General features: G+C 36.2%; 4 protein-coding genes and 1 long non-coding RNA gene across 8 annotated transcripts in view; 3 read left to right on the plus strand and 2 right to left on the minus strand.

Annotated features, from left to right (window-relative positions):
* Nucleotides 1–4,910: 4,910 nt before the first annotated feature.
* On the minus strand, nt 4,911–12,312 carry LOC113290205 (nuclear pore complex protein NUP62-like). The gene is made up of 9 exons (XM_026539783.1): nt 10,509–12,312; nt 9,666–9,786; nt 9,351–9,432; nt 8,880–9,002; nt 8,642–8,719; nt 7,148–7,251; nt 6,297–6,384; nt 6,122–6,220; nt 4,911–5,237 (listed from the first exon to the last, which is right to left on the minus strand). The coding sequence occupies exons 1-9, from the start codon at nt 12,070–12,072 to the stop codon at nt 5,145–5,147; spliced, it is 2,352 nt and encodes a 783-aa protein (XP_026395568.1). The 5' UTR covers nt 12,073–12,312; the 3' UTR covers nt 4,911–5,144.
* A 9,773-nt stretch (nt 12,313–22,085) lies between these two features.
* LOC113286464 lies at nt 22,086–22,712 on the plus strand. Its single transcript, XR_003329308.1, has 2 exons — nt 22,086–22,232; nt 22,385–22,712. It is a non-coding gene; the product is annotated as an uncharacterized LOC113286464 (long non-coding RNA).
* Nucleotides 22,713–28,160: 5,448 nt separating this feature from the next.
* On the plus strand, nt 28,161–30,068 carry LOC113291870. Its single transcript, XM_026541354.1, has 4 exons — nt 28,161–29,041; nt 29,143–29,259; nt 29,412–29,418; nt 29,601–30,068. Exons 1-4 carry the CDS (start codon nt 28,161–28,163, stop codon nt 30,066–30,068), a joined length of 1,473 nt encoding a protein of 490 aa, XP_026397139.1.
* A 12,560-nt stretch (nt 30,069–42,628) lies between these two features.
* LOC113286465 lies at nt 42,629–44,937 on the plus strand. The gene is made up of 3 exons (XM_026535087.1): nt 42,629–42,778; nt 42,868–43,016; nt 44,490–44,937. Exons 1-3 carry the CDS (start codon nt 42,682–42,684, stop codon nt 44,565–44,567), a joined length of 324 nt encoding a protein of 107 aa, XP_026390872.1. The 5' UTR covers nt 42,629–42,681; the 3' UTR covers nt 44,568–44,937.
* Nucleotides 44,938–69,629: 24,692 nt separating this feature from the next.
* LOC113290206 (thymidylate kinase-like) overlaps nt 69,630–72,089 on the minus strand; it is a 4,116-nt gene continuing 1,656 nt past the window's right edge. For all 4 annotated transcript variants that reach the window (XM_026539785.1, XM_026539786.1, XM_026539784.1 and 1 more), the window contains 6 exons: nt 71,682–72,026; nt 71,093–71,204; nt 70,952–71,011; nt 70,744–70,848; nt 70,346–70,458; nt 69,630–69,985 (listed from right to left, as the gene is read on the minus strand). In XM_026539785.1, the coding sequence (XP_026395570.1) occupies nt 69,916–69,985; nt 70,346–70,458; nt 70,744–70,848; nt 70,952–71,011; nt 71,093–71,204; nt 71,682–72,026 (805 nt within the window). In that variant the 3' untranslated portion in view covers nt 69,630–69,915. The remainder of the gene's footprint in view (nt 69,986–70,345; nt 70,459–70,743; nt 70,849–70,951; nt 71,012–71,092; nt 71,205–71,681; nt 72,027–72,089) is intronic.

Here is a 72,089-nt window from a genome sequence, read left to right on the forward strand (position 1 = left end):
CATGAACATATAAAAGTAAGTATGTCATTTCTGATCCTGATTGATAAACAAAAAGTGAGGGATCACATACACTACCACGGAAACCACAGCCTGTGATAAACTTGGAAAATCTCTGAAACCACGCCCGAGGAGCCTGCTTGAGACCATATAACGATCTGCGTAGTCGACATACGTAATCAGGGTGATCAGGATCAACAAATCCTGGAGGCTGATGCATATAAACTGTCTCGGTCAGATCACCATGGAGAAAAGAATTCTTAACATATAGTTGATGGATTGGCCAAGAACGCGAAGTAGCAATAGTAAGAACAGTACGAATAGTAGCAGGTTTGACAACCGGACTAAACGTTTCAAAACAATCAACCCCAACCTGCTGAGATTTGCCATTAGCAACAAGACGATCCTTGTGTCGCTGCAAAGATCCATCAGCATTACATTTGTGACGAAAAAGCCACATGGAACGAATAACATGAGCATCACGAGGTAGTGGTACAAGTTCCCACGTATTAGTTTTCAACATAGCATTGTACTAATCTTTCATGGTGGCATTCCAATTTATATCCCTAAGAGCATACAAGTGAGAGAGAGGAATTGGATAGATATGCCATAAAGTTTGAACATGGAGATTGAGTCGGTGGATCGGTCGGTAAATACCACGGGAGGCTCGAGTAAACGGACGAGAAGGAGCTGTAGTGGGGGGGGGGGATGTTGTAGTGGGAAGGACAGTAGTAGGTAGCGAGGATGGAGAGTTTGTAGTGGGAAGGACAGTAGTAGGGACGGTAGTGGAGTTACGATCTGTAGAAGTAGGGGCAGAGGAGATAGTGGAGTCTGCAGCTGTGGAATTAGTGCAAAGAGGACCCGGAGAAACTGACTTAGAGAAGATATTGGACTGACGTAGGTACAGGGGTATATTAGGGGAAGGTGGGTGTGCAGACATAGGAGCTGGTGGAACTGACGTACGTACAGGTGGAGGAAGTGGAACTGACGTAGGATGGGAGGTTGGAAGTGGAACAGACGCAACAGATGGGAAGTTGGACCGACGGTGAGGAGGGGTATAAGGTCCTGAAGTAGTGGGTGGGATAGTGGAATCCTGTGTGTCAGTAGGTTGATCATGCTGTATAGATGGGTAAGAGAGGTTATAGGAAGAATGGAGAAGATTTGGGGGAGACTCGACAGTAGAAGACGTATTTGTAATGAGATTTGTGAAGGGAAATACATTTTCATCGAAAGTTACATGACGAGAGATAATAATCTTGTTTGTGGCAAGATCAAGGCAGCGGTATCCACGGTGGTTGGGAGGAAAACCAAGAAAGACACACCTAGTGGAACGAGGGGAGATTTTGTGAGGAGTTGTGGACGAGAGATTTGGATAGCAAAGGCAACCAAAAGTACGTAGATGTTCATATGTTGGTTGTCGTTGATAAAGAATAGACACAGCTGAGTGAAAATTAAGGACTTTGGTGGGTAGAAGATTATGTAGATAGACAGCCATATGGAGAGAGTAGACCCAATATTTTGGAGGAACGGAAGCGTGAAACATAAAGGTATGGGTGATATCATTGATACGACGTATCATACGTTCGGCCTTGCCATTTTGGGATGAAGTTTGGGGGCAAGAGAAACGAAAAACAAGACCATTATTACGAGAAAAAGTATGGAAAGAAGAGTTGTCAAATTCACGACCCATGTCACATTGAAAACATTTTATTTGTCGTTCAAATTGAGTTTGAACGAAAGAACGAAATTCCAAAAATTTTCTATAAACTTGGGACTTAAGTTTCAAAGGATAGACACGTAGATAGTTGGTAAAATCATCAAGCAATATAAGATAATATCGAAAACCGGTATTGATATGTAATGGAATGGTCCATAAATCGCTATGTATGATATCAAAGGGTGCAAAAGTAATGGAATTAGATTCATAAAATGGCAATCGAACATGTTTACTAACTTGACATGAATGACAAAGTTGAGAAGAATTATTCTTATTATAATGAATAAAATTATTTTTGCGTAAGACATCTAGAATTGCCTTGCCAGGGTGGCCAAGGCGGCTATGCCAAATATCTGGCGAAAAAGCAGCAAGGGAAATGGGAGAAGGCTGGGACGATTTTGTAGGTGGCACGGCAGAGTTGGTGATAGGGTAAAGCTCCCAGGAACTATTACACCGAAGGATAATCCTCCTCGAACTCAGATCTTTAACAGAAAAACCAGATGGATCAAACTCAACAGACACACGATTATCAGTGGTGAACTTACGAACAGAAACTAAGTTTTTGATAATATCGGGAACAACAAGAGTATTTTTGAGTTGAAGGGTGCGAGAAGGGAGGTGTATGAGCTTGGTACCACTAGCAGAAACTGGAATGCTATTTCCATTGCCAACTAAGATAGACCGTATAGTACTAGAATTGGTAACGTTATGTAAAGTACCTGAATCAGCAGTGAGATGCGAGGTAGCACCGGTATCCATGTAAAATGCATCATTGGGTTGTTGTAGATGCATAGAACTATATGCCTCAGCAATGTCCGTGAGCTTCAGCTGTTCCGTCGCCATTGATTTTAATGGTTTAGAGAGAATAGGATCGTAGAGGGGCTGATACCATCTTGGATTTAATGATAATTTCCTTGAGGAGAAATGTTCTTCTTGGCTAGAATATATATAAAACCATATAATATCTTTTGTGTTTACAACCCAAGTAAATGGAGATAATCTCCTAAAGGTAAATAAGGCAAGAGGATAATATAAAGTCTATTACCTTGGAAAGTTAAAAATTGGAGAAAGCACATACGACTGGGAACTAGGTGTCTTTGCCGATGGAGCTATTTACTGGAAGGATATTGAATTAGGAATGATAACAGCCTTCGATTTGGCCGAGGAAAAGTTTTTTAAAAAATTCTCACCACCTCCTTTGCCGCGAGACACTTATTGGGGTTGTCATGAATTAGGGGTTTTGAACGGGGTTTTGTTTTTTTCTGCGTATCTAGTTGTCAGAAACTCTGAATTTTTTGATATATGGCTGTTGAAAAAGAAGAATGATAATCAAGACAAGAAACAAGGGAAGGGAAGTGCTTCAAAGAAAAACAAAAAGAGAAAAGGGAAAGAACATCTGTCATTGGGTTGGAGTAAAGAGTTTAGGGTTGAGAAAAGCCAATTATTAGCCGTCACGAGGAGTGGCGGAGTTTTAACTTACACTGACAACTGCCTTAACATTTGTGACACAAGAGCTTCAACCTCGAAAAGGCTTGTGGATTTTAAGGAACTGGTTCATCGAGTATTGCCACACGAGAACACCTTAGTTTCTGTGAAAGAATTAGTGGAAGAAGATGCGCATATAATGGAATCAATTGAACTCATAGAGGATGTGGCCCCTAGATTCCAATTTATGACTGTTAATCTTCGTTGAGTTTTTTTTTTTGTCATAGGATAACAAGTAATCTTTCTGTTAACCTAAATGCTTATTGACACTGTCTAAGTTGGTACTATATGTAGACTACTATTATCCTGTCTTTATATCATCGATCCAACTTTATGGCATTGTCTTTTGCTTTCTTATTTGGGGTTAATTTGTGTTGCTTTGTTAACTCTGCATTCTGTTCATCATCATCCATCATACTCTTGGATACATGTGCATCATCTTTGTCATCCTTGCAGAGCTGATTCTGGCAAGTTACATTTCCCTGCTTTGACTAGAATTCGGAGCATTGAAACATTTCACTAATTTGAATATAACGAGAGGCAACACCCATTGAGAGAATGGTCTGTGTAATTTTTAGCTTTTCATGTTAGTGTATTGGCTTTCTTGGTTTCTGTATGGGCGTCTGAAAGGCATACTTTAATGTCCTCTACACACTTGTATCTCATACCTCGTCGGAAGTCGACATTATATTGACAACTGTTCCAATTAGTGTGGCTTATGCTGGATAGTACTGTTTCTGAAGAATCTTGCGACACCTATATGAGATAGAATTCATTTTGATCATGAATTGCCTACAAGAAAATGGGGAATGATAACTCTTTGTCTGTGTTATGTGTATCAGGACAGGTTTACACAGTTTTAGATTCTTTTGTATTTGTCTCGTTTCCTCTTGACGGTATATCTTGCTGTGTTCAGTCATCAAATTTTACAGAGAGAATGTTTCAAGAACTGTTAACATTTTTGTATCTTCATTTGGAGCTATCTATTGCCTACTATAAAAAGACCTCAATGCGTTGTTTTGTTAAATGTTTTCTATTTGTTTCCTGTAAACTTTCTGAAGTGTACAGGTAACACTTCCTTCAAACTTTTGTCGAAACAAGCAGAAGAAGTTATGGGCACTTTGTCGTATGAGCTTGCTAGATCATTTTCAGGCGTAGCCAGCATCCTTCAAAATGCGCTATTCATGTTATGTGGTGGACAATGTAATGCATGGTGCAGTTGTACAGGCACTTCTCAAATATTAAACTAGGGTACATTTGGTCAAATCTTTACCTTACCAATTTATGCCAACACCTAAATTTTGCGCGCTCAATTTAATATAGTACGACTGATGCGGGCAGGACGCTTGCTACAAGCTGATTTTTTAGTAGATGTGTTCAAGATCAGTCTTTATCTTCTTACATCTTTGCGAAACTAACTTACACTTGGTTTTCACCCTTCATGTCCAACCACATCAAAATGTTTTTGAAATGTCTCTTTGAACATTTGAGCAAATGCTAAGGTCCTAATTCCCCTTTAACAAGCTCAACACTCTGAAATGTTCGAAGATAACCCAAAAGAATACAAAGCCAACTCAACTAAACCAATTCGAGTCTCTTGACAAGTCAGAAAATCCCTTTGAAGACAAAAAAAAATTGTAAGCAAGTCGAGTGCTGATGGTGTCAATTCCTCCAATGGTATTTTCGAGTTTTTTACAATGATGTTGAAAGATTAACTGGAAAAAAAATCAGCTGGACTAATTGTATAGGGAAAAAAGAGTTAATACAGATCCATTTGGTATTACACAGTCCACACCATAAAATGGTGCTGAACCGCAATTATAATAACTGCCTATTCATCAAAAGATGTAAGAAGATTTACAAAACATATTCCTCGTCACATCAGCTAAGCAGTACAAAATGCAGCTGAGGAGAAAAGTGTTCTTCTAGATAAGGAATCAAGTAATCAACCCATCCAGTACCTTGACCCGACAGGGCTCCGATTTACAGGAGATTCCTGGTCTGCGAGCTTTTGAATACGAGAAGAGAACTCCCCAGCCTGACAAGAGTTTCAGTATATCAGAGCTCTATCCATGGAAGAAAAATAAGATATACGCTTAAAACTACTGCATGGAAAATTCTAATCCCCAGCAGAATGCAACCACTCCCCACCAGTCCGTAATACCATAGAAAAACGGATCATCAAGTTTAAATGGGATGATTACTGTTGGGAATATATCATCACCATTCTTCTAGGGGATATGAGCCACAATGAGCAGTGTGAAAGTAAAATAAAAGTTGTTTGTGCGGATATCATGTAGCAAACTGATTTCTGAAAGAACTGCTATCAGACATTTACACAAGGATGCTAATCTAAGAGATATAGCCAGTAAAATACATCATTTACATGGTTTTGGTCATTAACGCCTACACCATGGTCACAGGCACACATCTGGTAGACAGACAGTTTCTTGTATGGAAAACCACCATTAATAAGATTACTGGAGCTCGACTATGAAATGTAGGCTTTATTGGCCGAACCTTGTAAACCAATTGTAACTAGTTAGACCTCTTAGAATAGTATCTTTGCTTAAATAGTCTGATAATGGATTCTACAATATCTAGAAAATGCTACATAACCTTTTGGAATAAGTTTCTAGGCCAACAAAGCATGAGCATAATAATCAGTTGCACTGTCTTTCAGCAGGTTGTTTTCATCGAGCAGTAATTCGTGTCGCCTGAATATTACAGGCGAATCTGAGCCAAATCACCCAATAAAATTAATTTATACTACACAGGGACAGGGGAGTACGGCTAGACATTAAATAATAAAGCGGTTAAATAGACTTTTAATTTATGTTGTGTTTATTACTTTATTTGATGGTCACTAAAATGAGAGGGAAGAGAGAATATGAACATTGGGTAATTATAATATGTACTAACCTTTTCATCAATCCACATTAGTGAACTGAGCTGATTGTTTAGAATGCGAACAACAACATCTAACGGATTCATCCCATCGGCTGCATCGAGGTCCCCTCCCTAATTGAAGAGAATGTAAGTATCTTGTACTTAAACAGCTCCTAAGAAGGGTTCATATGAGCAATTTTTTCCTTACCTGACTAGCATTTAAGGTCTGAATAATTGATTTTATATGTTCTGTCATTTGCTCCATTTCCATCTCAACATATTCAGCCTGCTCGTACCTGAAATTGCAACATAGATTAGAAGCCAGATGTAACATGTATGCAATTTAGTAGTCATAAGACGGCTTGCAGATACAACGCTCCAAAAAAAATTAACTTTGTGAAAATCTAAATAATAGTGGAAATAGTGGTTAAAGATACTGTGACGATTTTTAAGAAAAAGGCAGTTAATATCATTACCTAAGTAAACCAAGGAAGTCATCATTACATGTTCTCTATACCAATACTGGGACCATCTTAAAAGAAACTATTGACTGACCCCTCTAAAACAATTCCGAGGCTTGCCCGCATCTACCATGTAAGTTCATGTAAGGTAAGATGTTTAAACTCTGAACCACAAGCCCACAAGCAACCAATTGCGAGTTTTAACTTGCATATGATTAGACTACTTCAAACATGGGTGGACCAGTTTGGGTAAGACAATGTCAAATAAAGTGAAGCCATTAGGGATCAAGGTCGATACCAGCGTAACCAGATTTATTTCACATCCGAGTTGCATAGCTCTTCTGCCCTTAGAAGAAACACCCGACTCAAACAATCAAATCAATATAGGTCCACCCACACTTTGAAGTTTAGAACACTATCTCTAACTGGCATGGTACCACTATCAAGAAAGTTCGGACTACAATGAACTAAACAAAGTAAAACTCAACGAAGATGTATTAAAAGAAGACATCAAAACAGCTGGCGCCTATAACAAGTGTCAACCAACTAAGATCAATGATGTGAAATTTGAAATAGAACTTTATAAGTTTGTACTCACATGGCATCTCTTGTTGATGCAGCATCATCCTCCAGAATTAACGCACGCTCATCCTTGTATATACGCTCAGCCTCTTCTTCTACACTTAGCAAAGCCTTGTCAACCTAGCAAGTAAAAATGCACATTGTCACATGAGGGAGGAAAAGTTGGACAGACACTTAATTTTCTGGAGAATTCTAAAAGAAAAAAACATTAATCTCAAGAAACTAAAGGTATTAAGAATAAATCGCATGTTACTGTTATACACACTTGAAGAGCAAAGACTTGGGTTATCAACCTCTCTTAGGAAAAAAACCTCATTCACACAATAATCATGAATTATGACATAGCGGCATCATCCTCAGTGGAAAAGAGACTACCAAAACTAGGATTTTCACTGTCATTATCAAGCCGCGTAAAGATGCAACTAACCAGTACCCCCAAATGTCACTAGAATACATTTATCAGTAGAAACATATTTATTGAACAAGCTAAAATCTTCAAACAGACAAGATGAACATAATCTTTCTATAACGAGATCCTGAATAACAGATTCAGAAAGCAAGCATCTTTAGAAGATGGTATTTCACAATGAGATTTCAACACCGTTAGTAGGTATAGTATGAGAGACATGCAAGAAAATGAAAGCAGCAATTCTGTTTCTATATTAGCAGCACCTCCCACCAAATTGATCCAAACTGCCTTGCCTAAACTCAACTCACTGCTGCAACAGGCAAACATCCAAATCCAACGAAAAAACGACAGCCTGGATGTGATTCAATAGAAGGTTGCATTACTGTAACAGGTGTTGAGAGGAATGTGGCAAGAATGTGCTAACTACAAAAATCAGCATCCTAAACTTGTATTTGGAAAAAATAACAGCAACGAGAAGCTTTGCTTCATTGGCTGAACACTGAACAGTAAAAAAACCTAAAAATTGTGTGGATTATGCTAGGAACAACTACTCAGAGAATATTTTTCTAAGAGGTGAGGCTAGTTATTTGAATAAAGAGACGCATAATTAAAACGGACCCCAAGGATTCACTATCTGCATTCTTAAAATGCTAATAACTAAACCGGACCTTCTCTTGGAACTAGTATGAAACCATAATCTTTTGAGATCAAAGCTCATAAATAGCTTCTTCTTTTATTTTTTCTGAACAAGGCAGGGAATATACTTCTAAGAAATTTATTGTAGTAGGATGACGTCGAGAGGTACTTAAGACTATCTATACATAGTGTATCTTCCCATATCCTAAGCACTACCATGGTTGTAAGGTACTTCCATATATTCACTCTTTTAATTACTCCAAATATCAGGTTCATACTTCATAATTTATCCACACAGAATCAGCTTGAATATAAGATGTAAGCAAATTACTGGACATTATTCAAACACATCCAATTCGAAGCTAGAACGATAATCAAACATACTGTAGAGGAATAGATAAGGTTGTGAATAAAACAACAGCAAACATAGTGTATAACCAACACAATTTTTACAGACTAACTAACCTCTTGTTGATGAGTTTCAACTAGCTCCAGCTGTCTCTCCAAGTTCGCCTGTGATTCGACTACTTTCGCCACTTCAGTCTGATACAAGTAAAGAACAACAGTGTTTTAAACAAAATGATGATACAAAGTCAAATCCAGAAATAACTTGGTTTAAGAGAATCGGAAGTAATAAAGTAATCCTAGTACAGTAATTTAAGCAATCTAAATATATCTTGACATGTGTCCACTGCCTAAATACCTCGAGCCTAAGTAAAACGTCGCGGTTCTGCAAAACTCTCTTATCCCAATCAGCAATAGCTAGAGCCTGCTTTCTAAATTTTCCAGTCCGCTCCTGGAGCTCAGAATTCAACTCTTTAATTATCTGTGGTTCCAAAAGCAAGACCTTGATTAGCGAATTCGACAAAATTGAAAGGGACCAGAAGAAAACAAACGGTAAAGCTTAGTAAAAGGGGAAAGAAAAAAGCTAAGTCTAATAATAGTCCACATGTGAAGATATGAAAGAAACCTTAAAACTAGATCCCCTGAAAACAGAAGTCCCTAGTGTGTATTGTAATGTTGGGATTTATTATAGACAACAAGTCTCCAGCAGAAAATGATTGTGTAGCATTTAACCATTAATGTTGGCTTGTGTAGCCAGTTGGAAAGGGTAATCTCCTTTACTAAGCATGGTAACAAAGTCATCTGTATGTCCTCTGAACAGATAGCTTACCTCTTCAACAGTTTTCCCTGTGATCTGAGATGGTAGTTTAGGTCCAGTAGATACAGTTGAAGTGAGAGTTGATGATGATGTTCTGAAAATAAAAAATACCCAATATCAACAAGTGAGTATGTAAAGCTTATCCTACGCTCAAACATCCAACTAAAAAAATTCAAAATCAATCTTAATATATGCACAATATAAAAAGATCTTCTGGAGTTTCGAAGACACTTCTGAAATTCAAATCTTTGAAATCTTGAAGAGCAGTTACAGCCTTTAGACAAAAAGGATATGGGTTTATAGGTTGTTAAGACAAAGAATAGTAACCCGCTACTGGTAGCTATAGCTAGCGAAGTTGATGGCTGAGTTGCACTAGCAGTGGAAGCTGTGAAACTAGTTTTCGATGCACCGTCAGCTGGTGCACTTGCAGAAGCTGAAGCAGGATTACCTATAAAAAGAAAAAAAAACATAATAACAACATAAGAACTCCAACGAATGAGAATGCATTCACCATTTGGCTAGTCTCACAGCCAATCTGACTGAGGACGATAATAGCACAGTTATAAGAAATGAAGTTAGTTAAGAAAGCTTAGTCACAGCAAACAGTCTGGGGTATCTACTCAAGAAAGGTCTTATTTATCATCTTGGCATCCATCACCACTACTCCAATAAGGAGAACCCACAGTGTTGCCTAGAGGTTACTCAAAGTAACTACTCTGATACAGGGTTACCATGAAGTACAATAGAGTGCCCAAAACTGCACAGAAGCTCTCGCAGTTAGAGATTTCCATATTTCCAATCAGTAAATGAGATAAATGCAATATTTTCTAAGCAATGTACTCCCTTTAAGTCTAATCTCGAGGGGATCTCAGACAAAAAGAGAAATTTGCTTCAGGAAGCTATGTTGTGAAAAGCACAGTACTTGTCATTGGAGACCATATAATGCTAAAAAGAAAGAGATTTTTAATCTAACTTAGTACTTCAGTCTTTAAGATAAGCAAAATCATCGGTAATTGCATGTCAACCAATTGTAAGAAAATAAACATTAGGTAATCTGTAGGTACTAATACATATCCAAATACCAATATTTATGACTAGATGTGAGGCACTCATTATTTGACTCATAATCGAAACTGAAGGAATCTGTAAGTAGTGTACTTTCCAACTTACCGAACAATGCAGGAGTTGGTGATGATGATGTTGGAGCTGATGTTTTAGTTGACAAAGAGAAACTTGGAAAAGGACTAGTTGTGGCAGCAGATGTAGTGGTTGTTTTAGCTTCTGAAGCTGGAGTGCTTGTTGCCGAAGAAGTACCAACTGCGGGAGTCGAAATAGATGGTGTAGAAGCAGCAGCTGTAGCAGCTTGCGAAGCAAAGAGACCAGTGGCAGGGGAAGTAGGTGTTGTGGTGGTGACTGTTGATGTGAGACCAGTAGCCCCTCCAAAACCCGAGAACATTGACTTTGCAGGTGCAGGGCTAGAGAGGAGGCCAGTCGATACTGCACTTGCAGTAGTAGCAGGGGTTGCAGATGCTGTACTTGCTGACAAGACTGGACCCGTGGTGGTGGTTGTTGATGAGATCCCAGTAGCTCCTCCAAAACCTGAAAACGAAGGCTTAGCGGGTGCAGGGCTAGGGAGTGAGCCAGTTGATGCTGCAGTAGTAGTCGCAGCAGATGCTGGGTTAAATCCAAATAGGGAAGAGGTTGGAGTTCCAAAGGAAAAAGCTGACGAGGTTGTTGACGAAGAGGTTGCAGCAGGCGCCGCCGGCGCAGTCGCCTGCGTAAAGCTAGCAGTGGTACTTGCCAAAGCTGAACCAGTTCCAAATGAAAATGCTGATGCTGTTGTTGCGCTAAAGGGTGAAGAAGAAGAAGCTGCAGTTGAAGGAAACATGCTCGGAAAAGGAGCAGCAGCAGTAGTAGTAGAAGCTGAAGCTGGCGTCGAAGTAACAGATGAAGGTGTTCCAAACAAATTTGAAGTCGGGAAACCTGGAGAAGCAGCAACAGCAGTTGAAGCAACAGCAGCAGCAGTGGGAGCTCCAAACGAGGGCATTGAGAAAGATGGTGCAGCATTAGTCACAGCCGCCGCAGTCGATGGAGCTCCAAACGAAGGCATAGAGAAAGCTGGTGCTGCATTTGACACAGCTGGTGATGCAGATGTCGAACCAAACAATGAAGAACCACCACCTGCTGATACTGTTGAACCAAACACTGAAGAACCACCGCCTGCAGGTGCTGTTGAACCAAATGCAGGTGTTGTGGAACCAAACAATGAAGAACCACCACCTGCAGGTGCTGTTGAACCAAATGCAGGTGCTGTGGACCCAAACAATGAAGAACCACCGCTCGCAGGTGCTGTTGAACCAAACAATGACGAACCACCGCTGGCAGGTGCTGTTGTTGTTGTTGGAAACCCAAATGCAGGTGTAGGAGAGGAGAAAGATGAAGTGGTGGTATTCCCAAAGCTAGGGGTTGTAGTAGTGGCAGTAGAAGAACCAAATAAATTGTTTGATGTTGTGGAAGGCTGTTGAAATCCTCCTCCTGAGAAAAGATTTGTTGAAGGAGTAGATGAACCAAATGTTGTGGTTCCAAAGGATAATCCAGTGGAAGGCGTAGTTGAAAATGGTGAGGAGGAGGCAGCGGCGGTTCCGAATGAAAACGGAGAAGGTGATGTAGTAGATGATGAAAATGGGGATGATTGAGTTTGTGATGAAGTCATTGAGAAGCTTGTTCCGAACATTTTTTACAGAATTAGGGTTTACAAGCGAAGGAAAAACCCTAGCTCTGATGAAATCAAGAAACTACTGAAAAGAAAATTAATGGAAACTGAAACCCTAAAAACTGATGATTAGTAGGAATTGAACTTACAGATTTGGATCTCCGTGCGTTGATTGATAGATTGATGTTGAAATTTGGTTGAAAATTTGAATCGCCCGGGGACTCAGAGCGAGTGTCTGTAAGGGTTTTGTGAGTCGGAGAAAAGTTTTAATGGTTTTAACTTTCAAGTTTTTAATTAAAACGTGCTTCCAAACGAGTCCGGGCTAAGGCCATGCCGATTTTCAATGCGTTTTTTTCATGGTTCAATGCGTTTTTTCATGGTTGCGTATGATGGGCGCGTTACTTTTTTTATAAGCAAGGCAGAACTAGTCATAAAAATTCAAGGTGATCAAACTTGTGGTACAAAAATCTCATTCAAATGTTGGGATTCTTTAAAATTCCATCTTAAACAAAATTGATACAAAAACTCCAAACTTTTAAAAACTGATACAAAAACTCCAAATTTCAAAATTGATTTCATCAAATTTTATAATGAAACCAAAATTGGTTTCATCAAATTCTATGATGTTTCATCAAATTTTTTGGGGTTTATGTGTTACTGTTGTTTTGATTGGGTTTTTGTGTTACTTTTGTTTTGATGGGTTTTTTGTGGATGAATAGTGACACCTTTGGGGTTATAACTGGCGGACCGTAAGCAAAGATGTAAACGAACTTACAGAACATGAGTTGGTCCCTCCCTTAAAGTCGCCACATAGGGCAGGTAGGAGCCAAACCGGTGGCACGGATCAAGCCATTTGGGTTACATTGTTCTTGCCATGTTGGGCTAACTCATGGGCAGCCCCATTACAAGTGCGATTAGCAAAATTAAACGAAATAGATTGGAAATTACAGATTAGGGATGTAATATCCTGAAACATGCTATGTGTTCTTAGATCTCCCAAAAATCTTTCTATTTTTTTTATTACTTCTGCTGCATCAGCATCGATTATAATTCGAGCCATCTTCATCTCCTTCGCGACTCTTAAAGCATCTCTAATCCCACAGGCATCCGCTTCTTCTGCAGAAATCTGTTTGCCTCAATAAGAAAGAAACTTGTTTCTTCGGAGTCCGAGAAAAAAAATTCAAGTGGAAACCTGGAGGAAAAATTGCTTTCTTGAAGACTCCCCAGAGATGACAAAATAGAATCACTTCATCGTAAAGCCAAACTTGGTTCAGTTAGTTTGTATTAATGAACTTAATTAGGTATTAGTGGTTAAACTAAATTAATAAATTTAATTATAGTTAGTGTCTGAAAACCAAAGTTAATTTGTTTTCCATTTCGGAGAAAGTAGAAGTAGAACTGGGAGAAGGAGAATCCTTTTTATGAAACCTTATAAGTTTGTAGATCAATTGTTTAATAACAATTAAAATTTCACTGTTGTTATTGGTTTTTCTAATTATACTTGAGAAACATTAAACTTCGAGCTTAGCAACTGTTTTATTATATATCTAAAGGATGAAACTACATCTCCAATTATTGAGAGAAGAATAGCCATAGTATCGAGAAGAATGGTTTCTTTTTCCCATGAGGTGGTCGAAAATTTTTCTGTGAAGCTCGCAGTTTCTTTAAGATTTGATTTCCTTATGCTCAACACTATAAGATTCAAAGCCATAAGGACCAAAAAGTAAATGACACAAAAGTTTTGTAAAGTTTTTATATCCACATATCAACATAATAAGATTTGTATTTAAAAAATTTATAGAAAATAGAAAAATCAAATATCAAGCAAACAAAGTTTTGCAACATCGAAGGAGTATATGTGATATTTCATTATTCAATCTATCATAGTAAAAAAAAAAATCTTTCTAATTCGGATTATATTTTTTTGGGAAATTAACTTAATGGATCGTATTGGGTTTTACATATGTAAATCCTATGATTTAGATTCTATTTAAATTTGAACTCAGTTTCTTTGGATTATAAATCTGAACACCAAAGTGGTAACCCACTATATGAAACTTGTAAAAAGAAAGACCAGAGAGAAAGATCTGTGACTCATACGAGAGAATATGAAAAAGATATAAAGGTGGAACAACCAATTTTTTACTGATTTTGCTTAACTCCCATTTCAATCATTCAACCATTCTTAGAAGACGGGAATAACTGACTCACACAAACTATTAGTTTCAAAGCAATTTTCAAGTGATCGAATGATCAATACGAAACATTCGAGCCTACATCCAATGACTGTCTCACACAAATCATGTAAGATGTTACCAGGTAATTTTCACATGATCATCTTTTGATTTTCATCAAGAATAATGATGAACGTGGTTAAAAAAGCTTGCCAACACATATTTCGAGAAAGATATAAGCGATTTAAACTCAGCTCGAAATATCAAATGTGTATAATGTAAAGCATATATAGCAATACGACTTTTGTCTCAATAGGAGATAGAATAGAATAGACTTTTGTGTGATAGACGAGTTCAAGTCTCAACATACCTTTTGTTGATGCAGTTCCACAAGCTCCCCTTAGTAATTCTTCGTCTTCAATCGATGAACACCTTGAAGCCTAAAGCTCAACTACATATTTTATCCAAATCCGAGACACATCTATAAGTAGACTAAAAACCAAGACTAAAAACCGTAGTAGTAGAAGAACCAAATAAATTGTTTGAAGTTGTGGAAGGTTGTTGAAATTTCTCCTCCTCCTCCTGAGAAAAGATTTGTTGAAGGAGTAGATGAACCAAATGTTGTAGTTCCAAAGGATAATCCAGTGGAAGGTGCAGTTGAAAATGGTGAGGAGGAGGCAGCGACGGTTCCGAATGAAAACGGATAAGGTGATGTAGTAGATGATGAAAATTGGGAAGATTGAGTTTGTGATGAAGTCATTGAGAAGCTTGTTCCGAATATTTTTTACAGAATTAGGGTTTTCAAGCGAAGGAAAAACCCTAGATGTGATGAAATCAAGAAACTACTGAAAAGAAAATTAATGGAAACTGAAACCCTAAAAACTGATGATTAGATAGAATTAAACTTACAGATTTAAAGCTCCGTGTGTTGATTGATGGATTGTTGTTGAAATTTTGGTTGAAAATTTGAATCTCCCAAGCGCTCGAAGCGAGTGTATGCAAGGGTTTTGCGGGTCAGAGAAGGATTTAAAAAGTTTTCAAAACGTGTTTTCCTTACGGGTCACGGGCTAAGGCCATGCCGGTTTTCAATGCGTTTTTTTTTTCATGGTTGCTCATAATTTCAATGCGTTTTTTCATGGTTGCTTATAATGGCCGCGATACTTGCACATAGGACCTGGCTAGTTTGGGGTCTAGTGTGATTATTTGGGGCTTAAGATTTCTTCATCTGCCCAATAGAAAATGATAATGGATGTCTAAATTTGCTGAAACTACCCATTTATCCTCTGAAAAATGTTAATACTACTAATTTACCCATTAACTCTTAATAATAAAACCTAAAACCAAAATCAGATTCATTTTCATCTCCCTTATAAACCGATTCTTCTTCTTCTTCTCCCTCTTTTTTTTTTTTTTTTGAAACCAAAACATCGTCGATCATCGACGATCCAAAAACGATTAATAATTTTTTTTTCTTCAATAAAATGTCGAAAAGACCAAGATACAAACAAGCCACTGGAATTACTTATCCTAGTGAGAGTAATCCCGAAGTTGTTGAAGTTATTGAAAACAAACCGAAGAAGAAAACAATTGAGGAGGAAGAACAATCTTTGATCGCACAGGAGGAGGAAATGGGTCGAATCAGGTACTTTTTTATCAACCCAATCCTCTAAACTAGGTTTTAGTAACATGCAATCGCTTATAAATCAAAAAATTTGAAATCATAATTTTTCGGGTTTCCCGGAATCAGATTATGTTAATATACTTGTGAACCGATTGTGTTTAGAATCGGTTAATGTTCTTGGTCACATAGCCCAATTCAACTGTATTAGGGATAACCGTTTTTTCTGTAACTTTTTTTCGTTAGAATCGGATTACATATGCGTCAACAAAATCCGATTATGTAGCCTTTGGTTTATAACTGCTTAGCCATAATCAGATTACATGAGTACTATAAAACCTGATTGTTGATGTGTTATGGTGGGAATTGGACTTTATATGTATATCGACTAAACTGATTCTTGTAAGAAGAACTGCTCATCGTTTTTGTATGTTTTTTTTGTTAGAATCGGATTACACGAGCACTTAGATAATCCGATTGTTGACGTGTTATGTTAGGAATCAGATTTTTTATGTGTATCGAGTAAACCGATTGTATACCTTGACATCAAAAATATGCATTCAGTTCAATTGTTGTTTTTCGCTTAACTCTGTATTCTACAGGCCAAACAAGGGAAACCAACAAAAGCAATCCGAAAAGAAATATATGAGGAAAAATGACTTTTTGATTCTCCTTAGATTTTGGGACCTCGTCGAGTGGGAGGTAAAAATATGAATGCTTCTATTCGAAGGGGATCAGGAAGTAAAACCAAAAGGATCTGCATCAATGACCCACCACCTCAAGCGGGGAAACCAACACAAGAAGAATCTAATTCTGCTACACCTACTGAAGAAAGGGGTGGTGATAGAGGAGTTGCCGAAGAAGAAAATGATGAGGAAGTTAATGAAGAAGAAAGTGGTGGCAAGGAGATCAATGAAGAAGAAATTGGTGTCAAGGAAGGTGATGAAGAATAAAGTGAGAGTGAGAGTGAAAGTGATGAAGAAGAAAGTGAGAATCAAGTTGATGAAGAAGAAAGTGACAATGAAGTTGATGAAGAGATAGGAGAAGTGCAAGAACAAGTCCAACGAGGAGAAGTTCAACAACAAGTCCAATGAGGAGACGCTCAAGAACAAGGTAAGACATATGGTAATAAAATAGATGGTCCAAAGAAGAAAAAAGGGGACCACATGCCCCACCCACTGAAGATGTTTCCTCGCGGCCCTAAGGATCCCGTTTACGGGTTAACCGGTGATGGAGGACAGGTGTTATGGAGGTACAAATAGAGTTGGGCCGCGGTCGTCTGCCATACCATATTACCTAAACCTTATGTTATGTAACATAAAACTTATTATCTGTGTAGTGTTTCGATTATTGTCCATCGGATTTGTTTTGTTTTATAGGATCACAAGGATGTCGTTCGTTGTTTGAAGCCAGGAACATCAGTGAGTATGATGAAGGCTTGGACAGTGGAAGCAATAGAATCAACCGTTGGAGAATTTAAGGATTTAATTGACCTAGTCAATTCTGCGGGCTTAGTGCCTGCGGTCAAAAATTTGGTTCTTGGTTACGACAAACCTCTTTGTTCCGCCCTTTCCGAGAGATATTACGGGGAAATAGATATTTTGCATCTTCCGTTTGGCGAAATGACGGTAACTAAAAATGACGCGAAGTTCATTTCCGGGCTAAGCATAGAAGGTAAAGTCGTGAAGCACGAACGCTACACGTAAGAGCTTGAGTGGGACAAGATTTACACGTTCACCAAGAATGTGTTCCAATGGGATGAGGAGAATACCAAGTCAGAGATGCTAGTAGGCAAGGCAAAGTAGAGGATATTCCATCTCTCGAAGCCGAGGGACAAGTTCATGGGAACAAAGAAGCTTCGTGATGAAGGGAAGAGGTGACCATGGAATGTAACTTCGCCACGACCAATATGTATGTTCGGCCTCTCCATCCTGGGAGCTGTTATCTTCCTCGACGTTTCCGGTGCATGTGGAAACGCCAATTTTATTCAGTTGTTGCCACCATTTGACAAGATTCATGAATACTCTTGGGGCACTGCCATCCTTGCGCACTCGTTGAACGAGTTGAGAAAGGCTTCTAGGGCTGAAAGGAACCAAATTGGAGGGAATATGGTTGTTATGCAGGCGTGGAATATTTGCACTTCCCAATATTTTCTCAAAGGGCTTTTGTGAACAAGGAATAGGACCGTAGGTATTAAGGAGACATGTAAACATACAACAGTAAGCCGAAGTCCCAAAAAGAGGATTTTTTAAAGTTGAGACACCAATTGGACAACTTAACGATGAAAGAATATTTGGCCAAAGGAAAAGGAAAGATGGTTGGGTGCGCTGAGCAACAAAGTTATTTTGGGCCTATATTTCACACAAGAGGATATGTAATATACAACCCGAAGAGAGTCGCAAGACAATGCGGTTACGTACAAAAAATCCCAAAGGAGTTTAAAATCAATGAGAAAAAAAAAGAGTCATTAGATAATGATATTGACATTATTCACCACCCTTTACCATCATGTGAATATCGGGAAGACAAAAGGTTCAACAGATATGCTACGGATGGATGGTCGATCGAGAACAGATGATGATATAATTCCGGGTTACATGTCGTGGTACCTCAATGTTTCGCACACTCGGGTGATACGAGTAGATTAAATCCCCATATAGAGGACAAAAATAAAGCTCTCGAATACATGGTGCTTATTGTTACTCATATACGATTTTTTTTAATGGTTTTAGCATTTGATTCTGGGCAAACAAAAGACCCTTTATTGAGTTGTTGAATGTTTGTTGTTTAAAATGAAAACAGAGAAGACGAGTCGGACACTTGATAACCCAAGAAAAGATAGAAATCAGGGAAGGGAAAATGTTAAGGCTAATGAAAAGCTGATTGATGAATTGAACATTATCGAAGATGTAAAAGCGGGTGCAAAGTTTGGGTAAGCGGTGGAGGAGGAGCCAAAGAAAAAGAGGAAGAGATTCACCACAAAAAGGAAGTCTGAAAGTGCATCGAGCAGTGCCCACCTTCTAAACGAGGACGAGGTGGAAGTGCTCGTGGTGGTGGACGTGGTCGTGATGGGGATGTTCATGAATGAATTGTTTCAAACTTATGTCTTTAAATATGGATAATTATGGAGTCAAAACTTATGTCTTAAACTTATTGTCGAATTATGTTTGGTTGTATTTCTAGTTTATGAATGACTGAATCTGGTTTATTTTGAAAATTGTTTGTGTTTGTCTAAGATGCGAAAAAAGAACCAACTACAATGTGTATGCAAAAAATGAAGGATTCTGCCAGTTTTTTAGTCGGAATCGGTTTACACTTTCTTGATCAAAAAAAAATCAAGATCGATATAGATATAGATACTATAAAGACTAATGATATTAGATAACAAGTCAGGTGCGTACTCATTGATCTTTTATGTCCTACCGTATCCAAATTACAAGTGGAGCGGTTTCAATTTTTGGAGATTTAGCTAAAGGAAAAAAAAATTGCTCAATATCCCTCAAGAATGTTGCTTCCTCTTTTAATTGGTGTTTGCAAAACGGTACTTTATCTTTTTAGGATCTATAGGAAAAATCATTTTAATGGGCTTAATATTGTTACTTTTTCTTTTTAGGGAATACCCATATTATGGTGATGAATGGTTTCTTGGAGAAATAGAAACCAATGATTTATTACTTGATAAAATCATATATACAGTTTCGTTTTCGAAATCGCACCCTATCGGCAAAAAGTGAGAAAATATGCCAACATATTTTCCCTGATTCTAAAGAAAAGATGGAAAAAATAATGGTTTTTACGATTTACCAAAATCGTGTTGACAAAAGAAAAAAATTGTCGTTCTAGTCATCACAAAGGAAAAATCCTCTATGTGGGAATTAACGGTCTCTTGTAAAAGAAAAATAGATACCATGTAGAAAAATCACATGATCCTTGCTTAAGGGACAAAGATACTAAATTTAATGGTCGTAGGTTTTTCAATCATGCATGTGATTAGATACCGTAAAGGTAATTAAATCTGAATCACACCATTTTCGGTGATTATAGTTTCACTAAAGAAATAGAAACTATAGTCCATCTTTTGATGGATTTTTTTCTTCTCCATTCAAAAAGTTAGTGGAAAAAAATCAAATTGATTCGCTAAGAGTTAACACCAGCGTTTTGTCAAATATAAACTGCGCGCCTCAATTTAGGATCCATCGATGGATATATTTCCACAAAGTTGGTCAATTAACCTAATAACAACAATTCATGGGTGAAAAAGACGTAAAATTTGATACCGTTCAAATGGACGAGAATGTAAAAATAGCCAGGATGTAAACAGTTTCATCCTACCAATTTTCAATTATTTTTCCTTATTTTTAATTTACATCAGTATGTATCCAGTTTCATCCTCGCTCTTTTTTAAATTTAAGATATGATGAATCCAGTTTCATTCTTGCTATTTTTTTTGGTGTCCATATACTAATTTTTACTCGTCTATTAAAACCATGTTTTAAAAATATTTGGACAAATCACCCGTTTTCCAATATTTAAAAAAATAGAAAATGATTCAAATATGACCTTGGAGTTAAATGTAATAATATAAAAAATAATAAAAGTTTAATAGCTTAGTAAAATCATAATAGTTACCTGGCAGTTTTCAGCAGATCATATAATGTCATAATGATCAAAACCACTCTTATATGCTCTGTCATTAATCTTTTCAAACTAGAAAGTCAAATCCTTCCGAGTAAGGTGATATGTGCATCCATTGTGTTATCCGCCAAAGGTGAGTTCATGTACAAACAAACAAAGCATCAGTAAAATCAACAAAAGTAAATATCATAAAATAAGTTACGACAAAAACAAATCGTGGTACGAAATTTGTTGATCAAATAAAAATTGGCTAGATGGTGTTAGGGGCTAATCTTCCGTGTTTACAAAATTTGGTTGAATTAATTAATATCATTTAGTTAGTTAGAGCTACGTTGTTGATGGCGTGTTGCGAAATGGAGAAAATAGAGAAGAAGATACAAAATAGAAGGGAGGAAAAATGGAAAAATCTTATTATATGGGTACAATCTCTATTTATAGAGTTTACATACTAACCAGCCATAGAATCCGAGGCCATGAGCGGATCCCTTTCCTTCTTATTCTCCAAGGCTACTAGTGGGGGGCGTCACATTGCTCGGGGTATACCAATCCAAAGGAAATTGCGTTTTTATCCCATGTGTATATTGGTACACCCCAAATAAAATGATACTCCCATTAGCAACCTTGTTAATTTCATGATCTTATTCTCATGATATAGTTGATTTCGTACAGTATTTGGAACCTAGTTTAATTGGGGGCCATAACTTCCAATTGGGGGCCATGGAATTTTGTTTGCCTCCCAAATTTTTCAGGGATATAAAAATCGGAAGATGAATATACTATTTTACCCTTAATTAATATTATTTTTTTCAAGTAACGACCCTTCACCGACATTAACGACAGTTTAGGGTCGTCATATACATCATGATGAAAACAATAACGACTCTAAATTGTCATACGCTAACGACTCTTTTTAGAGATTAACGACAGTCTATAACGACATTTCTAAAACATTAACGACTGTTTAAATCGTCAAATGCGTAACTAGAACAGTAACGACCCTTCCAAAGGGTCGTCAGGGAATTAATCATTTTTATGACGACCCAAAACTGTCGTACATTTCCGTCATTAATGAATCTTCGACAGTTTAGAGTCGTCACTTAAACAGTCTAAACATTAACGACTATTGAGAGTCGTCAATGAAAATTTTTAATACCTTGACAATTTTTCATACTATCTGGGCAAAAAAAAAGTTAGACTAAAAATTGCAGACAAAAAATCTGGAAAAAAATTAAACTCTAATTAAGTAAAATTATCACTAATTAATTAAGATTATCACTAATTAATTAAATTTTAACACTAATCATTTAGGGGCATTTTAGCCATTTAAAAAATATTTTTATAAGGGGTGATCCAAATTAGGTTCTGGTGATCTTTTTTGTCCTCTAATGCATGGCCCCAATTAATTCCGATGGCCGCCAATTAAACTAGGATTTGGAAGTGTACCCAGCAACAACCATAGCCACAATTTGTAATTGTACAAGACTGAAGACTTATCAGAAGTAACTGAGCCGCCGTGTCCGGTAGTTTCCCATCACACATTTATTTTCTTATTCTTCTCTAATGACCCTACCAGGGGACCAAACACTAGCCCCTATGTTAAAAGCCGAACGAAAATAAAAGTTATACGCGTAAGTGCAACTCATTTTGTTTCAGAGCAATGGCGTCCTTAACTGGAAGACAAAGAAGTCGGCCAATGATAAAAATCACCATACTTCTCCTTACAGCTTCCATCCTCCTAATAGCCATCAATACAAGTACGTACTTTATAATCGCATGTGATGTAAAGATAGTTTGATCTTTAGTTAGTTAAATCTGAGATGCATGACTAACTAATAATTAGCCGTTAGGTATTACTATTCATGTATTTTATTTATGTTTGATCCAGGATTTATTTATTTATTTGCAGCTGCCCTATACCAATTATCTTCACCACTATCAAATCCACCCCATCCTTTCCGTCCAGCAGTTTCACCTCACCAGTTAAATAGTACAGGATAAGTTGGATGGACGAAGATGATATTGTGCCTCTTTTTTGTTAAGAGATGCTATACAACATATTTATTCTCATGTTCTGGTCGCTAAGTAATTCAAATAAATCATGAGAGCATGGAAGTTATGTGATATGAATAAGGAGAATAAGATGAAGAAGATTCTCCAAAAAAAAATCTAAAGCTTTTTATTTTAAATCGTTAATGTCTAGACATAAATGGAGCAATATAAATTCCAAGTTTACATGTTGTAAAATTCCACTTGTTTATAAATTTGAAAATTTGACTTATATATAATTCAACAAGTAATGTCGAAGATTAAGCTTATATTCTTATTTCACACTTACAATAAATTAGAACATACATTAATAATATGGTTTAGGTAAAAATGCTTTGTTGTGATTAAAAGCTGAATCAAGTTCAATTTCTAGAACTTCTAGTTCCGTAGAGAATATTCAAATCAATAGGAATTGTTTTACAAAGTTTAGAATACATATTAATAATTGCACAGGTTTAAATAGTCTCAAATCTAAAAAAATGATGCATTGGCTATGTACGTTTAAGACTTGGGCAACCAATTTGAGTCCTGCACCGCACGGGTGCACATATAGTTTAACTAATAAATTAGAAAATCCATTTTTTTTCTTCTGTCTCTTCTCTCACCTTCTCAAAAACCTAGGAAAAAAACTCATCATCTTCTTCCTCCTTTGCTCATGTCTAGTCCTTAAAGAGCTAGGTCTAAGCCAATATTGGTTGTTTTTAATTTTATTTTATAGAGTTGACGTTATCTAAGAGTTGTCTCATCCTTTTTCTGTAATTTTCTTCGCTGGTAGAATGATTCGATCATCTACACATTTATAGTGTTTCTTTTTATATTTGTTCGTGATTCATTTTTTTTGGATACAAGTACATCGATGATTCGACGGAGGAAAAACCAAGTTCTTCTTCAACAGAATAATAGATCTAAGGTTTTCGTGCTTCTCGTTATACATGAGTTTTTGAAAAAATCACTCCTCTCTAATAAGAGTATCTTTTTTCCTAAAAGAAAATCAATCAAAATGGTCGAACTGTGATTTCGAGTACCATTCCCTCTCCGATCTCTCCGTATAAGATTTGGGTGCTACTTTTGTAGATCGCTTTTTCTCTTCGTGATTTATTACGTTTTACATCTTTCGTTGTATTTGTTTCATGTTTATGATGTACTTATTTTTCTCGAAAACCATCATGTAAACGTTTCTTAGTGGAATGAAATACTAATGGTTGATTATCAAAATAAAAATAAAAAAATAAATTAATTAATTAAAACTTACATTTATACTTTTTGTTTATTTATGTTTAAAGCTTCATATATTAATAAAATAACCGTTACGGCGAGTCAGCTCGGTTACAAGACTGACCAGGGGATTAAAAACAAACCTAGATTCATCAAGCATACAACCAACACAGTTACACCATTTTACAACATCAACAGGTAGCCTATTTTCAAGAAAACATCTACCAATCCTATTCAGATTCATAAGTAACAAGGCTAGTTTAAATGGCCTGACCTGGATTAAGAATATCACATCCATATCATTAAGCAAATCTATAGCACATATATTAGTATCCGAAGATCCAATCATTTCTCAATGTTTCTTCAAATCTACAATAACACAATTGACAATGGAGTAATAAGATACATAGATCCCACCAACAGTCAATGGTTTTTCCATACATACAAAAGTACAGGTAACACAAATAAGCAAAATTGGTTATCCTAGGGATGAATCGTACTGGATATGTCCCGAGGCTTCATCCAACTCGGTTTTCTGAATCTATGTGTTGTTGGTGTTCTTGTTGCTGCAGGTGTCTTAGGAAAAGTTCTTGATGTTGGTGGTGTTAGAGGTCTTTTGATGTTGCTTCTTGTGCTTCTGATCATCTTCAAAACAAACTTAACAAATCCCTAGTAAAACCCCAACAACACAGGTTTAAGATTGATCTAAAAAGTAAAAAAGAAAACAAAACCGAACTAAATATTTAGTGTAGAAACAAGAAAGAAAAGAAAATAGATAGGAAGTTTGCATGCCAAAGATTGATAAGATATTATCTTCCCAAATCTTCTTCAAAGAGGAGAAATCTGGGAAAGAAAAAGTTCAGTTTGAGGAGATTTTTCTGAAGCGAGGAGATAAAGAGAGAAGTATACTTACTTACATTTAGACTTGAGTTGACAATTTAGAAACTAAAACATAAAAACAGGTTATATTTGGGAAATACTCTTAAAATAAAACATGCAATCGGGGGATACTAAAACTAATTGGGGAATATGAATTAATATCCATATCCAATAGTTTCGGCTAAGGGGTGACTTTTGGGTATGAAAATACTAAAATACTCTTTAGTATTTTAACTTCTCTTTTCCTTCCCTTTTCTTCCCCTTCTCTGCCAGCGGCTCCTCTCTATGATTTTTATTTTCTCCATCATCGCGGTCTTATCGTTGTTTAAAAAAAAAATCGGTGATTAATCAATTATATATATATGTATGTATATATATACATATGCCTCCTTGAAAAAAACATAATCATCGATTTGTTTTAAAATAATTTGTTTAGGTTTGAGTCAAAAATTGTAACTGAAGATTTTCACTCTCAGTTAATATCGGCATTGTATCCATGATGAATACAATGTTGGTTTTGCGTACCATCATAGTTTTAGTTTGAACACCATGTCGTTTTACTATGCCGACACTGTTTTCAGTATGAATACCATGCCGAAAATATCAATTGTCGGCATGCTCGATAAAAATCTATCAATGCCGATATCCAAGTGAAAAAAACTGAAGTCTCTGGGAAATTTGCATCATGTGTTGGCGCACAAAGTTAAGAAATGTACCATGCCGACATCACTACCAGCATGCTTGATAATGAACTTTCTGTGCCGGCAGTGTACTTAAAATTTCAAAATTGGGGGATATTGTGTATCGGTATGGTGAAAGTATGAAACCATGCCGATTTGGTCCCTGCTGGCATGGTATTCATACTTTTACCATGCCGGTTGAGTTTTACAGGCGTAACAATGGCGAATTCAATGAAAAAAAATCAAATTTCAATACTAAGTATGAGTAATTGGAGCACTTGTATGTTCATCTTGTTTGCTTCCTGGGTTGGTTCTTCACCTAAACCTTCATGATCATAAATATCTTGATTTAATGTTGTTACATAAACAAATTCAATGGTAATGATTTAATCTAATTATTATCAAACTAATCTATTAACCTAACTAACCACTAAACATGATTAGTGAGGGGTAGATTAGATATTATATAAATTACCCGGATAGGGGGTGACCTTGATTTACTATTTAAATTATGTTTTTGTCCTTTTCCTCTATCCCCCAATTAATTTAACTATCCCCCAATCGCGCGTTCTTAAAATATGATAACAACTTCCATATTGTGGAGCCACTCTGTCCAACAGTTTTGTTCAAGATCTATCGGGAATTTACCAGTGCCTTATGTTCGGACCCGCTCGTATTACCATAGCAATATACAAATTAACCTCCTTATTGATTACAAGAAATGAAGGTTCAACGCATTCGCATCACGATTGTGGAGGTTCATTCTTTCTTCTTGAAATTTTAAAATATGTTTTCCCAAAATGGCATGGCTTGGAGTGCACTAACGGTAGGATGTTGAGTAAAAAAACACAATTCCTGTAAATACGCTCATCTTTTCCAATAGTAAATTTGGCACTCCACCTTCTTATTTGATTTCGCACATCCACCTGGTTAACAAATCTTTGATTTTTGGTGGCATGTTAGCTTTCTATAAACTCAGCCATGTTCGTATTTTAATTTGTTTTTTAAAGAAATTTTTTTTTGAAAAATTAGAAAAGTTATGAATAGTATGGAAGAGGTGTGAGTTGATTTTGGAACTAAATAATTATAAGGGATAAAATATGAAACTTTGAATGATGAAACACAGAGCGACGACCACAACGTCAAACAATAGTCTTTACATGGATGGCGTTGAACTGACCAACGAGTACTCTTTTATATCATTCAATAATTAAGACTTGATTGCTCGTTAGTCACTCTATCACACCAATTTCCGACACCCGTGGTGGAAGCAAAAATGACAAATTATGTCATTCGGTATGTACATAAGAACAGACCTAAATAACTTATTTCATCATAATTTTATGACATGTTTGGATGTTGGAAACAAAAATTAACTTTACTAGCCATAAATAAAAAGTTCAAGTGAAAAAAATTGTGGTAATTGAATATATATCCTTACTTTTGATGGGTTTTACAAATATCCTTATCACACAATAAATATATCTCTCTCCTTGTACAAGCCCATCATGGGCCCAACAACAAATTAGGGACTTCCAAATATACCCCCAATATATATTTGGATAACAAAATTAAATTTCAGTTATAAACAGAAATTGAAAACTGAAAGAGAGACAGCGGAGCTGCAAAGGAGCTGCAGACGAGCTGAGAATCGAAAAAAAATTGAATTTTTTTCTGTGAAATCTACGAGAGTCGCAAACGGATATTTAAATTATTCTTCTCCTCCTTCTTATTCTTCATTAATCAACAGAATCAAATATTTGGAATCCGTATTTCAATTATTTTTAATCAACAGAAACCACTAGATCTGTTTTCTGAAACAAATTGGTAATGTTAATGTTTATTTGAAGATTCATAAAGTTGTTTTTGATGATTGCATGTTCGTTTCATAGATTTCATTGTCAACTTTTGTTTTCAGTGTTTGTTTTTTGTTGTTGTTTGCAGAGATAGTGATTTATGTTGGAACATTGATTTCGTGGTTATTCCATTAGATTGATTGGTTGATATTGATATAGTTTGATATCGAGATCCTGATTCATCTCTTAAACATGTACGATTTATATTTTTTCAATTTTTATTTGTATGATAATGGTAAATGCTTAGACGTTGACGAATCACTTACTATATGAATCTTGTTTGTGAAGAAATTTAGACACTCTACTGATTATGTTTGTGATGAAATGGACATATTCTTTTGGATCAACTTTGGTTGTTGATACAAAAACTGTGATGATTTTTTGGGTCAACTGTTGTTGTTGATCCAAGTTTCTGAACACAATATGCTTTTATCTTGTGTTTTTATTTCTTTTGTAGGTTACAGGTAATCATTATGCATCATTTATTTTCATTATTTAGCTTTTATTTTAGGTTTCTCACATTCTACATTGAATTTAACTTTCACGAGGGGCGTGGGCCCCGAGTGAGGTGCGAAGTAATACTATTTGTAACTTAGGGTAGTTTAGGCTGTTTCCTTTTTGGTTTGCAGTGAAATTCATGCTTTAACTATCTTTTAAACAGATTTATTACACAGATTTATTGGATCAACTGTTATTGTTTACACATATTTATTGGATCAACTGTCATTGTTGACCCAAAAAACTATGATTGCTTACACAGATTTATTGGATCAACAGTTATTGTTTACACATATTTATTGGATCAATTATCATTGTTGACCCAAAAAACTATGATTGCTACACAGATTTATTGGATCAATTGTGATTGTTTACACATATTTATTGGATCAACTGTGATTGTTGACCCAAAAAACTGTGATTATTTTCAGAACATGTGTGTCAGCTTTGGTTGTTGATCCAAATTTATGAACACCACTATATATGTTATGGTTGTTGCAGGCCAAAGATGGTGGTTGCAGAGTTCAAATTTTGCAATCAGACCGTCTCGCATCTTGTTTCAGGATCAACTACTGTCAAGGAGATGATAAGTGTGGTGAAACAAAAGTGGCCTTATGTTCCTGAAGACCTCAAACTTTTTGGTTACACTGTAGATGGGATTTCAAATGTCATCAATCACGATTTGGATTTGAGGTTTTTCATTCACTACTGCAGCTCACAAGAGATTGACTTGTTGAAGTTTAAAACACAGTTAAGGACTTGTGTTGATTCTATTTCTTCATCATCTTCTTCTGCTCCTGCTTCTTCGTCATCATCAAGTTGTATTTCCAGCTATGATGTAGTTGTTGTGGAAGACGTCACTAATGATGCGTGTTTGATCAAAAAGGTCCCGAAGAAATATGATGCTTGGGTCAACATATTAACTGGAGTAGCGCAGTTGTTTGAAGGTGGCAATTTTGAAGTTAAGGACTATTTTATAAAGTATGAAATATGTAGTGGTCGCAAATACAATTTAGTTAAGAGTGACTTTGAACGATACACTGTGGAGTGCAAGTTCAAGGAGGAGGAAAATTGTCGCTGGAGGTTTCACGCATCTATCCTTGCCAAATCAAATGGTGTATTCCAATGCAAGAGATATATTGCAGAGCATTCATGTAGTTTAGCTTGTTCTGATCCATCAAAAGTTCGGATGAGAAAATCGTTTATGAAGAATATATTGTCAGATGATTTACGAACATCGAAGAAGAAGAAGACTGCTTATGATGTTATAGATTTAATCCGAATGGAATATGGAGTTGACCTCACGTATAGTCAGGCATACCATGGTTTACAATTCACCAAGCAATTTCTTTGGGGTGATGACATCAAGTCCTATTCATACTTTGTCTGGTATAAAGATGCCATTTAACAGTACAATCCTGGAAGTGTCGTCAATTTTGAGTATAATAGTGTGACGCGTCAGTTCTAAAGGTTTTTTGTTGCTTTTGAAGCTTCCATAACTGGTTTCAACAATTACTGACGTCCGATGCTATTTATCGATTGTACCTTTCTCACTGGGAAGTTCAAAGGTGGTCTTATGGTTGCTTGCGGCAAAACTGGAAACCAAGGTATGACTTTTAACTTTTGACTCTTTTTCATTTTGTATCCATGTATGTTTAAGGATATATATTAATTCAATTACCACTTTAAACTTTTTACTCATTTACTAGTTAGAATTCTTTTTTTTTAATTAGCATGTTTTTTGTTTTTGGATTTTTAGTGGTTTGGTAACCAACTTGTTCCTAAATCTATTTTTTGTTTTGAATCAACTTCTACCGTTGATCCATCAGCATGGATCAACTTCTGTTGTTGATCCAACTGAAATGGATCAACTTTGTTGTTGACACTAGTTACTGGTGCCAAATTGTATTTCAGTTTTTGGTCACTTATTTTTGTTTTTTTGTTGTAGAGATCTATCCAGCTGCATTTGGAATGGTTCCCTGTGAAAATGGTGAGAGTTGGCAATGGTTCCAATTTGAAGGGCATTATTCGTGAAGATCGTCCACTGACCATCATATCAGATTGTGGAAACGACATTTTGAAGCATGTGCCTGAAGTCTTCCCAAATGCTTACCATTCGTACTATTTGTATCATATGAAAGGAAATATTCTTGTTCCAAAGGGCAAGAGTACACAAACTGCAGTCAAGTTATTCGAAGAGTGTTACACTGCATTAACAAAGGAAAAAATTTATGCTGCTGCGAAGAGTATGAGTAATCTTAAGTTGAATTCAGTGGTTGCTTGGATGATGAAGATTTCATTCGAGAATTGGGCTTCTCATGCATTTCTAGTAGAAAGGTGGGGTGAGAACACATCTAATATTGCTGAGAGTTTTAATAACTTTATTAAGCATGATAAAGCCGCTTCCAGCACTTGAGCTTGTCGATGTTATTCGTATTAAGGTAATGGAGCAGAATTACAAGAGGTTATTGGAGTCTAGCAAGTGGACTACAAGGCTTACTCCTCGTATGCAAGCAAGGTTTAACAAGAGGATAAAAGACTGCCGTTCATACAAGTTTCAGAGATCAAGTGAGAAAGTATTTGATATTATTTCTCTAACATGAAAGCATACTGCGACTTGGATTCTAGGACTTGCAGCTGCAAATGGTGGAAAAAACATAGCTTTCCTTGCACTCATGCAATGAAAGCAATGTTACATATTGGAAATGATGAACCGTACAAGTACATCATCCCTTACTATACTTCTGATTACCATAGAAGGTTGTACTCTCGACCCATATATCTTATACCTGACTCTGAGAAGCCACCTGGAATTAATGAAAATGGGTATGTTTTGCCTCCCAATGGTGGTTGATAACGAGGTGGAATGCCTAAAGGTGTTAGGTATAGGGGTTGTCGTGAAAAGGTTGTGTGGTCAACGTGAGATGCTCACCTTTCACAACCGTCGAACATGTCGCAGAGCTCCTTTGGCTCCTCGTGCACCAAGTTTCGCAAGGAGTCTCATTCCGAGATGATCAACTTCTTGAAGAGGATGTTGTTCTGAAGTGTTTTTGGTGTTTTCATATTCTGAACAACTTATTTTAGGTTTCTGACTAGTTGGCTTTTTTTTATGCTTTTTTGGTTTGGACTTGTTATTTTTTTTAATGACATACATTCTTATTTGTTTTTATGAATTTTATTCTTTTGTTTCTTAAGTATATGTCAGTTGGTAGGTTACAGGTTTATTGATTTTATAGGAAACATACTTATATAAATGGTATCAACTGCAGTTGTTAATCCAACTTAAATGGATCAACAATGGTTGTTGACACACAAAACAAAACAAAAAGTGGCATGGTTTTACCTGTAACATTCATTCATAATCATACCAATAATACATTCATAATGGTTCATAATAATATATTCATTCATAATCAGACCTACAATTAGATTTACTTACTAAGATAGATTCTTTAAAACTACAATTTGATTTTCTTTACAGACCATGAACAGACTATGACATCAAGCTCACTCTAATGGTTCAACTGAGTATTGCATTATTTCTTTAATAGAATCAGTAGCAGAATTAGGAAGTTGGATTATTTTTTTAACAGAGTCAGTAGCTGAATCAGGAAGTTGTTCTGGTCTCTTCCATGCACCCAATTATGCCAAGATTCTTGCTGCAATCTTCACTCTCTTCTTGTTCAACTTCTCATCCAAGTTGGTGATGTCAGATAGGTGTTCACAATTTCCACGCTTTACCAAATTCTTCAAGTACATGCAAGTGTGCAATGCACAATCGCATTCGTCTTGTGCTGGTACATTGTAGTGTGAAAAGCTTGTCTCTATATCACTACTTGTCTCTGTATATTTGTGGCCCATTTCATTCAGCAATTTAGCCATTGGTACTATCATCACAAGATACTGCCAATTGTAAGCCGGATTGCGCCTTGCAGAGTTGTACACTATCCATTTTCCTTTTACTTATGCGAGCACCACCCAATAGTATCCAACACCTTCCTGATCAGTCAAGCACATTGGTATAATGAGGTATGTGTCCTCAACATTCCCTGTGTAACTTTTCCTTAGATTTTCTGGAATCCCACATCTCTCTACCTTTGCTATATTTTTCGAGGCTATTGCGATTCCCAATATTGGATCAATATATTTTCAAATATATTAGTTTGCCATATTATAAATCATCTTAACTAGAGAACAACATATCATAACTAGTAAATTTCATGTTCCTATAATTTTACACCTATATAAATTTCAACTACCATTGTACACACATAAAATCACCAAGATTATTATGGCAATCCATTTGATAAAACCAAGATTTTATGTTACTTACATAATCATTTGTTGAGAGAATAATGTGGTTCTTATATTCTGGTTTATCCGGCGATTCCATCTTTGATTTCAGCATGGTGATGTAGTAATCAATAATCTCACCGTGAGTGTTTTGATTATTAATTAGACACTTTATATGCTTTCCATTAATGATTACTTCCAAATCAAGATTGCAGAAATAAAAACTATAAGCTTTGTCGCTGCATTTTCAACAAAAAAAATGAATATGTTATTAAAAAGAACTGGCATAACCCAAAAAGGAACTACGTGATCTGAGGTGAATTACATACCATTCAGTTGCATTCTTAAAGAATGGCTGGATGAGTTTTTTTTCCTCCTCACTGCATGATTTCTACAATTTTAGTCTTTGTGGATTTATCAGTTTTTTGGTTCGGGTGGTGTGACGTCAATGTAATTTTCGAGGTCAATTATTTCCCTTTGATTCTCCCCCTTCTTCTTTTTTCCTTTTCCACCTTTTCTTTGTGCCCTTTTACGCTTAGGAGGTGTTTGACTTCGAAGTTTATAGTCTTTCTTTTTGGCATTTCTCCTTTCTTCACCCGTTTGACAAGAGAACTGACCTGCTGTTGTTGTCTATCTGATGCTTTTGTATCTTTGGATTGTTCCTCTAATTCGGCTTCCTCTTCAGTTTTCTCTTCAACTACATATACATTATACAATTGGTTCAACCCTTGCCGTATTGCAGTTCCTGATGTAGTGTCAGAACAATCCTCTTCTGTTTCTTGTGTTCGACTTTCATTTACTGCGTCCATTATTGCACCGAAACTCGGTGTAGTACCTGTATGCATATACCCAGATGCATCTAGTTTTATTGTTGTAATTGGAGGAGTTTCATACACAACCAATAGCACCTCCACTTCCTCTTTGTTCTTCTCATAATTTTGTTCAACAAACAAATTCTTCTCTTCTATTTACATGCCATCATTCTCTTCTACTATTCCAACGGATATTCCAATGTTTTCTACCACAAAATTGAGTTCTAAATCATCAGCTTCCTTTATTTTTCTTCCCGCATCAAAGTCGTCCCCTCCAATTCTCCAAAGATTTGTTAGTTTTCGGTTCTTCCTGCATCTTCATTGCACTTTCAAAACCCTTCCGCCAAAACCTTTCTTGAGTTCCCAAAGTACTTGGAGTTCCATATGACAACGACTCGTTCATTTCTTGAGTGTCTTCATTATTCACAGCCACTGAATCTTTGACTTCCATGTTTACTTTCGTTTCATTCCCATCTGTTGGTTAATCGTTCGCTGCAGAGTTCATTTCATCTTCATTCCCCTTTCTAGATGATTCTCCATCTTGTTTCTGAGTGAACACATTTTCCAAATCATAAAATTCCTTCCCTGTATACTTTGATTTGGTAGTTGTCATTCCTTCCTGAAATACCTTTTCTTTTTCTTCCCATTCCTTTATGTACCTGTTAATCTCAGCAAGTCGCTCCGTATCTCCAGCTTGCAACACTACTTTGTCTTTCTTTCTCTCATACAGATTTCTCAAGAAGATCGTGTTGTTGACAAAAATTTTACTTTCATCCTTTCCTATGTAATGAATTCCGTGCTTGTCACATTCAAGAAACAAGTTTTCTTCCTCTAGTTCCTTTATCTTATTCCTCCCTTCTTCCAGTTCTCTTGCAGGTGCCAATAGGTCAATTAAATAGTTATCATCAATAGACACTGGATCAACACAGTCTTGATGAAACTGCGAAGCATGATCAATACAAATCAAAATAGTGTAGATACTAAAACTGGATCAACATTGGTAGTTGACCCCATTCACTTGGATCAACTTTCATTGTTTATCCACAAAAAAACTGACACTAAAACTGGATCGACATTGATTGTTGACCCATTCACATGGATCAACTTCCATTGTTGATCCACAAAAATCAGACATTAAAACTGGATCAACATTGGTTGTTGACCCCATTCACTTGGATCAACTTCCATGGTTGGTCCACAAAAAACTTACACTAAAACTGGATCAACATTGGTTGTTGACCCCATTCACTTAGATCAGCTTCCATTATTGATCCACAAAAAAACTGGGACATTTGTAATAGTAAAGATAAATATAGTAAAAAAAAATTACTTGATGCAGGAACCAAGTCATATCATTTTTCTTCTTTTTGATTTTCTTGCCAAAATCAGATACAAGCTTCTTGCACAATGTGTACTGGTTCCATTGTAGGAATCTCGGAGTTGAATTTTCAAAATTCTCCCTTTGTTGATGTACTTATCGGTATGTTCGGAGAACCAACACTGCATAATATAAACAATAAGGTTAGTTTTATCCAACAGTATGCATTTCACTCTCTACAACAATAAACATTTTACTTTTACGAAATGAACATTTTTTCTTACCATTAGGAGAGTTGTGCAGCCAGCGATAGCTCCTTGTCCCCCTTTCTTTTTTGTCAAGTTCGAAATCAAGTATTCTACAATGCGATCCGTCCATGACACTTTGTCCATTAGTAAAATATGAGGTAACAATTTCTTTGGAAAGCTTGTAGTTCCAGCATTTGGCAATAAGAAAACCGTACATAACCACATAGAAAAAAGTCTCACAAAATGCTCTGGATCAGACTCATCTTCTGCTGCCTTTTTCAGTTTGCTTACAACTTCCTTCGTCGTTATTGCGGCTGGACAATCTGCTGGTTTTTCTATTCTGAACTTTTTATTTAAAAAGTCGTTGTAGTCAAGCCCTTTCTTTGGTTTCAGTTTCTGCTGCAATTCTTCACTTTCTATAAGTCTTCTCATCTTGAATATCAAAGCGAAATCTCTTGCTTCTAGAGAGCACTCTTCGGATTCTCCAAATTTGAACTTTCTGGTTTCTTTATTAAATGCACTCATCAGCAGCTGCATTGCAAGATTATTCTTCTTCAACCATTTATCATTTATAATTTTTGACTTATGTCTGTTACGTAGAATGGGCTGACTAAGTTCCAGAATGGACATTCCTTCAGTGCTTGTGCAAATATCGGTTTCTTCTTATTATTTTCATCTTCTACTTCAAACTTTTTGTATAGAAAATTCCCCATTTCAGCCAATGGTTGGAGACCTGCTTTGAATTTTTTTTCTTTCACTCTTGACTTGCCTGCATACATGAAACTCAAATCTTTTTTTTTCTTTTCGATTTTTAAACAACTTATTTTATATACCAGCACAAGTATTCAAATAATAGTTTTTACCTTTGAGCTCTTTCTCTGGTTTGCCCTCTTTTGATGCTTCTTCTTTTTCAGATTTATTTTCCTCTTCTTCTGACCCTTGATCCTCTTCATCTGATTCTTCTTGCTCTTCTTCATAGGATTCTGATTCTGATTCTTCTGATTCTTCCTCAATTACCTTCTTGTTTTTCACCTTTCATTGTGGTTCTGCTTTGATTTTTTTTTCTTTTTCCATTGACCCGCCTGCATACATGAAACTCAATCATTTTCACTTTGTTTTCAATTTTTTAAACAACATAGTTAGATATACCTGCAAAAATATTACAATCTATGTTTTTACCTTTCAGGACTTTCTTTGGTTTCCCTTTTCTGCTTCTTTTTCAGATTTATTTTCCTCTTCTTCCGACTCTTGATCATCTTCATCTGATTCTCCTTGCCCTTCTTCTTCGGATTCTGATTGTTTTGGTTCTTCCTCAACTATCTTCTTGTGTTTCACCTTTCGTTGTTGTTCTTCATTTGTATTCACGTTCTTCCTCTTTATTGTTGCCTCTTCTTCAATTACCTTCTTGTTCTTCGCATTTTGTTTTGGTTCTTTTGCTTGCTTAATCTCTTGCATGGCATATTCATCTTGATTCTGCTTTTTTATCCTTGGTGATCTCTTAAACATTATGTTTTCTCAACCTGAGTTCAACAATTATTATAGTTAGCATTCATATTTTCATAATAGAAAACAACATAACTAGCAAACGTTTATGGATCAACTACTGTTATTGATCCCCTGAAATGGATCAACTTCTACTGTTGATCCTTTTTTATTTGGATGAACTACTGTTGTTGATACAAAAATATCTAAAAATCCTTTAGAAACACATTACCAGTAGAACAAATTTGCATACAATGGATCAACTTCTATTGTTTATCCTATTTTTATTTGGATCAACTGCTATTGTTTATCCCCTAAATTGGATCGACTTCTACTGTTGATCCAATTTTTATTTGGATCAACTACTATTGTTGATCCCCTAAATTGAACAAAAATATCTAAACCAACCAAACCTCCAGAATCACATTTTTCAACCATTTACCAGTTGAACAAATTTGCATACGAGATCACTAGCATATTCAACCTAGAAAAACACCATTTTTCAACTTCTCACATTTTTCAGCATCTGAGCAAAACATTCAAAATCAACATAACTAGCATATTCAACCTAGAAAAATCCAAAGATTTGAAGCAAAACAAAGATTTGAAGCAAAACATTCAAAATCACCAAATCATGCTTGTTTTGGCCACACAGAGAATATCAGATTTGACGAAATCTAACAAAAATCTCAAGAACTCTAACCAAAAATCAAAACTAACAAAACAAGACCAAAATAAAAAGCTTTTTTACCTGTTCAAATTGAAATCTTCAGTGAAACGAAATGAAACTTGATTATCTTTTTGTTCGCTGCTTTCTGTTGTTGATGAAAGATATACAGTTCCGTTCAACTGGTTAACTTTCAATTTCCGTTCTCCATCAGAGGCTAGTGGATTTATTCAAATGGTTTATTTTGAGTAATGGCTAGTGTATTAATGGTTTTCAGTTTTCAGATCTTGAAAGTGGGAGCGACGGAAACGAACAAGAGAGAAGAGTTAGTAGGTGAGAGAAATCGAGTAACTGAAATGAGAAGTTAATGTGTCTTATCTTGTATAATGTGAAATATATAGGGGGTATTTTAGTAATGTAATAATTCCGTATTATAATTCCTAAAATTAGTAGGGATATATTTATTTTGGGAAAGGACATATTTCTTGGGTTACAAAAGTAAAGACATATAAATAATGTACCCAAAAAAATTAACTTTACTGTTGCTAAGAGTTATACTGAAACTGAATCGCTGAAGTAAATTCTGATTTTTGAGCTTAATTTAATCGAAAACAATGACTTTTCGATAGGAAGTTTGGCACTTAAGGCCTATTCTTTCTTATGTACATTTCAAACACCAAGGTTTGCCACTTTTATACCCATTATGGGTATGATCACTTAGGCAAAGTGGAAAATATATGTTCAAAGTGTCAAATATACCACTTAGGCATACACGACCGACTTTCCAACGAGGAATAAAAGTTTCATTTCTCGGTGATCAGAAAAAAGCCACCGTTTGTCTTTCTAGTGCTCATCGCTTGACCATCTTTCTGCAATTCATTATCATACGACTAGAATTGTCTCCTTTACAAATACTAAACTTCAAAATCATTTCAACTCACACCAGAATTTACAAATCTGTCTAGAATTTCTTATATTCACACATCTTCCATACTTTTCATCACTCTTCATATTTTCTTAAAGGGCATGGCCGAATATTTTAACATGACAGAGCTCATAGAAAACCAACATTTGCCGAAAATCAAAGAGCTGTTAGCCAAGCCAATGTGCAAAATTAAATAAGAACGTGAAGTCGAAATTTTACTATCGAGGAAGATGAATGTAATTACAGGAATTATGTTTTTTCTTACCGATCATCCTGTCATTAGTGGTGCAGTCCCTGCCCAACCATTTACAAAAAGAACATATTTGAGAGATTTCAAGAAGGATTAATGAACCTCAAAAATTGCTATGCCAACGTGTTGAGTCAACGCTTCAATACAATCAATAAAGAAATGATCAAGTATGTTGCTTTAGTTCAGCATGCGGTTCGAAACATAAGGGATGGTGAAACCATGATGTAATTTGAACAAAGGTGTTGTGCAGAGTATCGTCACATCAACGGAAAAACTTCATATTTGGAAGTTGTTTTGAGATTTTAAGAGGGTTTCACAGGTATAATTTAATTTAATATTTATGTTTCAATTTCTTAAGTCAACTTAAGTCTAAGTATTCATTTTTAATATTTGTCTTACTTTATTAGTTAAAACTAAAATGTAAAACTGAATTAAGAATCTATAATACAAAACAGAAGGGGTTTTTGAGTTTTGTACGGTCGGATAATATTTTGAGAGACAAACGTTGCATCCGACCATCCAATATCATCTCATCCAAAAACATACGATGGTCGTCATTTTTGTAACCTATTTCATTATGAACTCACATTTATTAACCTTTAATTAGTGGATAACATTTTAGCTCAAGATATTTAAAAAAACATTAAATGAATACATAATGTCATATATGCATTAATTGTATTTGGTGGTGGCAATGTGAATCTGATGGGAAGTGGGACTTTTTTTTTTCCTTTTTCTAAAGCATAAGTGAGATATATATTTATAAATATATGTACTATTACTTAAATGATTAAGTGTTGGCTTTTGGATGATTTATATGGCTAATTTTACAATGTAGGTATGGACATTATTTTGGCTTGAAACGAATTAGAAACCTATCTCGCACACAATTGAAAAGTCGGAAAGAAAATTTACATCAGTCATATATCAGATTAAAGAAGTGTCGTTACGACACATGTTATTTCTAGGGTATCCTGAAAAAAACTATGAAAACTATCATAGATAAGATTTGTAACCTCCTTCAAGTTCTCATGGGTCAAAATAAGTCTTATAATAGTTTATAATATTTATTCAAGTCATTATGACCAAAAATTATTCCGTCTCATGCCGCGCCGTTACGGTAAGCGTTATTTCTAGTAGAATACGAGCTTAATTTTCAACAACACGAGTCAATTTTTTTAATTTATTAAACTTCGAATTAATCATTAATAGTCATAGTCATTTTACAAGACATAAAACTAGACAACCATAATTAATAATATAGACTTTAACAATAAAAATCTTGGACAATGTTATTCATCTTGTTTATCTTCTTCATTTCACATAACTTCCAATCAATGCGGTCATGAAATGAGTTTCCTTTGTTTATCTTGTTTTTTGCCTTGATTTGAAATAATATAGGTCTTTTAATCTTTGGCATGGAAAAATCCAAGGAGTGTTGTGGTAGAGTACGCTACAAAATAAGTTAATGTGTAGCCCTTTTTCAGTTATTTTTTTTTTAAATTTGATGAATTATATCTAATAAAGCGGCATTTCTATTGCTAAATCGATTTTATATGGTCAACAACAAAAGAGAGAGAGGTAAATACTATGTGCTTAATATATAACTTTCGTATTTAGGCTGTGTTAGGACTTTTTCGATTTCGTTACAAACCTTTTTATTTATTTATTTGCTTTAGTTCCGAATAATGTTGCTTGGTTTAGATACCTCAAAGGTTTGCATCTTGGATACGTAACTATTAGAATTAGTTTTGAGCCTCTTTTCATTTTATAAAGTGTTTAACCCTTGGTCTGTATGGGCCAGTTGTTTAGTGAGTTTGTAATTCAGTACAATGGTTTAACCATAATCTCAGTTATTGTTTTTCGAGACCTTTCGTAGTTGTGACTATGTCACGTGTGGTCTTGGCAGATAATACTAGGTGCATATATATGGTTTAACCATATCTTTGTATTCACTGATTCATATATAATGGTTCTTCATCTATCTAAGATAAAATCTTTTGAATTTTAAGAAAATGTTTGTCTCTAGGATTTTTTCCATTTTCTTTTTGTACCACTTTTTTGCCTATAATTTTTTACATTGCAAACTCTAATTTTTCTATGATGGTGTATTTCAAAGCTGATGTCTGAAGTTAATGAAGGAAATAAATAAGGAGGATCAGACATCCATAATTGTCAGTTTTCATGCATCGTAAGATGGGACCAAACTATAAGGGATTATAAATCATTTCAGGTAATTCCTACATTTCCAGTATCGTTCTATGATTTTTTTTTTAAAGTGGTCTTCGGTTTCTTTTTGTTCATTGAGGTATTCTTCATCAGTCTTCATTTTTGTTTATTATTCTTACATGTATTTAGACATGGATGTCGTGTTGCATTATCAGGCGGATACATTTGTGTATCAAATGAATGTATTAACACCTAATGTAATAATCTAATACCTTTTCATCATAATAAGGTTTTCATGCAAACTTCATATAACAGACCCCTATATCCAAGATTGTAAATTTGTATTTATTGTTCTTCCCTTAGGAAATTTATTAAGCATAAACTCAACTCGAATGTCTATTGATTCTGGAATTCAAATACCATTTATACACATGTTAAAGCTATCAAAATATTTATTCCCACCGAAGTAATAATATACATTTTAGGTCTGAAGCAAATTGAAGCTCATTTCATAGATGAAATCTCAGGTATGTGGTTGCTCATGTTGAAATGCTCGGGTCTTAATATGTCACTGATGTTGCTAAGAAAATATCATTGGTTAACTAATCGGATAATGTGGTTAATTAGTTGTTGCCTATAATTTGCAGGCCGAGTTTGGGAGTTTGTTAGACATACAAAAGTGGTATGCAAGCTTAGAGGAAAACCTTTGGAGGCAAAAAAAATTGGATTTTGGTACCAATTTGTGGATTATATCAACATCTTAAATCAGTTGCGCTATCTATAAACCACCGATGGAGGTTTATGAAACAACAACACGCCTTTTGATGGAAGGTTTCTTGAAAGACTCGATGTTTCTTGTGGTGATTTATTAGGTAATGAACCTGGTGAGGTAATCGGGATTATAAGTTAGGAAAAAGATCGAAGATGGTGGGTGGCTACTGTTTTAGGATAAAATTTCCTGAATTGATGGTGCTGATGTGTTGGATTAACTTCAACATAGAAGTCACTAACAAGTTGGTTAGGACAAGATTAGGAAATTGATGTAATCCTAAGGGAATTAGAAGTCATCTAGTTCTAAGAAAAGGAAAGACATGTAATAAGGTAATAGGACTAGGAAAAGGAATTCATAGTTCTATATATATATGATCACCAAAGTTGTGTTTGATCATATGAGCAAGATTAGAGCTTGTGTTTAGTTTTGAGAGATTTTCTAAACATCAATAAAGAGAGTTGTCTTTATATAAGCTAAGTTTCATCTTGCAGTTTCCATTAATTGGTATCAGAGCTTGTCTACACCGAGCCATGGGAGACGAGAGCACCATCATACGTACAAGATTTTTCACAAGCACAGTTGAAGCTTAAGGGAGAGAATGTTGGATTAACTTCAACATAGAAGTCACTAACAAGTTGGTTAGGACAAGATTAGGAAATTGATGTAATCCTAAGGGAATTAGAAGTCATCTAGTTCTAAGAAAAGGAAAGACATGTAATAAGGTAATAGGACTAGGAAAAGGAATTCATAGTTCTATATATATATGATCACCAAAGTTGTGTTTGATCATATGAGCAAGATTAGAGCTTGTGTTTATTTTTGAGAGATTTTCTAAACATCAATAACGAGAGTTGTCTTTATATAAGCTAAGTTTCATCTTGCAGTTGCCATTATGATGTTGGTCACTCCAGTGGGTTGTTATATGGTGGTGTTTTTGAGGTTGGTGATGCTGGCATAGGTTTTTTTTTGTCCCCTGCTGTTAATGGTTCTATTGGTGGCTGTTGATTTGATGTCAGTAGTGGGTGGTAATATTGGAAACCCGTGTCTAAATGTTTCCCTTTTGGGGGTGTAAAAGAAAGGATTCTAACATACTTTTGTATTTAGTTCAATTAAATTTGTAACCCACACCTTAATGATTGTTCAATGGTCTTTAATAAAGAACATTTTGGGATTAAAGAAGAATAAGGAAATGTTGTTCTGCAAGCAGCCTTAGGTTGAAAAAAAAAGGACTAGTTTGTATTTACTTTATATCAATTCCGTGATGTTACGACACGGGTTAATCCGTAGCAATAATTTAAAATATAAACCTTAAAAATAAAAATAGATGACGATGTTTTTCATCTCTTTTATATTCTTCATTTCACATAACTTCCAATCAATGCATTCATGAAATGACTTTCCTTTGTTTATCTTCTTTTTTGCCTTTAAATTTGCTTTTCTTTGTACTCTTTTTTTTTTCTTAGCTGCAGGTTTGGGTCGGTAAATATCCAAAATTTGAAGACTTATTTTTTGCTTCTACTTAATTCTTTATAACTATCACATATCCTCTTAACATCACCTTCAAATATTACTCCAGGAAAGTCAAGCTTGCTGAATCAAGTTGGGTTTGAAACTCTGCCATTTGAGGAATTTTGAATAAAATTTGATTGAGAAAGTAAGAAATAGAAAAAAAATTGTAGAAAAATTTGATTTGAAGATTACCCTTTTGAGGAATTTTGAATAAAATTTGATTGAGAAAGAAAGAAATAGGAAAAAAAATTGTAAGAATATTTGATTTGAAAATTACCCTTTTATAGGTGGGAAAAACTAGCCATTAAGGCTAATCAATAAATTAATTGAGAGATATTATTATTGAGAATATCGTTTATTAGGAATTCCATCGCTTCAGTAGCACAAATCGTTTGCCATGCTACATGCAAGTCAAATTGAAAATTTTGCCTATGCACCATAGCCATAGGGGATAGCCGGATAGGCCTAAGAGAGGGATAATGGGCCAGCGGTAAAAGGCCGAGTTATTAGCGGCCAACCCATCAAATTTGATTACGGATTTAAGGTTGGATCAGAACAAAGAAAGCAAGTGCGCGCTAGTAACCATGGCGATGATGATGGCACTGAAGAAACATCTCATCTCAAATCAAACCCTAATTTCATCAACAAGATTTTTCTCAAAATATGCCCCTCAATACGTTGGTAAAAGTTTCTGATTCTTTATCTGTTTTTGCACTTCAGGGTTTAATTTAGGGTTTTGTTTTGATTATTGAAATCTGTTTCATTTGCAGAGAAAGTTGGAATACTGGAGTTTTTGAATGGAGTTGGTAAAGGAGTAGAAACACATGCTGGTAAACTGGAAACAGAGATTGGTGATTTTCACAAATTACTTGTTACTCGTACTCTCAATCTTAAAAAACTTGGTATCCCTGTCAAACATGTAAGTAATTTCTCTAATCCACCCACCCACCCACCCACCCACCCCCCCCCCCCCCCACCCCCCACCCCACCCCCCCCCCCCCCCCCCCCCCTTTAATTTTAAGCTAAAATGTCATATCCTGGAGTGGGGGCAACTGCCCGCGGCACATGCTAGACCAATTTAAGTAATTTTAAGTGAATGCATAGAAATTTGTATAAAATGCTAAATTCATAGTATTTACTTCTGTATGAAATGGACTGTTTCTTTGTAGCGTTCAAGAGATCTGGGGTTGAAGGTTGTGCTTAAGTTGTTTATAAAGAACGTAGATTTATTTTGTTGCTAAACCAATTCAAGTACGGAATCACATTTCCTGATTGTCACAATGTTGATTTAGATTTCAGTGTAAGATCGTACGTTCCCTTTTGGCGGTATGCCCTGTGCCTGTTGTATTCACATTTATGCCATGATCACAAGGCCAATATTGGTACATGAGCCTGCACTAGTCAGTGGAGTTCATGTATGGGTCTTAATAAACTCAACTCTAGTTGTTGCAAGGTTGTCCACTTCAGCCTAATGTTGATATTGGTTCTTGTTGTTTTTGCATGAATTTCTCTTACCAATTCCCTCTAGCTATCTTATAAATGTGCTCATCTGGAGTAGTCTACTTTACCCTCGCTAGTTGTCAATCCAGAATCTGTGTCGATTGAGTAATGCTTTCTTGTTGCTGGTAATCACATAAAACTCATAGTACTTGCTTCTGTATGAAAAAGACTGTTTCTTTGTAGCTGTTAAGAAATCTGGGATTGGAGATCTGTTGTTTGAAAGTTGTGCATAAGTTGTTTATAGAGAACGCGTAGAATTTTTTTGTTTGCTAAACCAATTCAAGTGCGGAATCACATCTCCTGATTGTCACAGTGTTGATTTAGATTTCAGTGTAGGATCATACATTCCATTGGTGCTATGCTCTTCGCCTGTTCTGTTCACATTTCTGCCATGATCACAAGGCCAATATTGTTGGTACATGACCCTGCACTAGTCAATACTGCCATGATCACAAGGCCAATATTGGTTCATGTAAGGGTCATAATAAACTCAACTCTAGTTGTTGCGAGGTTGTCCACTTCAGCTTAATATTGATATTGGTTCTTGTTGTTTTTGCATGAATTTCTCTTACCAATTCGGTTTAGCTTGATATTCATAATAAACTCAACTCTACCTGCAGTAGTCGTCAATCCAGAAAATGCATCCATGTTGCTGGTAACCACATAAAACTCTACCCAAGAGGCAGGGTAATTTGGGACTTTCAAATCCAATGTTAGATCTTGAACGTATTCTTATGTTGGCAAATCATTTTTTGTAGAATGTTTTCTTATGTGTTGTGTACGTCCTTTTGCAATGAGGTTGACAACTTTTCCTGGTAATTTGATTTTTGTGGAATAACTTAGTTATCTCTTTGCACCCTCTTCTGAAACGATCTTTTTTTGGGCAACACAGAGAAAGTTGATCTTGAAATACACCCACAAGTACAGGCTTGGACTTTGGAGGCCTCGAGCTGATATGTTGAAAGCTTAACTTCTATGCAACACTTTCCAACCACCAATCTTACGTGGACTGAAACCATTAGCTGTTTTTCTCAGCGGTTACTAGAGTGAGATCTCACATGAAGGTAGTTACGGCAAATTGAAGAGCACTTTCTGTAAGTGTGTCAATAATATGAATTGTTTTTCTCTCAAGGTTTATTACATTGGACAAGGTTCTGTTGTTAAATGCAGATGATTAAGGTAATTAGTGGAGGCGCAGAGAATTTGGTCCCGATGTGTTTGTTGACCAAACTTTTGAATTTCCGAAAATATGTAGGAATCATGTATTAATTCTTACTCACATTGTTCGTTGTTCGAGAAATTTTGAGAAACAAGAACAGGTTGGTTTGGTTGACTTGTGAGCTGATTGTTTAGCCTCTCTTGGTTGTTTGGAACTATGGGCCTGCTCCACTGGACATCAGTCATATTTATGGGGAGATATGGGCCTGCTCCACTAGGCATTCCCACCCCCTTAGAACTTGCCGCCGCCTGTCGCCTGAGCAGGTCCAACTCCAACCCCCAATTTTTCAATATGTCAATACCTCCGACAGGGAGGGAAAGTTCCAAATATATAAAGAGAGGGGTGGTGACCGTCCAAGACATCTCATAAATCAGTTTCCTCTAGGGAATCAGTTTTAAGCTCTTCCTATTCTGGAATAAATACCCTCAGGGATAATACATGTGTCCCTCTACTAACAAATCAAGAAAAACGATATGAGAGAATTTACAGCAAGAAAAAAAACGGCAGCTACAAAGATGGGCTGTATGGTAAGAAAAAGGAACGAATCATCTTACATTTTAGAAGACGATGTTATGTTTGAGATATTTCTTCGTATTCCTTTGAAAGAAGTATTCAAATACAGGTTAGTTTCTAAACAATGACTCTCAATACTTTCCAATCCCATATTCATTAGTAGTTGGATGACAATCAATAACTTTACACCATGGGTAACAGTTGTTCATAATTCTAGTCTTTCAATGGACAAATATTACTTCTATTTCATATCTGATCATGATGGCTTTTCGTTCAAGTTTTTTTCATTGAAGTTTCTTAAGTCGAAAGTATTCCCGGAAAAGTTATACATCTCATCTTCATGCAACGGGTTAGTTTTATGTACAACAACCAAATCTTGGCATACTAAATAGTAAATACTACGTTTGTAATCCGCTCATGAAAACATCGGTTTTACTACCCAAGCCACCAACTTATAAGGTTGTAGTCTTAACGGGTTTAATCTGCGAGGCGTCAACGTCGTGTTCTTCCATTAGTAGCGGTTTCAAAGTTGTTTGTATTCCACAGTCTTCGAAACCGAAAACAAATTTCAGTCTGGAAATACTCATCAGATTTGGGCAAATGGAATACCTTTGAAGCCTAGTTTAGTTGGGGGCCATAACTTCTAATTGGGGGCCATGCACTACGGGACAAAAAAGGTCACCCAATCCTAATTTGGGCCACCCCTTAAAAAAATATTTTCTAAATGGCAAAACTGCCCTTATATGATTAGTATTAATAATTAATTAGTTTGATTAGTGTGGTAAGTGTATTTAGATTAAAATCTGATTTTAGAAAAAAAATTATGAAAAATGTGTTTATGTGTTGAGAATAAGAGGAGGAGTTTTGAGAGGAAAACCTAGGGTTTTTACAAATGGGTGATTCAAGTGGAGGGAATGAGATTGGTGAAGCTCCAAATAACAACAATGATTGTGTTGATGGTAAGATTGTCTCAACTAATGATATGGGTTGGATGTTTGATGAGGAGATGTTGATAGAGGAAGGCATGAACAATGGTTGGAATGAAGATCCCATTGCTCAAGATGAAGGAACCAACACTCAAAATGAGGAACCCCAAGGCCAAAACAATCAGGTAAACTTCCTATACTCTTTAAATTGTCTAAATGGTGCTCCAAGTGGTCGAATCATCCACACTATGGAACAACTCAGAGAAAGGGTCGTCATAGTCGGGGGGTGTATACCCAAACGACTCTCTGAGGTCGTCAGTATATTGACACTACCAATAACGACTCAAACCTGCAATTATGGCAGTCCCCCAAGAGTACTTGCTCACATCTTCCAAGGGATCCAAAAGTTGAAGAAGGTTGGCGCCCACCCGGTTACCTTTGCTGTCATGAAATATAATCGACGCAAGGACATACAACAAATACCCAGCCGCCGCATAGCGACATTCCATATCAGAGAGACCTCCTTCTTTTTCCTTCTTTTCTGTCCCAGAAAACATGTTCCTAATATCTACAAGTTTGAACTCTTTCTTCGGGTACTTAGGTCCCTTCTCGAAAAGCCCATTAGTCTTCTCGGAATCCCATCCAAATAAGTTCTTGGTCCATATATAGATGTCTTCTCAACTAGGCCTTCTCTTGAACTTCTCACCGGTTGATTTGCCTTCGACCTGCATCCCTAATATCTGTTCTGCGTCATCAGGAGTTATCGCCATCTCACCAAAAGGAAGTTGGAATGTGTCGACTTCAACGTGATACCTTTCACAGAAACTAGATACTGCGACCTTGTCATACGCAATCACAGAGTTCAGAACGACATTGTACAAACCTGAGTTTTCAACCAAATCTCTAACTCTTGCACATTCACCTTCTAGCATCCACAACTCCATTTTCTTGAAAGAATATTGGTGCCGGAAAAGACGTGCGACATCCTTATGATCCTACAAAATATAAACAAACACGTATTTAAAAAACAAAACATAAACAAGTTAACACCAACTAATCAAATGGCAAGCAAATTTGGGATTCTTACGACTGTCTCACTAATGCAATGATCCCACGATCCAGGATATCCAAATAGAACTTTGCCCCCATCTCTAGGTTCTCCTCTAAGTTTACCACCTCGAAGAGGAGGCAACATCAAATGAGTAGCAGGAACGTGTCTCGCAGTGGGTGCAATATCTGTTCCATCCTTCTTAACCCTCTTTACCGGCTTTTTCGCCTTTGTATTCTCTTCCCCATCCTCAACAGTGATTTTACCATCATCACTACCTTCATCCTTTTCATCATCATTACCTTCATTCTCTTCCTCCTCCTCATCATCATTATCATCACCGCCATTATTACCTTTATGTTGTTCCTCCTCATTACCATCATCCTCATCATCACCACTACCATTACCTTCACCCTCTTCCTCCTCTTCTTTCTCTTCTTCTTGTTCATCTTCTTATTCTTGAATCTCTTCTTCTTGTATCCCATGTTCTACACCCTGTTCCTCCTCTACTTTCTCTTCTTCTTGTTCATCTTCTTCTTCAACACTAGTGTTAGCTGAAACAACAGGAGTGTCTGATTCTGATGAATCAGACAACTCATTACCTTTGTCTCTTGGTTCGGTGATGGAAAATGATACCTCACTCGGCCTTCTTCCGCGCAATGGACCGGAAAGTAAGTATTTATCGTTGCGGGGAGGTTTCGAAGAAGGAGTTATCATGATTTCAACCTTGTCTTTCGTTTTCTTGTCACTACATTCCAAACACGATTTTTTTTTTATATAAGACATCAACTTTATCTCTATCAGTTAAAGAGTCGTCAATGATATGCTCTAAAAAACTAACGACTCTCCATTACAAAGTAACGACTGTAATTTATAAGGTAACGACTCTTTGCGAAAATTGGACAGTGAGGATGATTTTGGTCCTTAAAGGGTCGTTAAAGATTAAACTTGGGTCGTCAAACAAGTAACTGCCGACTCTTTAAAAGAGATGATGACTCTATGGATTATAGATTACTGACGACTCTAGTCTAGGGATTATATACTACTGACGACTCTATCGTTTTCTCCAACAGAAGGCAGTTCAAGTTCAACCCAGAGTCGTTACGCACTAATTTTGGGTGGTCAAACTACAGTCGTCATCTTCAACCTAATATGGCGACGACTCTATTCTAGGGCACAAAAGGTCGAAGTAGCAGAACAAGGGTCGTCATATTTACACTAACAGGTTAACGATTTTTCATAGAAAAAGCATGCAATGTAAGAGTCGTTAGGGTATTATTTCTTCGATACTAACGACTCTCACTCTATAACTTCTATTTTTCAGTTACCAATCTCGATTACACAATAAAAAAACAACCAAAACATCGAATAGGAGATGGGTTTAAGTTCACGTACCCTCTAATTGGATCCATTCCCTTTTTGGGTTTCGATTTGCTTGCTTCAGGAGCTTTTCGCACGTACACCTTTGCATTCACCGTATCTACAAGATTAGGAATTTGAAGTGCTTTGCGAGCGGTTTGCTTTATTTTAGCCATATTTGTAGAAGAAGTTAACCGTCGATTAAAATTTTATCATCGACGATTACGCGATGAATCGATTCGAAGAATTTTCCTCGGTGGAGGTGGAGTCGTTAATGGTGGAGGTGGAGGTGGAGAAGAGAAAGGGAGGAGAGGAAGATGAAGATAAAAGAGAAACTGATTTTCTCTTTGATTTAATTAGGGTATATAGATTAGGGGCCTTAATTAGGATAGTTAATTAGTGAAACTGATTTTCAATTAGTGAATGGTAAAATAGTATATTCATATTGCGATATTTACACCCCTGAAAATTTTGGGGGGCAAACAAAAATCCATGGCCCCCAATTGGAAGTTATGCCCCCCAATTAAACTAGGCTTTGAAGTTTCATGCACTCAAGAAGTCACTATGCCAAAAGAGTTATTTAGGATTTGGGTCGTAAGTTTTAGCATGGTAAAGGGTTTGGGTCTTAAGCTTGTCCATTTTTGAGTTTGGATCGTAAACCCGTTAGTCAGCTACATATTTCGGTCGAACTGTTAGGGGATAGTTGACTGTTTCATAAGTTCATTATATTTTTCTCGATTGTAATTGATTCTTCTATGCAGTACTTCTTTCCATGGAACTAAAAGCACACTGAATAAATCGAACCCCACGTCAACCACTACACCAATACTTATCGATTTAGTCACCTCAGATTTCTTCTCATTTTTCAAATCAATAAAAAGAAATGGATCTTAGATGATACATCATACAAAGAATTGGGGTTTCACGTGAATCAAGATAGAATTGATTTTGCATTAGAATGGTAATCAGAATCTGATGCTCTGATTATAAGTTAATTGATAAATCCAAAGTTGTGATTTTCGGTCAAGTGTTTTTTTGCTCTGTACTATTTCTACCATTGTTATCATTCAAATTATCTGTGAGGACTGAGATGGTCTTGGTGTTAAATGGAGAGGTTAGAAGAGGAAAATGGAGGAGGAGCAGAAGTGAGGGACCGCCTAAGTGTTACCGAGAGGAAGTCGGAGAAAAAGAGAAGGGATAAGGTGAGGAAACTACAGTAAGCTGGATACCGTCGACAACCCTAACAGTTTAACTAAAATCAGTAGTTGACTGACGGGTCAACGACCCAAACTCAAAGATGGATAAATTTAAGACCCAAATCCACTACCGTGCTAAAATTTACGACCCAAACCCTAAATAACTCATGCCAAAATGAAATCTTTACAAAGTCGAAGTAATATAATTAATCGAACACAATGGAGTCTTATATTGGATCGAAGGACGAGAAAATAGCATCATAGCGCTCGACGTCGTAAATAACAAGGGTCAAGACAGTATGACAGATCAATGTAGGTTGATTTCACTGCCGAAGGAAGTTAAAGAAGGTGGTGAAAGATTCCTTGCAAAGTTAAATGGATTCGTTGTTTGTTTCCATGGTGAAAACAATCAGTTGAATGGTTGGGTACTTGAAGACGATGCTAACAACGAATGGGTATGTCGTTATGAGTGCATTCCAAAATTTGATTACTGCCATAACGTTTTGTTGCGGCCTTTGGCTTTCGATTCTGTTACACAAAATATAGTGATCTTGCGTGCAGCCCCTATAGTGACTATCTCTACCTACAATTTAAGAACTAAAAGACTGCTACATTCTTTGGAGGTTTCTATTACTGCTATTAAGAATATTGATTTCCTCAAGGCATTTGTCTACACTATACACTACGTCTCGGACGCCTCTGTGACTCGACATCAAGAATTTTATGTCTTATGGATGCGCATAATATATATTCCTATAATAGTTTCTTGATACATGTAACTTGAAAATGAAAATGATTAAAGTATTATAATTGTTCGTCATATATGCGTACACATACCGGTATTACACCTATAGATCTCTCAATTCTCGTTGGGCATCCATCAACGCCTTCTCCGCAAGAGTCACCAACTCTTCAGCTTCTTCTACCTCGGCGCCAGTCCTTGCGTACACGTTTTCTGATGCGTAGAAAACGTCTTCAACCTTCTCAAGAACCTCAGTTCTAACTTGCCCGCGTCTGACCATATCGAGAGTGGACTCTGCATCTTCCAAAGAAGTCGTGGCAGCCTCAAAAGCAGCACGTTTGCGAGCACGATCAGCACGACATTCTTCAACAAGTTGGTTCAACCGCTTTACTTCAGAAGTTAAATTAGCACGATCTACGGCGTTAGGAGGCGCAGGCAACGCAAGAATGAAAAGCTGGAGAAGAGGAGGTTTGTCACCACCATGTTGCTTTTTTCTCGAACCTGCTGAACTCATATCCTTCTTGGCCTACGCTGAAATTTGAGAATGAAGAGGAGACAAAAAAAAAGAATTATTTAAATGACGTCAAACTCTTCGCCTCCATTTGTATCTAAATTCGTTGAATTGTCTCTTGCATTTCTGCATTCATTTTCAGTTTTGTGGTTCCCAGCTTTAATTAATACAAGCATCCGTGGTTAGTAGTTACAGCGACACCATTCGCAGGAAAAGAAATACACGAAAAGAAAAACTAGCCTTTTTCAAAAAATAAAATAAAATGTGGTCAATCACTGCCACACATGCAATAGTACAGTACGTATACAGGTGGCAGTATCCACCTGTAATTGGGGAACCCAAAATAATTGGTGGCATCCATTCTTGAGACATATCAGGCTAGGGCATGGAACACCAGCAAGTATACCATTGTTACCCTGGTAAATCGGTGCACAAACCTACACATGAATAATATATGAACCCCCTTCGTTTATGGAAAAGCGATAACACTTCTATAGCACTATACAATTAAGTCTATATATAATTAAGGTCAGCGATGTCATTAATTTTGATGATAGAGTATGGAATCGTGATAGTGTGGATCATTTCTTAAATGAGCATATTGTTATGTTGATTAAATCCATTCCTGTTACTGCCAGTGTCAACAATGCAGATGTCAAAGTTTGGAGTAGCGGGAAGGATGGTAAGATGACAGTTAGAGAAGCTTATGCTAATCTTAGTACTATAATCAGTAATCATGATTAGTGATCATAATCTAATGAGGGGGAATATTAGCTTTTATGTAAAATATTCAGATAAGGGATGTTGTCTATTACTGTTTCATAGCCCTATGCAGCCCGTTCGAAGCCCAATAATCGGATTCATGTTTTCAGTAGTTTAATTCCAATGATTTTTTGGGCACTACTCAAAAATGGAGGGGGACTACTCTTCATTTTTTGGGTGGATATTTGAAGTAATTTTGAGTCACCCCTTATTTAATTTTTTTTCTAATACCAAACTTGCCATTGGTAATAAAATTAGTTAGTGTATTGATTAATGAGTTAATTAATGATTAGTGAGATAAAATTAATAATTTGATTTTTTCAAAAGAAGAATTATTGGGAGGGAGAAGAAGAAGATGAAGATGATAATGAAGATGAGGGTTTTTGAAGAAAAAAAGTTAGATCTTTTTCTTTAAGAGCCACAACAAGAATATGATGTTTTGGGTACTCACGGATACTTCAAATTTAGTTAATGGTGCTTGAATTGGCCAAAACACTCCTAAAAATGAACAATTTACAGATTGATTTCGGTTTGGTTAACAAAGTTCGGCTACGACATTTGAAGAACAGGTAGCCGAACTCATCTGCAAGTGTAGTTCGGCTAATGTTTCTAAAAACACAGGTAGCCGAACTCAGCTTTAATGGAGTTTTTTCTTTCAGAGAAAAGTTCGGTTAGGAAAAAAAAATTGCGACCTAACAGAACTAAAAGTTCGGCTGGGAAAATAAAATGAAAAAATTTGCGACGTAACCGAACTTAATATATAGGTTTTCAGAGAAAAGTTAGGTTAGGAGAAAAAAAGGCGACGTAACCGAACTAAAAGTTCGTCTAGGAAAAAAATTTGCGATGTAAACGAACTTTTCTCTGAAAGAAAAACCTCCATTAAAGTTGAGTTCGGCTAGTTCGACAAAGTTTTTCAGATAATTCCTAGCTGAACTTCTCTCTGCAACTTCCATTTTCAACTCATTTTGATGATTACTTCTCGTTTTTTCAACCAAAACCGAATGACAATTAATTGGTTTGATTTTGATTTCTTAATGATTTAAATTAAGTTATATATAAAGGTGGTTGTGGTGGTGGTTCGAGGTGGTCGGTGGCGGTGGAGGTCGATGGTGGTAGGTGGTGGTGAGCGGCGGTGGTGATGGGAGGAGGTGGTTATATATATATATAGGTGGTGGTGATGGGAGGAGGTGACTAAATATATATAGGTTAAGGGTATGTTAGTCATTTCCACACTTTATGACACCCTTATAATATATAGGTTTTAGAGGGGTTATCTTGTATCTTTAAACTCCTTGATGAATGTTGTTAACCCCTCTAAAGTTAATACATAAAATAAGATGATGTGTATTTTAGAGGGGTTATCTTGTATCTTTAAACTCCTTGATGAATGCTGTTAGCTTCGGTTATATGATTGCATCTAAATAAGATGATGTGTGTTTCTTTCTCTCAGTCAAGAAATGTCTCTTACGGAAATTTCATTATGATCCCGTTCTTGTACCTTTTCCAATTTTATTGACAAAAAGGGGGAGAATTAATATATAGTTCACACTACAAATACATATGGTTTTCGGATCATTGTGTAAGGGGGAGTGGTTTTCATGTGAGTGTTGGTCCCATAACCGTTGAAGATTAACAGTTGAAATTAAAATTTGTAGATGGTGAAGTTTCGTATTTCGGAATTCTCTCATTTTTAATAGGAATGTAGAGTTTTATACGAGGAACATGTCGCCAAAATATTAGCTTTAAATTCATTGTCGGCGGTGTTTGGTAGAAAAAATGACAACCATGTCAACGGATCATGTCATTATAACCATGTCAACGGATCCTTCCCCTAATTTAATAGCCTTGGGATCACTAAATTTTATTAATTTAAAGAGATATTAAATTATCGATAAATTTATAATTTATTATTTTAAAGATAAATTAATAATATATTAATTTAGAGTATATTTCTTATTGATAACGTCAATAAATTGAATTTGACTCATTTAATTCGAACGATTTGGAATGTGAAGTATTCTGCTATTGATTACAAAAAATTAGATATTCATTCACTGGAAATTGTTGGTCAATAAGCGTAATTAAACCATTTAAATTGTTGGTCTGTCAATAACCGTAATTAAGGATGAAAGACAATTAGATTTGAATTTCAAAGAAAAACAAGAATTATTGATTCATATTTTCCTAAAGTTTGATATGTATAAAAAACTTTTCATTTTTTTATTAGTAATTATTAATTTATAAAATCTTTGGGACCTATAAATACTTAAGGGAAAATTTTGAAACGTATTAAATTATTATATTTTATAAATTATTATTTTAGCACTATAGGACCAAGAAGGAACTAAGAAATTTTATTATTTTAGCGAGATTATTATTTTAACGAGTATTAATTTACAGAGGTTCTACTATAATTTCTTGATAATTACTACATCTAAATTTTAAAAGAATATGATTCTGTAATGCTAAAGTATTATAATCTTTCGTTGTCATATACGCGTACACATACCGTTATTACACCTAAAGATCTCCCAATTCTCGTTACGCATCCATCAAAGCCTTCTCTTCAAGAGTCACCAACTCTTCAGCTTCTTCTACCTCCGCGCCAGTCCTTGCATACTCGTTTTATGATGCATAGAAAACGTCTTCTACCTTCTCAAGAACCTCAGTTCTAACATGCCTGCGTCTCACCATATCGAGAGTGGTCTCTCCATCTTCCAAAGAAGTCGTGGCAGCCTCAAAAATAGCACGTTTACTGAAAAAGCGGGTGTACAACAACCTCACCCAATATTTCGATTATCAATCTGTATGGACTAACTCTAATATACTTTTAAGAGAATCAACTAGACAGTCAGACTCAATCTTAATAAAAAGTATATCAAGGTGTTAATATCTCAATCTCTCGATTTGATATTTTACTCAAGAGTCTTTATCAAATACTAGAGAGATAAACTTGGATGGTACCAAAGACCAATATCCAAGTGTCAATCAATGTAAATAAACAACCAAAGGTTGGATATTCTAATTGATTGATCTTAACGCACAACCTGTGATATTTCAATTATATAACAAAATATAATGCGGAATAGAAATAACACAGACACCTAGAAAATTTGTTAACGAGGAAACCGCAAATGCAGAAAAACCCCGGGACCTAGTCCAGATTGAACACCACACTGTATTAAGCCGCTACAGATACTAGCCTACTACAAACTAACTTCGGTCTGGACTGTAGTCGAACCCTAATCAATCTCACACTGATTCAAGGTACAGTTGCGCTCCTTACATCTCTGATCCCAGCAGGGTACCACGCACTTGATTCCCTTAGCTGATCTCACCCACAACTAAGAGTTGCTACGACCCAAAGTCGAAGACTTGAGAGCCAAATATGTCTCACATAGAAAAGTCTATAGGATTGAATAAATATGTCTCCCACAGAAATACCCAAGGGTGTTTGTTCCGTCTTTTGATAAATCAAGGTGAACAAGAACTAATTGATAACCCGAACTTATATTCCCGAAGAAAAGCCTAGTATTATCAATCACCTCACAATAATCTAAATTTATGGTAGCGAAACTAGATATTGCGGAATCACAAACGATGAGACGAAGATGTTTGTGATTTCTTTATATCTTGCCCTATCGGAGATATAATCTCAAGTCAATTATTCAATTGAAATCCTACGATAGAAAATGGCAAGATCAGATCGCTCAACTACAAGAAAGTAGTTTCGTCTGGCTTCACAATCCCAATGAAGTCTTTCAGTCGTTAACCGACAGGGTCTCGAGAAGAAACCTACGGTTAAAGGAGAATCGACTCTAGCAAAACCAACTAGTATCACACAAGAGGTGTGGGGATTAGTTTTTCCAGTTGCTAGATGTCTCCTTTATATAGTTTTCAAATCAGGATTTGCAATCCAAGTTACCTTGGCAACAAAGCATTCAATATTCACCGTTAGATGAAAAACCTGATTTCTCCAAGCTAATATCTTTCAACCGTTAGATCGAAATTTAGCTTGTCACACACAAATGAAATGTATTCATTTAGGTTTGAGTAACCGTACCTAAACGTGTACACTTAGTTGGTTCACAAATAGTTAACCAATGGTTAGCCATATGAGCACTTTCATATTAACCGTATTCATCTTTCTCATAACTAGTTCAAATGACTCATAAGAACTAGTTCAAGAGTTGTTCAATTGCTTTGGTCTTTATTCATAGACACAATCGAAACAAAATCGGTTTGATTCACTTGAATCAATTCATGAACAATATAGCCACAGTTTGCAAAATTTCATTCCTTATAATATACTGTTGTAAGTTCATGAACAACCGATTTGAGAAATAACCAGCTAGGGTACGCATACGGGTATGCGTACCTTAGCTACCGGATTTGAGTTTACAAACTCAGCAGAAATTTTCGGTTCGAAAACTTCCGTGGGTACGGGTATGCGTATCCAAGGTGACTGGTTTACTAGTTTGCAAACTTACAAACTCAGCAGAAATTTTCGGTTCGAAAAACTTCCGCAGGTACACGTACGGGTACGCCTGCAGAACCTGTCTCCTTCACCAATACCGCATGCACACATATGCACGCACTTGGTTACCGACACATGGATTTATACACTAATGTGCTAACACACTATATATGCTTATATCCATAGTTGGTAATCTCAACTCTACATTTCAATCATTGAAACATTCTTCTATAGTGTTATAACAATCATTATTCACGACTATCGTCATCAAAGTTATTTTCAAGATTGAAACATCTTCATGACTTGCGTCACGGGTAAAGATGAAAATGGTTAAAGAAAAAGTTCACCGACACATATTTCGAGAAAAAGATACGCGAGTAAACTCGGGTCGAAATAGCAAATGTGTATGTATGAAAACTATCATACTTATACGACTTTGTCTCAAGAGTAGGAAATAGAATATACTTTTGAGTGACAGAAAAGTTCAAGTCTCCACATACCTTTTTGTCAGATGAAGTTCCACTTATTCCTCGAGTAGTTCTTCGTCTTCGTAAGATGATCGCCATGGAGTCTGGAGCTCAACTGCACTTAACTATCCTAGACCGAGACTTAGTCATAAATAAACTAGAAATCAAGGAATATAGTTTTGATCACTAATATCGACAAACATGCTTGATATAGCAACGCATGCGAGTTCGACCGAGCAGTGCTCTAACATTTACGAGCAGGATCAACACGACATTCTTCAACAAATTGGATCAACCGCTTTACTTCAGCAGTTAAATTAGCACACTCTATGGCGTTGGGAGGCGCAAGCAAGGAAAGAATGAAAATCTCGAAAATAATATGAGGTTTGTCAGCTCCACGCCCTTTATTACCACCACCACCATGTCGCGTTTTTCTTGAACCTGAACTCATATCCTTCTTGGCCTACAGTAAATTTTCTGAAGAGCAAGTTGTGGGAATGAAGAGAAATATTACACAAAAGAAAAGAAAATGTGCTCTTTATAGCCCATTTGTATCCTTATTTCTTAAATGACGTCAAACTCTTCGCCTCCATTTGTATCTACGTTGGATTGTCTTTTAGATTTCTGCATTCATTTTTATTTTTGACTGTTCTGTGGTTTCGTATTCTTAATTTACAACTTTAATAATCTTAGGAATATGTGGTTATTTTTTGTTTTTTTCATAAAAGAGGATCAGTCCTCGGAACATTACATTAACATAACCGATTTTGGGTATCAGAAACAATTACAAGATTTTTTCAATTTCATTACACAATCATCTGATTCACAATGACTCCCTCCAGTTCTTGACTAACCATTCAAGATTTACAGATTTAAACACCATTTTAGAATTCCCAAAGAACCAAATAGGATCACAGGGCAAAATTAGTTTTGAAACAAAACTAATTTGTTTAACTGCACAAAGAAGTGGTTGGATCAGATCCATCCCCGTGATACCACAAACATGTACATCTAAGTAACATGAGTTTAAGTTTTTGAAATACCAGTATCTACAGAGTTTCAAGTAACATGAATCCAAGTAACCAAGGTCTTCTAAATCGTTATTTAGTTGTCTGAATCATGACGAGTCGGCCTGAATCGGCGTAGGAGACTTTGTAGCTGATGAACATGCAGATGATCTTGATCTTGTTTCTGTTGTTGTCTTTGTTCCCTTAGATATAGTTGATGATGTTCTTGTTGCTACTGGATCTGATTTTTCTCCATAAATAATCATTATCTTCCACTTGAGCATATCTTCAAATAGAAGAATAAAGGAACAGCCACAAACCCAAATCTGCGGAAACCGAAAAACTAACTAAAAGGTCTAAACCTAGAATCAGTTGTTTGAAAACAAACAAATTCAATCCTAAGAACTGAACTAAAAATTTGTAAAAAAAACAAACAACAGATATTAATCTAAGATTGAAGATGGGTTGAGCTTTTCCTGCTTAAATCTGCTCCGAGGAAGCCGATCTGAGCACGAGAAGGCTTTGGATGTTAGGGTTTGGAAAAGTTTAGAGAAAAGAAAAAGAGGATAGGAAAGAGAGAGGGCTGCAATTTGTGGTTAATTACCCAACACCATTCCTATGAAATGAAATATTACCCATGTGGTTACTAGTACGTGTCCTGGGGGGCCTAACCAATTGTCTCTCTTTGGGGTGGCAAACATTCCACAGACATTTCAGCTTTATGTCAAATAAATAAATCTGGCTAGTACGTACTACGTACAGGCTACAACAACTAATAAACAACGTGTCCAGGAGGCTCTAGCCGCTCTATCAACGCCACATACAACTGTGGTACGTGTCCAGACGACACCATCGATGTTTTTTGTTTATTTATTTGTGCCGCAAACTCAAAATAACGGCAGACAAATATTCATCAAAAAGAGTTTTTGCTTAAAAAAAATAATCAAAAAGAGTTTTTAGGAAACCTTATTTTAACCATCTTTTTAGAGGTTAGTTAACAGCATTTACCATCAAAAAAAAAACTTTTGAGGTAGTCCATTCCCCAAAGTTGTTTTGGATAAGTTGCTTAATAGCGTCTTTGGATATATGTCAGAAATAATTTTTAACTCCTATAAATTAAAAAGCACAAAATTCGAAGTGATTTCTAGAAATAAAAAAATCAATTTTTTGTGAGGCAAAATATCTTTACTTCTAATTTCTGCTTTTGGTATCCAAACGCGTTGTAACAAATTTCAAATATGCAGAAGCCATGTAAACTTTAGGCAAGCCATACAACTGCCGTATCCATTTACTTTTCTAGATTAAGATCTCGGAAACCACCTCTTATTTCCCAATTAACAGTATCCATGTCTCCCCTCACTCTCTTAAAAGAACTATTCCATCTGTTTTTTTTGTAAAAAGAGATAATACTATATAATACTCCATCCGTTTTAAAAAAAAAGATATTATTATTTTTTTAATTTGGCATTTTTAGGCTAAAATGAAAAAGGAGAAAATTTGGTGGTCTTGAAGTTAAAAGCTTAAGAAAGGTGAATAACGCTCTTTTAACTAAGTGGCAATGAAGATTTACAACTGAAAAAGATGTGCTTTGGAGGGAGATAATAGAAGAGAAATATGGAGCTGAACTTCATGGCTGATTATCTAAAGTTCGAAAAATTACATGGAAGATCTCTTTGGAGATGTATTATGCAACGTAACACTATTTTTAGAAGTCATGTTAAATTCAAAGTTAATTCTGGTAGCAGTATCAGTTTTTGGATGGATACTTGGCTTGCTGAAATTCCTTTACATTTAAAATATCCTAACTTATTTGGAATTGCAAGAACTAAGGATAAATCTGTCGGTGAAACTTTTAATGAAGAAAATGCCAACTGGGATTTAGCTATGCCTTTAAAGCAGGAATCTCAAATTTGGTGTATGATATCTGTGGCTATTCTTCGGTGTATTTGGAATGAAAGGAATGCCAGATCTTTTCAGAACAAAAGGAGTACAGAGATAGCAATTCGATAAAATACACCTTGTAGTCTTCAAAAACTTGGAGTCTCCAAGTTATTTTGATGTTATTTTAAATTGACCTAAGATGTACTTTGATGTAGTTTGAGAAGTATTCTTCTTACTTATCTTGTTCTTGTTCTTCTCTTTCTCTGTTTTTTCTTGTAACCTTGACGGTGGTATAAAACTTTTGTACCCTCTCCTTTTTTTTTTTTTTTGATCAATATGTCTTTTCTTTACCTTTCAAGAAAAAAAACAACAGAAACAATATTGATTCTTTTCAGAAGCACATAAAAATATCAACTATATAATAATTTATATAATAATCGAGCAAATTAGACTCCACATACCCAAGCCCCCTTCTACTAAGCCTGACTCGCCGGATAGAAGTCGCCGTATAGAAAAGTGGTGTGCCGGGGTATTTAGTTAGCATGAGTATTAAACCATATAGTAAAATCTTTGGTTATTCAAATCTCAACCAAAATGGATAAGCCAATCTTGGTGGTTAAGGTCAAATGGGTTATTCAAGATAATTACGAATCCCAACAAATAAACGATTGGATAAATTCAGATCTATAAATCCCAACTAATTAGATTGGATTAATTTCTACTGTAAATAAATGTTGAATTCCAACTTTAGTGGTACACTATTTTTATTCCTCGGGCTAAGCTCCCATAGCACCAAAATGTCTTCGTAGGTACTTCTTATATTCCATCTACTCTGTGTAGAGAGTTGAATCAACAACCGGAACTAATCAACCTTCTTTGATCTTGACGGGTGTTCAGGTGAATATCTTTACTCAAGTTTTTGAATTAGGTTTTCTTAATTTCTTTTGTTACCGATGCAACTACCATTATTAGTTGCATTGTCATATGCTTCCTCAAATGCTATGTTGCGCATGATAGGTGCTTATGTGTTTTTCCTTTGCAATACTCTTGCATTGTTTAATCATCTAGGTTTAATACTTATCAATGTTACGGTAAAACTCGCATGCATCGTAAGCACTATTGATTTGAACTTTGAAGCACATGTTTTGATTTTATATCTTTTTTAATATATAATGTAACATTGTTGTACTGTGACAACAGTTATTTGTCAAGGACAGGGAGAAACTATGGAAAAAACTCGTAAGGCACGATCTTCTAAGAACGAAGATAGAATAAGCAGTTTATCGGATGAGATAATCCATAACATCATGTCTTTCTCAGATACCAAATATGCAGTCCAAACTAGTGTTTTGGCGAAAAGATGGATTGGTATTTGGAAATCTCTCATGTTTCTTGACTTCAACAGGAGCTCATTCTCAACAAATCAGAGGTTCATAGATTTTGTTTACATGCTCATGTTTCGCAGTAACTGTGATATCGAGAAGTTTAGCCTGTGTTGGGATGATACCACGACAGTACATGTTAATACATGGATCCCAGTCGCTGTTAAACGTAATGTTCAAGAAGTAGCCTTAAGTATTGGCCACTATCAACATTCGGCATATGAAATTCCTGATGAACTGCTTAATTGTAAATCGCTGAGGAAATTGACACTAGAGGTGTATGATTATGATGTCCAATATGCAGATATTGTTCTACCAAAGTCAATGAGTTTACCTCAGCTCAAATTTCTGTCGCTTGTTGGATGTTCCATTTCCAGGTGTAGAACTATCTAACAGGTTCATCTCAAGTTGTCCACTTATGAAAACGTTATGGTTAGAGGATTGTGATATACAAACTGATTGTTAGAGAACATATTATACTGCTTTACAATAATTATGACAGGAGATATTCTTCTTAATAAAAATAAGTAAAGCAGTATAATATATTCTCTAATACTGATGACATGTGGAATCCGGTGATTGTTGATTCTCTCAGCCTCAAGCATTTTTCTTACACTCATTTCCGAAATCATACTGATATGTATCTGCTCCAAAACTCAAAGTCTTCACTTGCAAAATTTTCTTGTCCCATAATTATTTACTAGTAAACAGATCTCCATTATCTGAGGTGTCGTTTGACATGATACTGAAAGAAAATGAAGAAGATGAAAATGCAGAAATGTATTCGAACCTTCCTTCAGAGGAAAAAAATGTGTATGCTAAACGAACGACGAGATTGCTATGGGCGGTGAAAAAGGTGAAAAAACTAAGCTTATCATCTGGATTCCTTGAGGTATAGGAAATGTATTCAACAACGTTGACATGACTGATAATACGTGGTCTTATCATTCCACCCTCCTTAAATGAGACTTTTCCCTCAAAGTCCACTATATATACCGATATTGGTTCCACATATGACCCTATCATTTTTTTTTGTTTTGTTTTGAGTCATATCTTATTCGGTCGTGACTTAAATCTAATCCCTAACTCGGACCCGTTTGAATCAGGTAACAAGATTTTCCGACTCATAGGACCAAGCCACTGACTCACATATTTTTGAGTCAGTTGAGCCAGGCCTGACTAACAAGACAAACATATTGATTCAGATCCAGATGAGCCGGGTGATTTCATTCAGGTCTAGATGAGTCATATCCAAACGACTCAGGTCCTGGAAAAAAAAACATGATGTTAGTGGTTATTTAAGGTAATTACAAATCTCACCCGAAATGCAGTAAGTCAAATCTTGATGGTTATTCATTATTAAAAATCCCATCCAAAAGAGATTAGATACAAATCTAGCTGATGTGATAATTTCATATCTAAGTCGGTTATTAAGATAATTGTTTGGACCCATTAAAATGGTGTACGTACATACCGCACAAGCGCTATTCCGTAACTGAGAAATGTGTTTTATCATAAAAACCCATTTGGTAACCCATGACTTATTATGGAAGTCCATGGGGCTTATTTTGGAAGCCTGTATATTCATTTGATAACCCATTTGGTACCCGACCATAAGCATTTAAGCATATAGCTATAGAGGATTGGATACTGTAAATCCATTTAGATATGTCTCACCAGATAATAGGGGCGGATAAAGTGTCACCACCGCATGCAATCAAAATGTTTACGGAAGGTCAAAAAACAGAAGGCATCATCATTGCAAGTAATGGGGTGGTTAGGGTTGAAGGAACGACTAATATTCCTCGCCAACTTTTATATTATAAATGGAGTTTATAATGAATTGAAAACATCTTTTGCATGTATTTATTAAGGAAAAATTTGCAATGTTTTTCTATTAGAGAAAGACAAAAACGAAGTCAGTTGGCTTATTTTGGAAGTCCATCCGGTTTATTAGAGGAAACCATGACTTATTAATGAGGCCCAACTAAAGAAACCGTTTGGTTTATTAAAGAAACACATGACTTACTAAAGAAGCCCAGTTGTCTGATTTTGGAAGCCCATTCAATGTATTAAAGAAGCCCATGGCTTAGTAAAGAACCCCAATTGACTATTTTGGAAGCCCATTCGATTTATTAAAGAAACCCATGGCGAATTAAAGAACCCCGGTTAGCTTGTTTTGGAAACCTATTCGGTTTGGTAAACAAACTCATTTGGTTTATTAAAGAAACCCATGACGGTTTATTAAAGAAGCCCAGTTGCTTATTTTGGAAACCCATTCGGTTTATTAAAGAAACTCATGGCTTATTATGAAAGACCAGTTGGCTTATTTTGGAAGCACGGTCGATTTATTAAAGAACCCCAGTTGGTTTACATAGTTGGCTTATTTTGGAATCCCGGTCTGCCTTTATTATAGATGCCCAAGAAGCTTATTTTGGAAGTCATTTTGAGATAAACATAAATCTTGGGATATAAATAAGGATCTTACAAGATAGAGATAAATCTTACCAAGATAAACATGGATCTTTCAATAAACACATATGTTATGGGGACATATGTGACTCTTGAGAAGATAGACATGGATCTTCTAAGATAAATACAAATCTTGAGAAGATAGACAAAAATCTTCCAAGATAAACTCAAATCTTGGTAAGATAGATATGGATCTTCCAAGATAGACCTAAACCTTGAGAAGATAGACATGGATCTTTCAAGATAGACCTAAACCTTGAGAAGATAGACATGAATCTTTCAAGATAAACACAAATACTAAGAAGATATACATGAATCTTCTAAGATAAATACAAATATTAAACAATAAGTACAAATCCAGGTGGTTATTTAGGATAACTACAAATCTACATAGTTATTTGGGATAACTGCAACTAGATTTGGTTTCTGCCTACAAATAGACGCTGAAATCCAACTTCTAAAGGTATGCGTTTTCTTTTTCTCCACAACTCACCTGCGTAGAGGTCTCTTTGACTTTAGTATCAGGGTATCTTTGCAGATATCCTCAACCTTTCCAGCTTCAATCTCAGCATTCATTAACAGTTTCCGGAGGAATTTAATCTACGACGTAGATTCAATCATCTTACACACACCTCGAAGATTGTTGAGGTAATTAATTTTGCAATAACTATAAATCCTAATATTTGTCTAACTAGTTACCTGTCTCTTAATTTAACATCAGAATGTCTATCTAGGTAACTCTTTTATTCCATCTACTCACTGTAGAGAATTGAATCAATAATCGGAATTAATTTATCTTCTTCGACCTTGGGCAGTGTTCAGGTGAATATCTTTACTCCAACTTTTTAAATTAGGTTTTCTTTATATAATACTCTCTCCGTTTCTAAAAAATATGTTGGTTTTTTTATTTGGGTATGTCAAAAAAATAGACTTGTTTCCATACGTGGAAAGTCAAATGTTATGATTTTACTAGTATACCCATAGAGGGACCACTTCTCTCTCTCCTTTTTCTTTCTTAATATAAAAAAGGGACAATTTCTCTCTCCTCTTTCTTTTATATCAAATGAGTGGGGACCAAGGATAAAGTAGGAAAAAACATGAAAAAGTGGCTCCAATAATTGGTTTCTTAATTTTTGTGAAAACCAAACAAACCTATTTTTTAGAAACGGAGAGAGTATTTGTTACCAAACTCCCATCATTAGTCGCATTGTCATCATAGGTTTTCTTTATATATTCGTCATCTGTTTGGATATCGCGCATAATAGGTGCTTATGTCTTTTTTCTTTGCAATACGCTTGATAACAAGTTTAGTCAGCAAGGTTTAATGTTTGTTACGATAAAACTAAGCACGTTTTGATTTGAAGCAAATTTTTTGATTGTATCTTTTTTGGAACTATAATCAGATTCTGGAACTATAAAAATTTAGATAAGTCCATCAAGTACCGTGACACGATTATCAATTTTTTTTCACAGTTATTTGTCGAGGGAGAATTAATGGAAGAAACACGAAAGGCACCATCGTCTAGAAACGAAGATACAATAAGCAGTTTACCGGATGAGATAATCCATGACATCATGTCTCGCTCAGATACCAAATATGCAGTCCAAACTAGTATTTTGTCGAAAAGCTGGATTGGTATTTGGAAGTCTCTTCCCTTTCTTGACTCCAACAGGAGCTTGTTCTAAAAAAATCGCAAAAACAATCAAAGGTTCAAAGATTTTGTTTACATGGTCATGCTTCGCAATAACTATGATATCCAAAGGTTCAGTCTGTGCTGGGAGCACACTGCATATGAGGATGCGACAATACATGTTAATACATGGATCCCAGTTGCTGTTAAACGTAATGTTCAAGAGGTAACCGTAAGAATTGTGCACAATCAACATTGGGCATATGAAATTCCTCATGAACTGCTTAATTGTCAATCGCTAAGGAAACTGATAATGGAAGTGCATGGTTATTGTGAACACACAAATCACGAAGGCATCTGAATGCTCACAACCAAACATCGTAATTTAGAATGATTTGTAATGATGACATCTTAGTGTTGATTCCTTGGCTCAAAACCCTCGGGTTTATCACAGCCTCATCTAACTCCGTGCAAGGCGTTTGCGCACGGGATATGAGTAAAAACAAAGAAAACAAAACATAGACGTAAAGATTCATGGGGTTTTAGGCAAACGTAAAGTGCTGAAATATAAACAAGACCGAGGTTTACATGGTTCAGCACTAAGGCCTACGTCCACGGGGTTTGTCGTTTCACTATATACTTGACGATTACAGGAGTAGTCGAATGACTTTTGAGTTTACATGTCTTTCTATTGTAAAGGACTAACTTACGCTCAAAAATCTTCTCTCTCATTCTCTTCCTGATTTTTCCGATCCCCCTTCCTCTTGGTGGAGAAGGGGTATTTATAGGGTTAGTATGTGGGACCCATCTCTGAAGGCCGTTGGAACCTTATCTTCTTGTGTTTTGTGTCCATCACGCAGGGGTCTTCGTTCGTAACTTCATCACGCAGAGTCATCCTCGTTCGTTCCACGGGTTGATCGACACGTATGCTGCTCAGGGTGTTTAATGCGAGTAGTTGAGGCGCCTGCTCGTGTCAGGCAAGTGTTTTCTGCCTCTGTCGCGTCCATGTCAGTACATCTTCTCTCCATCGTTGATCTTGGCTCCTTTTGGGGATGAGATAAAGTAACTCTTTGGGGAGTTATTTGGTGCCCCGTAGTACAACGTGTTACCGGAACATCCTTTAACTTCTATCCTTGGATTGTTCGGGCAAAGATCCCTTGTTGAAGGGATGGAATTCTTGGTTATGAGCGTGTGTCATCATACTTTGATGACCTTGTCCTCATGCCCTCCATGTATCTTCCTATGTACACTTGTTTGATGATGAAATATGTGCACACAGTTATGATGTCAGATATGCAGATGTTGTTCTACCGAAATCAATGAATTTACCTCAGCTCAAACTGTTGGCTCTTGTTGGATGTTCCAATTCCAATGTAGAATCATCTAAAAGGCTCCTCTCAAGCTGTTCAGTTATTGAAACGTTATGCTTAGAAGATTGTGATATACAAACTGATAAGAGGAGGAAATTGATTGTTGATTCCCCTAGCCTCAAGCAGTTTTATTACACTCATTTCCGTAATCGTACTGATACTAATATTAGGCTTATCAAGTTATCTGCTCCAAAACTCAGAGTCTTCAATTGCAGAATTTTTTTGTCACAATATTATCATCTAATAAACGATTCTCCACTGTCCGAGGTGTCGTTTGACATGGTATTTCAAGAAAACGAAGAAGATGAAAATGCAGAAATATATTCGAACCTGCCTTCCAAGGAAAAAAAAGCGTATGCGTGTATGATGGATTTTCTATGGGAGGTGTATATGGTTAAAAACATATACTTATCACCTGGATTCCTTGAGGTATGTATGGGTGCTTCCTAGGGCTGCACATAGGTTGGATTGTGTTGGTTTTGGCCTCACCCAACACCCAACCTACTGATGGTGGGTAACATAAGTTACTACCCGCAACCAACCCAACATTATAATGGGTCAGTTTTCACTCGTCCCACATTATAATGGGTTGGATAGGGTGAGTGGTGGGTTATCCACCATAAAATACAATGAACATTACATTACAGTTACAGACTTACAGTCTTACATGTATACAAATAACTAAGACTCTTTCAGATTGGATGTAATAGCTTTTATCAAAAAGCTGACCCCAAGTCAAGTGTAGACAATTAACATCATAAGAAGTTACTTAAAAGTGTTTACAAAATAAAAATCCAGAGAAGTAAGAAGTTTGGTGCAAAGTTGCAAACTGCATGCAGTTCAAAGCTCAAAAGATAAAAGAGTGCATTGCTATTGCCTACTATACTAAAGCCTAAGATCATATATCATTACTTCAACGGATGTAGTTCATCTAGGATAGATAATCTAATGGTTAGAATTAACTTAGAAATATTTAGGTGGGTGGATGGATTGGGTCAGGTGAGGGAAGCTGTCACCCACAGTCGACCCACCATACGATGGGTTCTGATGTTGTGACCCATAATCGTCCTACTCCTAGGTGGGTTGGGTCGGGTGCGGGTAATTTCAGACGAGTGTAGGTTGGGTTGGTGGATTGAGTCGGTTTTGTGCAGCCCTAGTGCTTCCTCTTTTGCATGGATTATCTTAAAATTTTCAGGTTTAGTATTTAACTGCTACATTATTACTTTGTTTATCAAGGTTCTCTCACAAGCTTCTGACTTACGAGAGTGTTGCCCACCTCGCTTACGCAATCTAAGATATTTAAGGCTGGAAATGTGGTCTACAAGAGGTTGCCTCGGGGCTATAGCATTCTTTCTCAAGATGTCTCCTAATATAACTTCTATTTCCCTTGAATCGAAGAAGGTAACATTCAGCAAAGCTCTTCTTTTATTTGTTTTTGTGTTAGCATTTGGGAACCTCCGAGGTGATCGAATCTTATTTGATGTGATTGTTTGGATACAGGCAAATTTAGCGGATGTTGGAGATGACTGGGAAGTAGGATTGACTAGAAAGTCATTGCAGGGAAGGTTGTCTCATCTCAAGTATGTCCAAATTAAAGATGTAGAAGGATGTGATGCTGAGCTCAAACTTCTGAGTTATTTGTTGAAAAACGCTAAGGTTTTGCAGGATGTTGTTTTATTTTTCCGTTCTACTTTTGGCTCGCCTGATAGGGAGAGACAAGTTGAGCAATTTAAGGATATGCTAAGAGCAGTTCCTGCAGCTTCTTCAAGTATCCGAATGGCGTTTAAGCCCTAGTAGCTGACATTTTGAGCTTTATTTGAACTTGCAACAAAAAGCAGTCAAACGAAAAGTCAGATGCTAAAATAGATAGTTGTATAGTTTTTGTTTTGTTTTGATCAATGGTGAAGAAAAGTTATCAGGTGCTAAAATAGATATTTTGACTTTCCTTACGATATTATCTTTTTTGGTGTTCCTCCTGTTTTAATTGCAGAATGTCTTCTTCTATGAAAAAAGTTCATCTAAATGTCGAATTGTATTTCTTCTATGGTTGATGGAAAGATTATATCAAAATATGTAACAGTAAAATCTTATGGATTCTACGACGAGAAACAAATTCTTTCAATGAAAATTGAATTGAACATAAAAAAATACGTAGTTTTTAACAGTAAAAATTCATAGTATAATTCTTATATTCATTCTGGATCCTATTCGTCTTCTTCCTAGTCAACAAATCCAGGTCCCCATCCTTCAGATACAGGTACGACCGGTAAATCCTTGTGGAACAGATAATCTTTGGTTAACCATTTCGGTTTATCATTTGCTGATTCTAATGACCCATCATCCTCGCCTTCATTAATATCATCATTCTCATCATCACTGATGTGCCGGTTTTCCAATGCCAATGATATCTCCGGGTCTATTTCCGGGTTCCAGTCGATATCATTATCGTTATTTATGTTAGCGTACTCATCCGTTGTCAGAGATTCAAAGAGAACGCCATTCAATTTGCACCAGAACCGAGCTTTTGCCTTTTTAAATGCTTCGTGAGCGGACGAAGCGTCCCAATCCAAAGATCTCCTAATCTTACCATCCCAATCCATGGATTTTATTGACCGATGAGCCTTCAATATTTGTTCCCAAGGGATTAATCCTTCTTCTTCACAATACCTCTTTTCCCATGACGCCGGAACTTTAGGCCGCCATTCCATAGATATAGAACCTCTAACGCGTGTTCTGAAGTTACGGCAGTTATGTGCACTAGTAGATTCAGATTTTCTCTTGTTGCAACCACTAATTGATTTTTCTGCTTTATTACGGGCCATCTGATAATATCTCGACCCAACTTGCATTGTCTATTCGTCAAGAACCGGGAAATCCTACCGAATTCTGCAACTCCTGGAAGAACAATACCTCAAAAGTTTGTCTGCTATCAAATTCTGCAACTCCTACAAAAATACCTCAAAAGTTTGTGTGCCTGTTTCTCAAGGGATGCAAAGTTTATTTATAAGCAGAGAGGTTTCCTAAACTAGGATCTTTATTTTTATTTGTCTTACATGGAAAAGGAAATACTAGAGGTTTCCTAAACTCGTTCAAAAATTTAATTTTTTTACAGCAAGAAAAAGGTTTCCATGTATTATCAAATTTAGAAGTTTCTAAATAACGGAATTGTGAAACCATAATCAGATTTCATAGAATAACAGCAAGCCAGGTAAACTTTTTCCGATATAATTGAGAGAATTAGCTAAGAAATTTGGGCCCTTATCCAACTAAATTCCAAAGAATTATGGAAACAGCACAATCTTGGTTCATGGCAGGTCCAAGTAGCAGCAGAAATCCGCTTCCTTGCTCGCAGATTTCAACTCCTTCCTGGGCAGCTTCTTAATACAGAGAGAAATCCTGCACCACCACCTACACCTTCCTGGTTCCTGCAAAGCAAAAATTCCCAGGATTTAATCCCTACTACGAAATACATTTGAATGAAGTTTCCTCCAGAGAATTATAAAGACATGCCCAGCAAAAGAATATGCTTACAACACAGGTGTTTATCACCAAAGGGTGATTTGAATAGATTCATTACGGTACTGCATGAGTTTGAGGTTATACTACTGATGTTTCATGATAATCATACATGATATAAAGGATGAAACAATGTCGCCAATACGTGTAATTGTAATCAGATACGGCACCTCTCGCCGCTCCAGAGATGCCTTAGTGATGGCAGGAAATAAATGTATATCCTAAGATTTTTGTCGCTAATCTCTACTACTAATGGGCGAACAATTTACCTTTGCCATAGCTCAGTTAGTGGTTTCCCTTTCCGGCAATTAACTATGCAATCCATTACAATCTCCCTCAACTGTTTTGCTACCTCTTCCATGGGAAGGCAGGCATCAACGATCTGAAACAGAGATGTACAAAATGTCAGAAATGAGGAATCATTAAGATCTCTCATTAGCTTAAACAGATGGTAGGGATTTAGGTAAGGCTGGTCTAGCTGGGAAATTATAATTATATATGAGACAAACCATTCATAAATGGCCTAATATAAGAAAATGATAGAGCTGACGAAATCATCAAGGTTTGGAGCTAATAAAGTACAGATATTTCAAGTTTAAGGTACTTCTTTTGTGAGTAGAAATTCCATGAAATATGCCTTCCTCGATAATTGAACGCAGGAATGTACCTTCCATGTGGGATCATGAAGCATCTCATAGTGTTGAGCAACTTTCTTCTGGAACTCAAGCTGCTCGTATCTCTCACCTCCATAACCTCCTCTTTCTGCAGCTTTCTGAAATAATGTTTCAGTTATAAAAACACAAGTTATGATATGTATCAAGTATCAAGGTGATTCTTACTAAGGGAACTGGAAGCTAGCAATAGTTAGGAACCACCTGGGGTGGTATGTCAAGGTATGCTACTAGATCTGGAGCCAGCAAACCTATCTCTGGACCCTGTGACAGACAAATTCTGTGGTCATCTCGTAAGTAAAAAAAACCTCAAGCCTGTGTGTATCGAGTTCTAACGGGAATCACCTTACACCATTCAGTATCAAGACCCTTGGCAGATGAAAAAGCCACACCAGAGTAAGAATAGCGGTCTACAATTAGGGTTGTCCCACTCCTCAACTTACTCTCCATCAATGTTCTGCACATCAAAAGTACTTTTGACTAAGTACTAGTACTTTTTTAACTACCTCAGGAACACATTAGTCATTTGATGCTGGTGATATGGCATCGAACTGCGACTCCTCTGAGTCCAACAATCAAAAATAACAGTCTGTTCAGATGTTCACAGATTAGATTTGATAAAATAATCATCACAGCTACAAGAAAAACTAGTGTGTTAATGGCATTCAATACCATCTTGAGACTATTCATATTTCATGGCTTCGTTGGTCTAGGCTGGGATTGAGAAAGTTCTAATCTCAGTAAGTAATATGAGGATATAGTTATTGATCTGATATGCCAAATCGAGTGAAAACAATGATCAAAAAAGGAAAGGAAAAGGTGGAAACAGAATACATGAGTTGGTGACCACAAGTTTCGAAAATAAAATAAATGAACAGCTAAACAGAGTTGGATGTTCAGAGTTGAACTTCACACATACAAAAACAATACTAACCTCTTCTCCCAACGATTTGCACTGAAAAGAAGATGGATCGTCCGATCATCTAATTCTGACTTGTTGGAAAGATATGAAGATATCATCTGCCCAACACACGTATTTCTGTCTGGAAACCGCCATAACTCAGCTGACAACCCTTGTCCTTCCAAGTATGAGAGCAATCCACTAGCTTGTGATGTTTTCCCACTTCGGTCCAAACCTTCTAAAACAACCAATGCACCTCTGGGATTATCACCCATACCATTTTCCATTTGAATTTTACTACTGAAGCTCTTGACGGCGAAATGCAAATGAACCCTCGATGACCTTAACAAGCTAGGTGTTGATACAGCCCCGAAATTTCTGGAAATGAGGAAATGCAATATTAGGGACAAGGATATTTCTGATAAATGAGATGTACCTAGA

Source organism: Papaver somniferum, chromosome 6 (assembly GCF_003573695.1).
Source record: "Papaver somniferum cultivar HN1 chromosome 6, ASM357369v1, whole genome shotgun sequence".
Lineage (NCBI taxonomy): Eukaryota > Viridiplantae > Streptophyta > Magnoliopsida > Ranunculales > Papaveraceae > Papaver > Papaver somniferum.

Bases quoted from the DNA above. Each gene is read 5' to 3' on its own strand.
- LOC113290205 (XM_026539783.1), bottom strand. From the start codon at position 12,072: ATGTTCGGAACAAGCTTCTCAATGACTTCATCACAAACTCAATCATCC. The intron at 9,433-9,665 runs GTTACTATTCTT...TTTTATTTTCAG, and splicing joins GCTATAGCTACCAGTAGCGG to AACATCATCATCAACTCTCA. The intron at 9,003-9,350 runs GTAAGCTATCTG...TTGGAACCACAG, and splicing joins CAGGGAAAACTGTTGAAGAG to ATAATTAAAGAGTTGAATTC.
- LOC113286465 (XM_026535087.1), top strand. From the start codon at position 42,682: ATGGCGATGATGATGGCACTGAAGAAACATCTCATCTCAAATCAAACC. The intron at 42,779-42,867 runs GTAAAAGTTTCT...TTTCATTTGCAG, and splicing joins ATATGCCCCTCAATACGTTG to AGAAAGTTGGAATACTGGAG. The intron at 43,017-44,489 runs GTAAGTAATTTC...TGGGCAACACAG, and splicing joins TTGGTATCCCTGTCAAACAT to AGAAAGTTGATCTTGAAATA.
- LOC113291870 (XM_026541354.1), top strand. From the start codon at position 28,161: ATGGTGGTTGCAGAGTTCAAATTTTGCAATCAGACCGTCTCGCATCTT. The intron at 29,042-29,142 runs GTATAAAGATGC...TTGCTTTTGAAG, and splicing joins TCCTATTCATACTTTGTCTG to CTTCCATAACTGGTTTCAAC.